The following is a 72089-nucleotide window of genomic DNA, read 5'->3' on the forward strand; positions in this document are numbered from 1 at the left end:
AATCATCACATGAAAGTGTTTTTTCTTTCCCTATTTCTGCACTCGCATCATGGAAATCTTGTCAGCTGACGGCGGCGGCGGCGCTCGCCTTTGAAGTCGGTTTAAAAAAAAGGCTGTATTTAGTTTGCATTGTGTGCGGAACCTAATTTATAGGAGTTGACCCTGGCTCCTCGTTTGTGCGACAGCCATCTTAGAAAACAATGGCAGGAAGGCTCGAAACTTGAGAGGAACTGAATCTGCTGTTTTCCAATTTTTTTCCCCCACCCTCCTCTTCTTATTCAACAGAGAAAATTTCCCTCCCCGAGTCAAATAGCTCTGTTTTTCGTGTCCAACAGGAGCCATAAACTGATGTCTAAGCATTCCATGGCCAGGCAATAGGGCCTGTTTAACTGGACACATGGGGACAGTTGTTTTGTACCACATGGATCACGGGGGCCTTGCAGAGGAAGCCATGGCCGCCTGGCGACCCTGCGGTGACCCACTGGCCTCCTCGCGGAGGGATCAAGGCCTTGATGGCAGCCGGCTCAGGGTTAGAGGTTTAAGGGTAACAAATCAAGCAACACTTTAGCGGTATTTAACCCCCACATACCATCCCTCTCTAACTGTGTGAGCAGAGCATGACTGTGCAGAACAAACATAGAAACGCTTATTTTTAATCCTGTACGGAGGGGGAACAGAAACTTATCTGGTCGGGTTTAGGAGTGATTATAACGCAGTCAAGTCAAAGCAAATGTATCACTTTATTCACGTCGCACTTTATTTCATGTCTGTGCAGTCTGTGATTTTTTTTTTTACTCCCGTTTCTGCAGAGCGTAATGTGTACAAATAATTATAAAATGCATTCTCTGACGTCCTTCGCCCCTTTCACTTTCTGTCCTCTCATTGGTGTGTGTGTGTGTGTGTGTGTGCAATAAAGAAGAGGACAGGACGGAGACCCCCTATAGGCAGTGCATATCTGCCTCTAAAAGCATCACTCAAATTTATGCTCACTTCTGGTTCCTCTAGCCCAGCTGTGTTTCTTCCATTAGTATGTGCTCATAAAAGGTACTGGGGGCTGTAAAGATGTGCAACAGACAACTGCTGAATGGTCACCTTAAATTGGTTAACTCAGGTGTTTCTACGCACAACCATACACGTGCTGTTAATATTCATAAATACAATAAATATTCAAACCATTTCATCAAAAACACATTTATTAAAAAGCAAAATACTGAGAATTGTAACTGTACATGAGAGCATTTCTTTTTTTGACAGAAAATAAAAAGGACTTGCAAACAAACGTCCACAGAACACTGCAACTTCAGGCCCCACGTCGAGTTGTTTAATCAGTGAAACAATGGATTGTTAATTGTGTATTTTAAGCTTTTCCTGTTTGGGGAATTGGTATAATATTATAAGTGATTTTCAGATGCTTTTTTTTAAAATCAGGGTTTTACCAAAGTAGTAGAATTTAAAATATCCAAAACACCCGTCACCATCTCTTGCAAACGAACCTGAAGAGAATACATGGCACTTGAGGGCAAAGGGGTAAAAAAAAGGTTTTAAAAAACAACAACAAAAAAAACGACAATTCACATAAAATAAGCAGATGCGACGTAATGATGATAATCTCGTGTGGTGGTGTGAAGCTTTGCTTCAACCCTCCGTTATAATGTGAAGTGAAAAGGGTCACGGGGAGGTCAAATTTAATCAGAGATGATCCCGGAGAGGGAGGAAGAGGGCACGGAGTGACGCAGGTGAGAGACAGACGGACCACACCTCGCTTATCTGCCTATGTAACGGAGGAGGAAAGAGTGACAAAGGCCAGGGCTTTGAGTGTGATAAGAAAAGGCCTAATGTCCTGCCCTGGTCCTGGCTCTCGTTCTGGCTGTCCACTTGCAGGGGGGGCCATCCAGGGGCCAGGAGCTGATGACCACAACCAAGAAAGTCTCCGAGACAGTCTCCAGCACTGTCAGATATACAATGTGTTGGTGTGTAATTTACATGCGGTAGCTTTAAAGCATTGAAAGGGAGGAAGAAAGAGACGGACAGACTCGGGTCAGGTGGAGTTCAGGGCAGATTTCTTTTGGCCAGCAGTTTCACACTGCAGGAAAAACCAAATCACTTCTGCATCCAGGTATCCACCCCTGTTCAGCGGTAGCGCCCTCCCTGCCTCCTGGTCTTTTCTTTTGCTGTCCCACCATTCATCCTCCCCGTCCCAACGTCTCATCTCTTCTCACTCTTTGTCCTCACTCTGGCTCTTGCGTTGCCGGCTGGTCCTGCTGCGAGGCATGGCACAGGGTGGCAATGTCTGTGGGGAAGCAATCTTTGAGCAGGATACCTCTGTCTCTCTGGCAGTCCAGCTCGCCGATAAAACCGTACCAGTATATCACGAGGCCCGGACCAAACCTGCGGTGCAAGACAAAAAGAAGCAAAGCCGGGCTATTGTTAGTTCATCATCGCCGATGCTATCGATGAGCGATGCCTCTGCTCACATATTCAGATTTGCTTACAGCTGTGGACTCTGAATTAGGAAGACATGAGGAAGAAAAGAAGAAGAAGAGAGGAATGAGTTAGTGAATAGATGGAAAGACGGGACACCAGTGAGACTGATCTATGAAAGATAAGGTCACTTAGGTATTTTTGCTTTGATCACTGCGCAGGAAACGTGCGCTGAATCAAACAAAAAAAAAAAGCCGTCAGGGAGATTAAGATCTTTCTGACAGTGTGATACACACTCGATCACATTACAATGGCAGCGAAATAACAATAATCTGTGAAATAACAAACCTTCACACCAAGGCCTCCAGATCCTGTCATCGGAAGGCCTTGGCACACAGCCGAGCACGCAGAGTTCAACACCATGTCTGAGACTTAAAACACACCAGTGCATCTGCTGGTTAATGCGAGCCAGTCCAGCAGTGTCCAGCTGTTTCATTCACATCCACACTGAATGCCAAAGCGACTTTGCCTTAGTTGGCAAGCATCGCCGTCCCTAAGAGCTATAAATAATGAATTGCTCAGCAACTGAGAAGTCGAGTTAAGACTTTAAATGCAAGGTGTTGGTTTTTTTTTGTAGTGTCACTCTCTTATTTGTTGTTGCTATTGTGTCTGTAGCTGCAGAAATAATTAAAATGGAGGAGTGCTTTTCTGGGAAGGTGCAAGGTTTTTTTTCCCCCTCACAAAGACAATAAATCATCTTTTTTTTAAGCTGTTTATTATGCCCCAAAGAGCAACTGGTGGCCCCTCTCTGCCTCATATAGATCATACCTATTCTTTGAACATTAGCTGCCATGCATAAAGACATGTCACAGTTCAACTCTGGATGGAAAGCACCTCAGTTACCACATGCAAAACCAGATTCAGGGGGCTGACAGAGCCTCGGCCCCAGACACTTTATCCTTAGACAGTTAACAATGCTGTGAGGCCTCTGGAGATCTAGACAGGAAGCTCGCTGAAGGGCCAGAGAGAGCAGCAGAAGTTCAGCTTCAAGGTAAAGTGCATAAAACATTGAACCGGCAATCAATCATTGCGTATTAAAAGACTCCCGACACCCTATGTTGTTATTTTTGTAACAGTCACAGGAATCCCTTTGTCTTCCGCGTGGCTGTAATTTATGAGCATTTTATAAATACCTTTTTGGTTAAGTTTAAAACTTTGATGGATTCCGAGCCCATAAATTCAAGATCCACGGTGCAAAAAGTCAGCTGTCATGACATTGGAGTTACCTCACGTACACATGTACCGCACCGGTGTCGAAGTAGGCCTTGAGGCAGTGCATGTTTTACATACAGCGCTTGTCCGAAAGACGGACAAAAATGCGAGTGCAGACGCACAGACTCCTCCCCCCAGTGAGGCCCTTGCAGCAGTACATGCTCCCGCGGCCCCGTCCCCGCATTCTGCGTTTTACAGTGTGTGATTTACGGGCGCTGTATCTATGAGCAAACAGGCCAAAGCTAACAGCCCTGGAGAAAGCCCACAGATGCACGCTTGCAAGTTCACCGCAATGTCACACACATAGCTCAGCCCTCTTAGCGCCGCACAGAGCTCAAGCACCCGAAACTCTCATCGTTTCCATGGTCCACTGCTGCACATGCCCCCCCCCCCCCACCCCAACTCTTAAAATGGTAATGTTATGGAAACAAAACCTAAACATTTACATTAGATGACTTTAGAAAAAAGGGGTTATGGCTCTTCTTTTTATTCAGCTGGCGCGCCGTATGTATTTTCTGCGAGAGGTGAGGCAGAAAAGGGGGAGAAAGAGCAAAAAAGACCCGCTTGCTGGAAGTGAAGAGGGGCAACCTTCTGCTAAGGTTAAAGCTGTACATCAACAGATAAAGCCGACTTGTATGATACATCATGTTCAGGGTCTGTCAGTAGAGGCCAAGTGCAGATTGAAACACGCGGAATTATAAACACGGACGGGGGGGGGGGGGGGTTGTGGGGAGCCATGTCACCAAGGCCTTTCCATACCTTAAAGAAAATAAATAGACTTTGAATCCTACTCAGAATTAACACAAGTCAATACCACAGGGACCTTGAGGTAAAAATCTGAGATTAAGAAAATAAACAACATTTAGGGCGAAGGGAATCGTTAAGGCCTCAAGCGGATCCCTAAAGGATGAGATTCTTAAGAAGATTTTAAAGGAATAAACCAGATACTATTTATTTCATTTTTTATAGCAATTATAAATATATGACAATAGATTATATCCCTCTGAAGTTTGTTTTCCGTCACACCAGGAGAAGTGCATAGAGATCCGGTTTGAATTTGTGGCGCAAATTGATGGTTCATTACACGAGGCGGCTCGTCTTAACCCGACATGTGCTTATTACACGCGCCACCTCCGAGTCAGAGTCAACCATCTTTCAATAAACACCTAACTATGTAACGAGTCGGCGAAATTGTTTGTAGTAAAAAAAAAAAAATAAAAAAAAAAAACGTAGCTAATTTTAGCAAAAGGAGGCCACTTGACGAGCCGGGGAGTGGACGGCGGCTGCCAGCAAACTGCTTCTGCTGGTGATAATGAGCAGGAGGTGGTCGCATTTACAGCAGGTGCCAAGCGGCTCACTACTGCCGCTTAATGAGAGCGAGGCACTTAGGAACAAAAAGCCTTGAATGGAGAGGAGGGAGTGTTATTAGTGACTGCCAGCAAACACGCAGCGAGGCGAGCCTCACGCAGAGCTAACACAATAATATCTCGGCATCTCGGATGTGCAGCGGAAAGAACACTCGTAAAAAAAAAACCACACAACAACAACTGCTGCTAAAGCTCAAGTCCAAACTATGACAACTTTGCCTTTCTGATTTTGTGTCTGCCCTAAAAGTGGACGGAGGTCAGACGGCACGCCTCTCCAAAAACAAAAAAACACCTCAACAGTTCAACATTTGTACAGAACACACAGATCAAGGTTAATTTGATCTGCCACGTTTAGTGAGAAAAAGCCTAGCTGAAACTGCGGGCCGTGCACCTCTGCCAAAACACATCACACGACATGACGAATGATCAATAAAATCAAGACGAATCTGCGCTCGACTTTAAAAAAAAAAACACCAAAAAAAAACACACAAAAAAACCCAACTCATTTCATTTCACATGCCGCTCGGAGCCTTTTTAAACAAATGCCTGAGCAATGATTTAGACAGCATAAGCCTCTACCTGAGGGTGAACTCTATGTCTCCGAGGTCTCCCCACAAAGACCTCTTTGTTTTCAGCATCCATACATCAGGTCACAAGGTAGGGCCACTGAAGCACTGCCAAACATTAGCTTTAGTCAGTCATTTCTCCTCTCCTTGAAATGCCGGTATGGGAACCTGCTGAACCTCTTTTTTTTTTTAAGACGGAGAGCACGGAGAGCGATCGGGGGGTGAAAAGTATAGAGGAAGTGTAGGAGTCTCTGCGTGGGAGACAGACGAACTGTGTACATAGCAAAAATAAAGAACGAGTGCGCGTTACTGACAAATTGCCTGTTCCTTGGAGGTCAGTCTCTACGTATAGACAGCCTGCCTATAGGGAGTTTATTTACCAGGTCAGATAATGATGGTGTAATGTGTTTGTACGTGTGGGGTTTGAGCGCAGGGCAGTGACCTAGGATGCATACCAGGTGATAGGACCCTGCGACTGATTGTGTATTTTAATGGCCGCGCAGTAGCTGTTTGTAGCACGACGATGATGAAGTCGGTCCTGATAACGCAAGTGTTTGTGCACACAAATGAGGTATTTAAAGGCACAAGGGATGTCCTCAATGTCCCCATGCTACAAAGTATACAGCACATCCTATTGTCTGTACGTAACAGGAGATGAATGGGAGAGTTAACCTCTCGCAGGCCTGTTATTTACTCGTAGATCTAAAAATAGAACCTCTTTTTTTTCCTCTCTATTTTTCTTTATGGGTAGGGAAAAGTTCAACTCAGCTTAGGTATGTAAAACACAAATACAAGGCGGTTCAAACCTCCACAAGCACCATAATTAAGGTGGAATAGAGAGCAATAAAAAAGGAAAACATCTCCTGCCAGGTATAATTCTCACAGACATTTTTATGGCTTCTATCGATGGGGTATGGAAATGGAAAGTGGCACGGATGTGGTTCCTCTTTGTCACCGTTGGAGGTAGAGAGTGTTTTATGTGTGGAGGTGTGGAGGTGTGTAATGTGTGAGTTTGAGGGGCACGGGAGGTCAGGTGCAGTCAGTTTGTCATGAATCTCACACATTGGCAAGACGGAAATGTACGCACAATGAGTATTTGATGTCAATTTTGCATACGTACGATATCCCAAAAAATAAAAATATAAAGTTGCTAAATTAATAATCAATAATAATAATATATAATTGTGAAAACAGTGGTGTTACAGATACTGCGGCACCTTTTATTAATTTAGAAAGACAAAGTCAGACATGCACAACTGGGATTACTACATTAACTTCATATAAAAGAAAACACAACAGCACATATTTGTGAATCTGTTGGTTAAAACAAAGTAAAAGAAGCCTTTATTAAGCATTAAAGTTACATACATACATTATTTTTTAATCTGCTCTGTGACCCTTCAGTTTAAATCTACGTCCTCAGCCACTCGCTCCCACTAATCTGAATCTTATCACCTTATAAACACACGCACACACAATGTGACTCAATCCATCCGACTGTCGATTGATTACTTTGCTCGCCGATGCACGATTATGTGAATGAACGAATGCGCTTTTGATGGTCAACACGGAGAGCACAGATTCACAGCACCATTTGGTCCTGGTTAGGGTCTGTTTGTACAATATCATGCTTCCCAAACATCCTCCAGCCAAGAGGAGGGGAGGGGAGGGGAGGGGGGGGTCTTAATCAGTGTTTGGAACTCGTTAAGTCCCTTAACTGAGCATGTCGCCTACCACATTAGCAACACATATCAGAGGAACAAGTGTGTGTTGTGTGTGTAATGTGCACTGGTCCCTGCTAGATCTACCGCGTCATGGTCCAATGCTCCCTGACACACGCGGCTCTGCTCTGGATGTGGAGCGAAACCAAACAAGGTGTGGTCTGCTTTGGTCTTAGTCTGTTAAGTGTTCAGGAGTCGGTTCCAAAGCAGCGCATGGAGATACCGCACACGACAAAACAACCTTCCCGACGACAGCTCCGCGAGGACACCAGAACAGTCCGGATTAAAGTCTGATTGGAGTTTTGGAACAACTTGTATTTCAAAGAACTTTCAATCCTGCACTAAAATATCACCATTACATTCAGACTTGATAACAGAAATAAAAAAAAAAATACTCTGTATTATTCTCTGGCTGTGTGAAGGGTTAACAGTCAAACGGTCAGAGCTCACCTGATCTTCTCTCCTTTACCGACTCACCATGCTATATAATGACCTTCTATATCATGAACATGGCTTCATCTCTTCAGTTATGACACACTTGCTGCTAATATTATTAAATTATATTATACCAAGCGCCCGACTGAAATCATGAGTAGGCAATAATCATGTCCTTAAGGCACACAGAGCTCAGAATACAGATTACATTCGTTTTAACTATATAGGAGGTAAAAAAAATATCAGATGAAAAATGTCTTTTCACTGTTTTCAGATGAGACTCATTAGTCTCCGAAAGCCAAACACTGCCCACAGTGCTAATTTGGCAACCCCGTCTAGAGAATCCCTCTAGCCTTTGATGAGTCCCCAAGTCTGTAAGTTCTGCTTGGAGACAGGAAGCTCCCTGTGGTGGCAGGCGAGCGGGCTGGGGGGCTGGGGGGCTGGGAGGCTGTGCAGACGGAGAGGACTACAGCGTCAGGGGGATACATGCTCCTTTAACCTGTTATTGTGAACTCCCAGCAGCCCTGGCCGATAATTGCCACCTGTCTCTGGGGATACGCAGTCAAACGCGGGCAGAAAAAGACGACGGCCATTTTGTGTCTGTTGCCGCTCCCCGCCCTGGACATCCCGGGTCCTACTTCTGCCCCTTAACCCCGGTGGGTAATGTGTTTTCAATTTAGGATGATCCCCTACAACAGGCCCGAGCCCTAATCAACAACAGTTTGGAGTGTAACCCTATCTGCCCTCGCAAGGGCAGCGTCAGCCTGACTGGGCGCCTGCAAACCTGATGTGTCCAGCTGAGGAACAGAGTCGTGTGTGTGTGTGTGTGTGTGTATACGGATGATATCATGTTTGTACGCGAGGATGTGAGGTCACAGAATGTGTGCCTGATACACGGCCATTTGTTTTCCACTGATGCACCTGAAAATGAACATGTACACGCACACAAATGAGGATGCGCCGCGTTTTACTGCTCGATACCATCAACGGATTCAATTATATAGAGACAGCATCATGTTATGGAAATGAAATGAATGAGTTAATCACATGGTTCTGTTCTAGAACCTGAGCTTTTACCCTGTATGTCTCCTTTCGACAGTAATGCCAGGGAGCACCACAGACAGTTTCACTGTTACACAGGTGACAGCCAGCTGGATTTATTTGCAAAGCCAGATGAAACTTATCGGGTAGTCAAACTTCAGGAAAGTCTGTCTGTAAGACATTTCTACAGTTCAACTGTAGGAGAGCTTAAAGTCATCTCAGATCAGGACATGACATTTGCCTCACACAAAAAACAAGTCTCTAACTAGAGCTGCAACTAGCGATTATTTTCATAATCGATTCATCTGTCGATTATTTTCTCGATTAATCGTTTGGTGTTCAGAATAATATAGAAAACCTTCAAAAATGTTGATCGGTGTTCATCAAACCTGGAAATAATGATGTTCTCAAATGTCTTGTTTTGTCCACAAAGCAAAATGATTGACTTTTAATGATTTCATTGTTATCCAGAGCAAAGAAATGAAGAAAAGATTCACATTTAAGAAGCTTAAACAATCGGAAATTTTGTTTTTAATCATGAAAAAAGCTTCAAACCAATTATTCGATTATCAAATAGTTGTCGATGAATTTAGTAATCGATTAATAATCGAGTCATCGATTAATCCTTTCATCTCTTTTTTTTAACTATAACTCTTTAACTCAAAGGGATAATTAAAGGTGAGTATTTGTTGCCTCTACACATGACAACTGCAATCCTGTGTTGTCAGGGTGACCCAATAAGTCAGTTGATGCAAGAAAGCTGATGCACTAATATTAACAGTAATTAGAAAATAAGCCCCTCTGCATGGGCTCCATTAATAATATTCAAAATCCTTGATGCCCTTAATGATTTTTTTTTTTTTTTTTTACAAAAGCAGGCCAGTTCCATACCGAAAAAGAAATTAAACGACTATAATGGAGGTTAAATGATCAGATATCAGTCTACAGTTTCAATTTGCTGCCACTTCAGTGAGGGCTGGATAGAAAGAAAAGGCATGGGGAGGCAGGTGTGAATGTTTGTTGTGCACGGCCTCCTGGCCTCTGCATCCACGAAGAACAGAACTCTGGCCCAAAATTAGAGTGTGGCCTCTAATGTCTCCCTGGGAAGGAAAAAAAAAAAAAAGAGGCCTGGCTTTCGTCCAAGTCAGCACCTTTGGAAGTGCAGTCGTGTTACCACCACTAAATCAACATGTCAGCGCCCAGGCCGGTGAACTTCTTCACCCAGACTCCAGTGCTCACAGCTACCTCACACACCTCATGAAAATGGCATGAAAGTCTGCTAAAATGTGAAAAAGGGAAGAAAAAAAAGCTCCCCTTTTCAGTTTCGCATGGACCCATTTGCAACGTTATTATCATTAACAGACACAGAAACCGTATATTGTTACTCGCTCTTGAACCAAGACCTGCTGCGACAAACCCGGCGAATACCGGGTTGAAGTATCCTCACCGTCAACCTTGGCCTTTGAGGCCAAAATGGAACCGTCTCACTTTGTGCGGCAAATTTGGAGATGAACGCTGGGGCGAGGGACCACAGAGAGCCGTGTGCTTACTCGGCAGTCTGTTTACATTCCTGAGGGCAATTTTAGCCCCTGGGGGTGGGGGTGGGGGGGCTGACATGTCGTTGGGGCTTGTCAGTGGTGGACGGGCAAGTCAGCACAGTGGCGGCACCTGGACTTGTGGGTGGTACGCAGAAAAAAAAAAAAAAACATGCACACAAGCATCCAGCAAACAAACCGCTGGAACGGTGTTTGTGCCGTTTGAAAACTGAGATTTTCTTTATACAGATGAAGATTTTAAAGCTCCAGGTTGCGTCTTCCAAATAACCATCAGTGAGAGAAGCTGACAAAAAGAAACGGGAGTGCGACACGTTCAACAGGCCGCCGCCACAGAGCTCCATTATCTTTATACAACACGGGATGACCTCCAGTGTTTTCACTGATGATCTGGGGCGCAAATCTAATTTCATTGTAGTTTTTAAAAATTTGCTGTGCAAACAAAACAATACGTCTCACGGCTCAAGACTCACTCTGAGGGCTTCTGTGTGCGTGTTGGGATTTGTCTTTTTATTAGTCCCAGCCCAGAGTGTCCCTTCAAAGGGGCAAGAAAGCAAGATGTCCATGTGTGTTTGCAGTGTGACTGCACGTGTAAGCGAGAGGGGGAGAGGAGACGGCCAGAGAGAGAGGGAGAGAGAGAGAAGGAGGGAGAGACACTCGGAGCTTATCGAAACTAATTAGGCGAGGGATCAGGATGGAAGTTAAATACTGAGCTACATGTAATGAAAGAAGCAGAGTGGGGGACATCTAGGGGTCAGGCCCACACCAAACAGTGGTCCTCAGGCAATCTGGTATTGATTTTCACTTGTTTGGGAAAGAAGGTGGACGGGTGGGTTGGTGGGAGGGAGGGAGGGAGGCGCGTAGAGAGAGAGACAGTAGGGCAGAGTCTAAGGGTCTCCCGAGTTGTCAACTTGACAGTTTAACCCCTTTCGGAGGAGAACAAACAAACAGAGGGATCTCCTGAGCTGACAGCGTTGATCTGTCACAGCGATGACACTGCAAAGCCCCAACAATGCCCACACAGGAGGGAGAGAGGGAGGGGGGGGGGGATGGATATAGATATGCACAGGCACATTCCCCAACCCGAAGAAGATATGCCTGTGTTCTGCTAAAGATCTGGAGAGTGCAATCTCAAAAGAATCTGCACTTAGAGACATTTAAGGGGCGGAAATAAATCCAGTGATTTACACTCCGTTTCCATTGAAACTTACCATTAAATCTAAGATCAAATACGTATTTGCACATTACGGGCATGTGATATTTATAAACAATTATAAGTAGTAAGTGACAGGCTGTCAACTCCATCAATTACATTCTGTTATGTACCCAACGCAAATTGTGTCTCTAATAAAGCGATATGGGTCAGCGTCCACAAACGACACAGAGACAGACACACAGACGTCAGCGCTCATCCCTTGTCACTCAAAGTTGGAGGGCCGTCACCCCGAGCACCTTTCCTCTCATGTCCTTAAACACTTGAAGACCCTCTTTCTCTCGCGCCCCCCCCCCCTCCCAGACTGCCTCGTGGCTTTGTCACACTGCCCCCCCCCCCCAACCCGCCCCTTGTCCCCCTGTCCACATCAAATTAGAGGGGCCCCTGCAGTCCCCATTACGGCCTGGGAATGCTCCATCATGACGTATGCTACGGGGTCCCTCACTTGTCAGCAGTTGTCAGACAGATAGGGAGTCTGGAAACACACAGTTGACAGGTAATCTTAATGTCTTCAATTAGCCCAATTAGGCCTGTCATAAACAATTCCAAAAGTGCTCGACCAACACAAACAGATAGACGCACGCACAAGTGCACACGGGCACACACTCGCAAAACAAGGTCTGCGGGGTATTAATGAGAAGGGTAATGGATATATCAGCGGATGGTTGACTTGCCTTTTGTTTCAGGGTGGTGGTAGGGTGTGTGTGTGTGTGTGTGTGTGTGTGTGTGTGTGTGTGTGTGTCCATCCCTTGCTCTCAGCTGTACACTGCTGGCTGCTACCTGGTCAGTTCAAATTGTGCTATCTCCTTTCATTAGTGCGTCGCTGGATGAGAATCTGAAAGGCTGTGACAAAATTCATTTGAGACGAGTCGGAGCAGATTGCCTGAAGCAGGTGCTGCATGGGAGATAAAACAAAAGCTGCACGTCTGTGTGTGTGCATGTGTGAGTGAGAGAGAGAGAGAGAGAGGGAGAGAGGGAGAGAGTCTTCACATTCTGTTCTTTTTCTTGCTATGGTAAATGAGTAATGACACAAAAGTACTTCTGAAAAAAAAGAAAAGAAAAGAAAGGGCAGGGACCAGATAGGAATTGGCCCGGCGATTACAAAACTGTGGAGAAATCCAAATATTGTTTTTAGCATGACTAAATAGGCCAACACCTTTCTCTTTCTGTGCCTTGGCTGCGCGATAACTAACAGAGTTTGATTTGCTCTCTCCTTTACAATATCTTATCGCAGAGCAATGGTGACACCCCACTACATCATCGGCTTTTGTCCTCTAACCGGTTCTTTAAATTCACCCATTTGCGTTCACTATCAATTTCTTTCTCTCCGTTTCGCAAACACCCAGAGGCGCGAGCTGATGTTTAAAATTGAGATTCCACAGTTTGGAAACCCAAGCAAAGCAAGCATCAATATTTGAGCGAGGGCTTCACATCAACACGGCCTTCATCTTCTGTTCAGAGGCCCCCGAAATGTGCTGACACGTTCAATGCAAGCACCCGGCACACCAATGTCGGAGCATAAAATACAAAGGCAACAAAAAACAATTAACACATATTGTTTTAAAACCAAAAGCAATATGGTGAACGGTGAAATCCTGCGGCACAAGACGAACCGACCGCTATCAGCAAAATCAGTGATGGACCCTCTAACTCTACCTCTGATCTTTACCTCAAGTGACGGCTGGAATGCCATCTGATGAAAAAAAAAAAAAAAAAGAAGGAAGGAAAGAGAGAGAAAAGCCGTCACTTGGAAGTTGTAATAGGAAATTGCTCTTGGCAACTATTTGTTCAAGCACTGGATTTTTTTTTTTTTTTTTTCGTTTTTATGCCAACCCAGCGAGACCCCATTGGAAAACAGGGCAGGTCCCCCTAATGAGTAATCTATTTCAAAGCAGTCGTGTCTGGGCATGACAGTTTACTGAGAGGCTTGAAGAACTGGTAATTACCAGTGTTACGGGGCAATTAATGCATATTACACTGCAGCACTCATGGCGGTGACTGTCAGCTCCCCAATAAAAATGAGCACTCTTCAGCTAAAGGGTGACATTAATTGGGCCCTTAATGACTATGCAGAGGAACCAAGCCAAATAGGAACAAAACAGGGGACTCACTCTGACTCCAGCAGAGGGCTGGAAATTGGACTAAAAATGAGATTAATTGCTGTTTAGAAAAAAAAAGGGGAAAATGTGGCAAGGGGAAGGGAGAGAAAGAGGTTGGAATTATAGGGTGCAGAGAGCAAGTGCTCCACATACTGATGACAATTAAATTTATTATTTCATACTGTATTTTCTTTACCTTCAAAAGGTTATTTAAAGAAGCGTTTAAACTTCAATATGGCGACCAGCAACTATTTTCTTTGGAAAGATGAAGATAATAAAGGAATAATTGAGCAGTGTGTATTTCCAAACTGAAGATTTTGTATTTTTTCCGTGTGCCGGTTTGAACATGCGTTCCTGTTTGTGTGTGAGTACCGTCTCAAGCTAATGAAGCGGGGATCTCCCTTTTCACCGTGATGTCAGCGCACAAACACAGGAAACACACTTGTCACCGAAACAATATGCTAAATCTGGCAAGTAGAGATAAGTTTTTTTTTTTTTTTTTAAAAGACTGTTTTTTTTGGTCTTTCTATAAAAAGGTAACTTTTTTTTTCCTTTCGCACTGGGCCTACTACACTACGGCTGGAGTTGAGGCTGATTTTGTTTTTTAGTTTGGATGCGGTTGCTAAGGCAACCTCTAGTAGCAGTAAATATCATATCATACAGTATGGACATGCAGCTTTAATGAGTGAAAGATTTAAGGGATTTGCCTCGCTGAACAAACGGCCACACATATCACAACCCACACACTGTACATTGATCATCTTAAATCACACTTTGGTGAAATATAAAGAAGGATAAAAGAAGCATATTTAGATGCAGTATTTTCCATAATGTGTGATAGAGAATAATCATCTTAAGAGGCAAGTGTTGTGAATGTCTGGGTTACACATGCTCCTGTGAAGCCTCAGGCCTAAAGTGTATCTTTGCAACAGTCAATAAAACATTAAGCAAAGCTTGAATCAAAAACGTAAATCTGGCAAATTGCAGGCCTTCCAACCCCAGTGATGTTTGTTCAGATGGAGATCAATAATGTGGCGAGGCCGTGAAGATGAACGGTGCACACGCGGGCAAACACCACCTGCATACGCATCCGCCAAATGATAAAAAATATCAGCATGCAAAACATGCCGTCATTTGCATACATTTTTGATTTTCCGTGCTATTTAAATATGCGGTTAGAAATAGTCCAGCGCTGCCTCTTGCGCTGTCACGCTGCACACTCACACTGTCATTGGCCCTGATAGAACTCTTCCTCTTCAAAGGGAGCTTTGCAGCGAAGAAGAGAATGAGCAAATATTTGAATTGCAAAAACACATCATCTTTTTTTGCGAGGGGAGTAAAAAAAAAAAAATCCAAGGGAACTTTTTAAAGACACCCGCAGACCCACAAGAAAGCCAGCATATTCATAGCGTAAGCACTCCTCTTGCTAATTTACCATATCCAAATTTGTGTAATGGGATGTGACACGTTTTAGAGGGGATTGCAGGGGGGAGAAGAAAAAAAAAACTTTAATTTGAGGAGAAAACCATAAAATGCTTAAGCTGCGACTGTATTTAACCGAAATCCACCACACAAATCCAGGTTCTCAGACAACCTGACACCAGTTTGATTACAGACTGGAGTGTAATTAGCTACTTAAGTTATCATCTGGAAGGTTGGAATGAGCAGCACCGACTTCCTTACTGGCTATTTCAGCAAATCTTAAGAGGCCTTTCGTTTCAGCGGCAGCAGCAGCAGCAGCAGCAGCAGCAGCAGCAGCAGCAGCAGCAGCAGCAGCAGCAGCAGCAGCAGCAGCAGCGGCATTTCCCTCAGGATTGAGCAGCGCCAGTTTACAACCATTGACATGTAACCACTCCAGGAGAATCTCTAGCTTCCACATTTTTGCAGAAGTTACTGAAAGAAAGTGCAATAAATAATCTTAATGACAAATCAGTAATATGATTCATAGCGTATTGGAAAGCATGAGGTCCCCCCACGTTGATGCCAGGATAAATAGGACGCTTAAGCCAAAACTTACAAATCTAGTCATGAAAAGCCATGAACAACATTAACAGCAATAAATACCCATCTTCAGACATCTGAAAAAAACACCCCGGCGAAAAAAGGGGGGGGGGGGGGGAACACTCCTCTCCTGTGTTTATGATTGTTAATTTATTTACCGCAGGTTCCGCGCTACCTTGAATTTTAAGTTTGGGAAAATACGAGCGTCTCAAAACACACAGTCAGAGAAATGTCTAGGTCGTGGAGAATTAAATAAGAGGCAAAATAAACTGTGGAAACAGACAAGCAGGGGGGGGGGGGGGGAATCAAGGGTGCATTTTATTTAAAAAAAATTAGCACGCCAAAACTTTCAATATAAGACAAACAATTGGTGGATTATATACGAGTTCATTAATGAGTTAAAAATCCCAATACATAATCCACATCTCACACAACCCACCAGTCCAACCCTCGAGTGGCCTCTACCCCGTCTGCTCACAAGTAGACAACTTGGAGACAGGTCTGAGCAGAAATCAAACGTGCATGATGGATAGCTTTACTGCACAATGACCTCTGTCACTGGGTTCTTGCCCTAAATCAATGCCGGCGATAAGGGCTCGGCAACAGCGCTCACCTTGGTATGTTCACCAGCAGACCTTATCTACGGCAGGAGGAAGTATGAGTAATAACCAAAGACAAGCTACGACAAAACCACTAACCCCACCTTGTCAAACATAATTTACAATGTATATTCAGCTCAAACCCCCCCCTCCCCCCAAACCCGCCGCCCCCTCCAACTCGCCACTGCTAAAATAGTAATTATGAGAACCGGAGAGATTTGGGACTCAGCGTTTGAAAGATTTAACCTGTTTGTGAGAACGGTTTGCACATAATATTTGGTCCAAGGCTTCATATTAAACACGGGGTCTGCAGACAGAGACTTACTCTTGATACACTTAAGTGAAAGCACATATTCCTTTAAAAAAAAAAGGAAAAAAAAAAAGAAAATATGAATGAGATCCTTAAATTTGAGGACTGTGTGGAGTGTCCAAACTTTCAGTGATGCATTTGAGGAGAGGTTGGAGGTGAAAGTTGAGCGAAGGGCTGACAGGAAGTAGAAGCCAAGACTTTATGAAGATTACGCCACTGAGAACTCGGAGACCTCTCAGTAGTTCTTCAGTGTGCGTGTGTGTGTGTGTGAGACGGAGTGAGACGCGCACAAGAGAGTGTGCGGCTAAAGTGAGCGAGCGCGCTTCCAGGCAGTCGCATCAAAACGGGAACGAGAGACCAAACGTGACGTGAAAAGTTGCAATTAGCTGACCCCTTTCCTCCTCGTGTCACAGTTTGAAAGGCCCTGCCTCTAAAAGCCACAATTAAAATACGCTCGCTTTCTCGTTCAAAATGACTGGTGACAAGGTTAGTAATATTTCAAGTAACTGCAAAAACATTCTCGTGGCTGTAATCCTTTTTTTCCATCACTTTGCAGGGGCGCAGGTAACCTCGGAGAGAGTTTCCCATGAACTCAGCGCTACAATTTGAAAACAAAACGGTCGACGGAGGGGAGGGAGAGAAAAAAAAAAAAAAAAAAAAAGAAACGAGCCGTTCAAAGTTTCATTCAGTGTTTTGTTTCACCCGGCGAGTTGAAGCTAAATGTTTTGCCATCATTACTCAGAAAATTTATCTCCTTTCTAATTCAAACCACTACAAATATTTAAAACAGAGCCAGTAGACTTTTTCCTGCAAACCGCGAACCCCATCCTTAGCAGGGACTTTAGGGGGTGAGAACTGTCAGCAGCTACGGTTTCTCACTGTTAAACTCCCGCCATAAACAAATTAAGAAATGTGTAATCTGTGGTCCAATGGTTTAACCAAAAGGACGGTTAAAAAATACATAAAATAGTGCATAGCAATCTTTAAATATTATTATTTTTTCTTCCCAAGGTCATATTGTAGTCACAACATTGTTTTGGGAGTTTTTTTTGCAACTTTCGTAAAGTTAATAGTTTTCACATCCACTCCAGCCACAGGAGAAGCCAATGTAAAGTGTCGGGCCGGACAGTGAGCCAGCCAGGGCTTTAGCTGCAGCTGCGCTCAAATTGAAGTGGCACTTTCTGTCAGAGGCCTTTCACCAGACAGCTCTATCCTGCCCTTTTACTCATAACCTCCATGACACAGTGACAGCCATTACACACACACACACACACACACAAAAATTCAAGCTGGTCACTTAAAAAACACACACAGTGGTTATTGAAGAGACAGATTCTGGGGGTTTTACATGGTGGAAGATTCATGGCGGAAAACATGCCAGCCGATAGCGAAATCACTCAAAATGAGAAATACAAAAGGGGCCCGATGCACGGCGCAAGAACTTCATCACAGGGTTTGGATTTCACGTGTTCAGAAATGACGCCTTTTGTTATTTTGCATCAAACCAAGACGGATTAGGTGTTGACTTCCCACCTATGATGAAATGTTACATCAGAGTTTGACTTCCAATCATATCATTACCCCGTTAACTTGTATGTGGCGGACGTACAACAGAGAGGAAAGAATACATCAGCGTCAGTCACTCTGAGCGCACATTTACAACAAGGAGTTTCAATAGGACGCACTGGAAATAGCAGAATTTATGGACCCGACATAGCTTGTGGAGACAAATCTGTTGACCCGATAGATCTCGTACATTAACTCGCAGAATTGATGAGCAAAATCAAAAGGTCAGCACTTGGACACAGGCTCCTCATGTGTCTTTGATTACACACTCCCACTAAGGGATCGGCAAGCAGAGATGTTTAAGCTATCAGGCAATCAGACCGCCGAGAGACGTGAAACTCAAACCAGAGACGGGAGAGGGCTGCCTGGGAACAAAGATGGGGGAAGAAGTTTCTGATGAAGCTTTTTAACAAATGCCAGGCCAGTAAGGAAAAGACTCAGATGTGCTTGTATCTCTTTCAGTGTTTCTGGCAACAAGGCAGTGAAGTGAATTAATACTGAAATATAAAGCAAAGTTCACAAAAACAAATACCTCTTCATCTGGTGTTTTAATTCGGTTACTTACGGAACATCAGTCAAGATGACTGCCATGAGGTACAATCAGATATAGGTCTTACGTCGTGAAACAAACAACCCCAACCATATATCAACATTATTCCAGGAGACGGATGAGGTCATACGACTGAAACCAAAAAATGTGAAAATCCGGTCTTAACTGCAAATGAATGATGGAGCCAAATTAAAAACAGCATAGTTGCTTTAGTAATTTATTCCGAAACAGACGCAGAAAATGTTGCTCTGTAAAATAAAATTTTGAAAAACTGAGTAAGTTTAAGCTTTGTTGCCTGTACTAAACTCAATAATATAATCTTTTTGCTAAGAGGTAAGACTATATACCCCTTTTTTTCTATAAAATTTAATTTTTATCTACCTTTTTTTGGAATACTTGACATAAAAGACTGGGGAAATGATTCCAGTGTACAGAAAGAATTCACAGCTATACAAAAAGATTAAATCGGTGGAGAGAAAGGAAAATAAGCATGGGTGGTATCGAAAGAAAAACAAGGTTGTGTCAGGGACACTGGGGCCTATAAAAAGCTGCCTACTGTCTAGGTTATCTATAAGGAACCACTTATCAAAAGCGACCAGCTCCACACACTGACGGATGGGCCTCCGCAGACCAAGAGTACCATGCACATTATCTGGTAAACACAGAGCTGCTCTTTAAACACAAAAGGCAGAAATATGACGTTGTTTTCTCGGCTGTCATTGGGTAAAAAAAATTATTCTGTTTATTTTTGGTCAGAGAAGGGAAAAAAAAACAAAAAACACATTGCTGACCAGAATAGAAAAGTGATTTAAATTAAACTAGTTCTTAAATGGTTCAAAGAAATCTACACTATAGAGCAACCCATTTAATCCTCCTTAAAAAGCTGTTAAACACTTTGCCACACAATAATGTTATCCACATGACACATAAATACAACTGAAATAGAAATGACTGCACTTTTCTCACTGTCTGAGCAAACTGAATGGTAGAAAAGGAAAAGAACAAATTGCACCCATTCAATTCAATTGGATTCTTGTCTTGGTCTCAATCATTTCTTTGTGAAAGGCCGCAGGACTCATGGTCCAGCGCTCTCCTCAGGCCTTGGGAGGACCTCCGTCCTCTTCAACAAAGAGGTTCAAATGCAATTTGGCACTCGAGTTGGGGCGGCACTGAAACGCTTCTGAAGGAGCTGTGAGGTGTGAGGTGCACGAAATCAACTACATATAGAAAACCTTAAATATTTTTAGCCTTTATGTGAGATTCAGCAAAAAAAAAAGGGCATAAATAATGTCATCCTATTTGACATGATCTCTAAAACACACACATATGAGAGACATAGCAAGAATAACGTACTGCACTGAGCACTGAGTCTATTTGTCTGTGCTTTTTCTACGTCAAAACTTTACAAGTTTATACACAGAGTATATGTTGTATGTAATGTTTTTTGGAGGGCAAGCAAAATTCGTGTCTTAGATTGTGTTAAAAAAAAAAAGAAAAAAAAAAAGTCGATCTAATCCTTGTCCTCTACTTTTCTGTATGTTTGATAAATGCTCTGAACTCCTTCCTGGAATGAAAAGCCAGAAGGTCACCGTAGATGTAGAGCGAAAGACACGGGTGGGGGGGGGGGAGAGGCAGTGAGAGTAAATGTAGTATGTTAGTGTGTGTGTGTGTGTGTTGGAAGCGGGGGATTCTCTGCAAATCTGATGACATAGACCGTGAAAGCTGACAAAAAAATGTACGATCATCTTTTAAATATTTCCGTAGCAAAACAGGAATTCGTGGAGTAGACATGCTCGCTCCCCATTTTACTTGAGGCATCTTCTCCGTCTCACAGTGTCACAGGAAGAGCAAAAAGACAGGAGGGGGATATATATATATATATATATCACTGGGGTGCTGCTTTCTGTCTCACTCCTAGTTCGTACGCACAGCGGCCGCGTCAAAGCTGCGCTCACAGTCAGTGGTAAATTACAAATCTGGATAATGCACAAATACAAACCTTCTAAAATAAATAGCAGACATGGAGGCTTAACTGGAGCGAAATCCTAAGGCTGCTGGAGACCTGAGAGTGCGCGGATTAAACTCCAGACGCCTTAAACAATGCACCCAAATGTGCATCCTTAAGCATGAAATCCTTGAAGCGTCAGAGCCAGCTTGTCATTTACCATTAATATTCCATGTTGCTTGTGCTTTGGGGGGGGGGGGGTGGGGGCAGCATTGCACTTGCGAGCGCTGATGTGCCCTTAAACAAACACTTGCGAAGCCCTGAAGGAACCACCAGCGTAGGTCGCTATTTTTCTAGCTGTGGAATATTCTAAGAAAGGATGTCATAACAAAGGAAACAATAAAAGAGGCCACGTTCCTGCACTGCAAGGAGCATCCATAACTATAGAAAGAAGGAAGGCACTGTCATAGGGGCTTTTGCTTTACCAGGAAAGGCAATATTTGTACTCGAACCTCGGAAAGCTGTATCGATTAACGTCACGACGCGCCGCGTGACTCCTTACATTCCAAGGCGACAACTGCGATGCAATTTCCCCTCGTTTCTTCCGTCGTGCACATCTCTGACAGAAAGGTGAGGCGAAATATTGCAGGACACAGGTCTCGGAGGTGTCGCGTCGTCACCCCAGAGGAGCCAGTACCTGTCCTTAGGGACGGCCCCTGTGTTATGTCCAGCCTCATTGGATCAGCGGCAGTGATGGCCCGTGGGTGTCCTCTCTAAGGTGACATAACCTATCTGAACAGGAACTATGATGGCCCTGCTCCTGCTGCTGCTGCTGCTGCTGCTGAGGAGGCTTATATTACACTTAGGCTGCAGCTGCTTAAAATTCCTGATTATTTGCAAGCAAACACATACTTTGTGCATGTGAACGCTAAGCATTTGCTCAGATTATGTGAAAAATAATTGCACATAATTTCTATTTAGCCACATGAAAGCAAAATATCTACATATCTATGGCTCCAGGCATAATTCAAACCTTTTTTCAGGTTCTAGCCAGATTAATTATATAAAGGTGAGCTAATCTTGTCATTATACTGTACTAATTAAGCACATTAATCCTCTTGTAATGTACAATATCTCAAATCAAAAATGAACCACAAATGGTTCAAGGGGCTAAAACAGAATTGCCATAAAAAAATGAAGGAGTAATATCAGCAGCACAAAAGTCCCACACATAATTGAAAAAAAACCTCACTCAAGATTGCGTCGGTTGACACAATTGCAGCTGTGTCAACCGACAAAACATCACATAAATTATAAATTATATTCCCTGCCTATTCATTAGCCACCGTGTCAGCGAGCAGATTAGCGATCTATCGAGAACAATCTGGCGAGTCTGCAGAAAGAGAACGACTTCCTCGTTTTGTGTCGTTTTTGCTTCCGTTATATTCATCAAAAAAAAAGGACAAGCACTAATATCGCTTGCACAAAATAGATTTGAATGTAGATCAATAATACGCTCTTCTAGAGCATGGGGATCTCCTGCTCGTGATTGGGGGGAGGACATAAATTAACTACAACTGGGCAAGGGTTTCAATATGACTAAAACAAAAGCACTCTCGTCACAACAAATTTCCAAGTGGTCAAGCTGCATGATGAACAACAGCAACCCAAACGTCTGAACCTCCCCATTTCAAATGAGGGAGAAATGAGGCATACTGTCCTATTATATTTCTATAAATCATTCCTCGTGGACGGCTGACAGCTTTTTATCAGATCTAACCTTTTCAAGCCTCCATTAAGAGTGCTAACAATTTCAGCTCTGACACATTTGCAGTTTACGAATCTCACAGTTGATTTGCTTGGGGGGGGGGGGGGGGGGGGGCATGCTGGCATTCATGCTGATTTTCACAAAGGCTGTCGGCGTTGTGTTGAGAGAAAATGGACTCTGAATCGTATCGGACTCTATATTTAATATACTTTTGATTAGGAACAGTATATAGTAGTATGAAGAGAAAAACTTAAAAGGAATACTTCACCGATTAGCATTTAGCTTTGTATTACAAGAATAGGTGTAGTAATTTTGAAAAAATTGTGCTTCCCAACCTCGAGAAAGTCGAGAAAAATCTCCATTCTTTTTTATGTTACGTGCCCACCAGTGATACTTGGTCAGAGGCTTGAAACTGCAACGCTAATTCCGCACTTTTTAGACCCACTCGTAGGGGGACGGGAGCTCATTCCCAGAACATAAACAGTGTCCGCCATCTTAGCTAACAGTTACGCTAACAGGACCAAGTGTCACTGGTGGGCATGTAACAAAGAAAAGAAGGAAGATATTTCTCGACTTGCTTTTACAATTCTGAATAAATGGGGGTTTAAAGGAATACTTCACCGATAGTATTTTTGAAAAATTGTACTTCGCAACCTCAGTTTCCCCTGAATTGAGAAATATCTTTATTCTTTTCTTTGTTAAGTGCCCACCAGTAACACTTGGTCCTGTTAGCAAAGATGGCGGACACTGTTTACATTCTGGGAATGAGGTCCCGCCCCCCTATGAGTAGGTCTAAAAAGTGCAGTTTCAAGCCTTGGACCAAGTGTCACTGGTGGGCACGTAACAAAAAAAAGAATGAAGATATTTCTCGAATCAGGGTAAACTGAAGTTGGGAAGCACAATTTTTCAAAAATACAAAGCTGAATGCAAATCGGTGAAGTATTCCTTTAAGAGTCACATTGATCCCTCATAAATCTAACATCCAAATAATGAATGGAGTTTTTTCAGAAAAAAGATTTTAAAATAAGGAAAAGATTAGACAAAGGGGATAAGGAAAATGTGTTCCCATTGTTCTTTTGCTTTGCAAATACTTAATCAACATTATGTATCACTGATCTAATGAATCATCTATCAAGCTCTTTGTTGAGGAACTCCACAACAACACTGACCAGAACATATTACGCTGACAGGGTACCGCCATATTACCACAATCCAAAGCTCCAATACACAATGTCAAGCTCTATGTCGATATCTCAAGGTCTCGCGCGTGACTATCACTCAGGTGAACAATATTAAGAAGGTCAAAATACAACAGTCATTATGTGTATTTAGTGTGTGATAAGATGAATGAATCAGACAAATATGAGGCAGAACTTAAGATGATACTAAGAGAGTTATAGGGCAAGTTTGCCAGCCGTAATTGATTTAAGCACGCCATAATCAAGAAGGGGCAGTTCAGGTGGTACCACACAAGAGTCCATATCTCATTCCACGCTGTGTTTAACCTTACCCACTTCTCCTAAAACACACAAGAGGCTCATTATGTGTTTAATATTCACTAGCAGGTGAATAATTTTTATGCAACTCTGATAGTTGGGCAAGATGGATAACTCAATTATCTGAACATCCGTCAGAGCGGAGGGCTTGCTGGCTCTGGAATGCCACCAGCTAAGATTGATGGCTTGAAGACACCGAGAGCTGCTGCTTCACCATCTCATCCAGGCACTCGGCCTGAACGCAGCGTTTGATTCGGCAGAAGACCGTTTTTCCTCGCCTTTTTTCCTCTTTTCTTGGGAGCACTGTAGGTGAAGCGTCATTACCCCTCACTCCACTGAAGAGGGGTTCATTATGGGGTTAGTGTGTTGGCAAGACTATTGTTTGGATGATGAATGCGCTTGATGAGAGCTTTGGAGAGAAAATTAGTTATCTTTTTTTTTTTTTTTTTTCTCTCTTTCCCCCCACGTCTACAAAAACATGTCCCCATAGCTCACTCTCTGCAGTGCTGGAGGGCAAAGCACAAGAACAATTAACACAAGCGATGGGTGAAGCAGTTCAGTTAAAGCAAAGAAGGAATTCATGAAAAATAAGCAAATCACTGAGAACGTCAATCAGGGCCAATGGAGTAATTACAAACACTGCTGAGCGAGTCTACGTGAGGTCAAAAAGAAAAACTGAAAGGTTTAGAGTCGAGCACTGAAACCGGAGTTTGAGGGAATGGACAAACACCCTAAACAACAGCCCTGCAAGGCCTGTGTCATAAACTAAAACCAACTAATGAGAAGTGAAGGCAGAGTGATGTCACCCCATCACTCTCATGTCCTTTGCTTCTACACTGCTTTAGGTCTATGGGACCACACAGGAGTTAACCACTGCCTTCAGTTTGTGTGCATGCACACTTATATATTAGGTGATAACACATTAGGTAAGAGAAAGTGTGTTTGGAAATGCCAACAGTAAATGTCAATTAAAAATTAAAATAGTGTGGGAAAAGGTGAGGTCTGAGGGGAGTGTTTGTTTTCTTCTTTTGACATAATCATACTTATATGAGCAGGCTGCCGGCTGACATGAGGGAACGCACTTTGTCAGTTGTTTTAATATACTCAGACAAGGCCACCCCAGTAAATATCAATAAGAGAAAGCCTTGAGCAAACATTTAAGACTCAGAGTAACCCTAACCATCCAATCAAGTGGTTAGTATACCCATATTTTGACTGTAAACTTATGCCACGACAAACAAAGATAGTCAAAGACAGATTTGTTTTCAGTTTAACCAAAAAAAAAAAAAAAAACACATTAAAGTGACACAATGTGGGATTTGCTCTTGGGGTCCCCCCACAGTTGGTAGATGGTATAGTCTTTAAAGCAGGATTTCTAATGCACAAACAACCATGTCTTCAGACCAGATACAGTAGCCTATGTTATAGCATTGTATACAAATATGATCAGGTTGTTTTGTTTTTCCGGTATATTAGAAATAAAAATTAACCCCGGAAAAAAAACGGTAGCGCTTCATTTTACGCAGCCTACGAACAGAATTTCCTGCTCATTGTATGCACATTGTTTCAATGACTTGATTTATGTATGAAATGGATGAACGGACTGAAAGCCAGACCTTGAAAACCAGACGTTACTATAGTGCCAATGCAGGCGATGCAGACCTGCTGGTTGAAATCCTGTATGGTGTCGCTTTAAATGATATGGTGAAATATCAGATTTTCATGACACGCAGACATAATTTAAGTACTTTTCATTTGCAAAAATGATAAAAAACTGGGTTTTTTTTTCTAATCAACTTTCTTTCTTCAAAGTTAGTGAATTGTAAACCAGACTGGCACTTCCTAAACTCACACCTCAGTGACATTTTGTTCCAAAAATAAAAGGGCATTTCCTTCTGGAACGCAGGCCATTTCCAAATAAAATGACGTTACTCTGGGAAAATAAAATGCATCGCTGATCATGACCGTGACCTCATCTTGTGCATTTTAACTACTCATTGATGTTAGATGAATCATCATCCTTGAAAATCAAATGTAGGTCAGTTCCGCGTAGGCCGGAATAGGCTCTGGTAAAAGTATACATGTGAAGAAAAAGAACAACGGCGTTTCAATGAAAACAAAACAAAACAAAAACAGGTGATGTATGTTAAGGAACTATGATCTAGTTGAGGGACTAGGGATCTATGCACAAAACCCCGACATGGAATTCATGGAAAGCAGCTTCTCTTTCTCTGCTGTGGTCTTGATGGAGCTAGAAATGTGATCTTCTGGTGCTGTATCGCACGAATGAAGACAGAGAATGAGAGTGTCTGGCTGTGCCTGGGCTCTGAAACCTCCTGGTGCTCCACACCATGTCACAACATGTCAGCTGGCCATCGTGTCTGACAGGGCCAGGGCCATACTGAGGTGAATGGAGGCTGTGAGCCCAGTGGCTCACCAACGTCTACTTGGTGACAGGGAGGCAAAAAAATGTAAAGAAAACTTGCGATTGACCCTACGTTTCTCACTGCGTGTGCCCAAACTCAACTGTAACTCAAATGACACCTAGAAAATAATGATTTTCACTGATATTAAACAGTTAAAGGCTGATTTCTGACATCACTTATATCATGAGAAACTTATGTATACATTTTATTTTATACCTAAAGTCAATATGTTGTGCATCTTATTCATTTTCGAGCTGGGAAACACAAGGAACGCACAACTGCTAGAGTGCACACACACGTACACGCGTCTGCTGCCCTAGGGTCACACCACAAGGGCCCGTTCCCGTCCAGAGGTTCTCATGACAACAGATGCAATGGATTAATCACCCATTTCCCAGCTTTCCTTTGAAAACAATATGTGTACTCTGGAAAACAATGAGGCTCCCAGGCAGACCATTCAGGCTGTAAAGTGCTCCAGTGACAGAGGTGGATGTGGAAGTAGTGTGATGTGCACATGTGCTATAGAGAAGTCTGGGGTTTGTGTGGCCTACGCCAAAGAGGAAGTGGTTAGCTTTGGAAGACAGAGATATGAGTTGCATTTATAATACTGAGAAAATAAGCTTTGTCAGTGGTTTGTGGTCAAAAAAGGAGAAGTTATAAATAACATGCAGAGCAAGGAAAATAGTACTTGCGCTATTGTATGCTCTTTTTTTTTTTTTTTAAGTTAAAGGTGATAAAATGTTATGAAAACAAGACACAGGGGTGGGAATGAAAAAAAAAAAAAAAAAAAGAAGACTCACCTATTCCAGTAGCTCCAGAACTGCTCATTGAGATATGTGCGATGGCTGTGGTCATCTCCAAAGGAGGCTTTGCTCTCAATCCAGTGCACGATGTGTCCCTCGACGGCTTTTCATAAACAGAAACAGAAAACGCTGTTGACATCAAAGCTACACAAGCAATATCCAGAACATTTCACTGGATTCTTTTCCCCCTCTCTCAATCACATCATATGAAAAATATCTATAAAAATGACAATGTTTTGACAATAATGTAAAACACTTTAAGAATCAGGCATCCAAATATAACAAGCAGTCAAAAAAAATAATGACATGTATAATGTAAATAACTGACCAATTGGAACCTCCAGAATGATATCAGGTGTTTTGTCATAGCCCATAGCTCTCAGTTGGTTTTCATCTATAGGGGGAAAAAAAGTGCAGAATTTTAACATTTAATTGTTTGAAATATGTTTTATTCTTCGCCGAACAAGTTTTATTAGGTAATCAAACTGTACGGACATCAATCACAGGATACTGACCTAACCACATTCACCAAGGTGCTGGTAACAAAACCCCTAAATGTTAGCCAAGCAGACAAAAACCAGTGGAGGACGGCAAGCACGGTAAAAGCATTAACTACATCTGCCACATATTCGCTTCCATTGCACAAAAAAACATAAAGCTCAGTTACAGAAGTGCTCTTTAGTTTGCAGTTTGGCAGGGATTTATAAAATATATAGCAAAAGATCAAGGCCGGCATTATAGCCCCTGGAAGCCTGACCCCTGCCTGCAAACGCTGCAGCCATTGTCCTTGACTTCTGGCGTGCTTCGGCCATTATCCCTACAACACCTGATTTCTCCATTAAATCTCAGGCTGACCAGGTCATTCAGTTCCAAAGGCCTGCCTCTTTGTCTCCAGCCAAGCTCAACTAATGGCACATGGGAGGGAATTGAGGAGAGATGGAGGGTAGCGGTGTCAGTGGTGGTGAGGAGGTAGATGGAGAAAGGGAGCTGAGTGAGGTCAGTCAGGCTGCCAGACGCCTGCAGTGGGGCATCCTGGGTGGGGTAATGTGTGTGTGTGTATTTGGATTGGGGACCTCTACTCACTCATACTGGTCTGCTGACATTGTCATGTGGCTCTGATCGCCTTTTTACATCACCTTTGATTAAAATTAATGGACCATCCCTGCTGTTGGGTAGCTTATTTCCAATCCATTTATCAGGTGGGGTGAGGCTTGCCTCAGTGGCCCCTGTGCCCCCCAAACTCCAATAGTTTCAGCACAGTCCTCTGTAAAGCCCTGAAGAAAGGTCACCACTCCAGGTCCAAATAAATGATATGGTCTTAATGACAGAGGGAATGACTTTTATCCCCCATCAGTCATCTGACCTAGGGGATGGCGATAATGGGCTAAATGGGAGTAGGGGGTTGCTTTAATATTTTTGGAACAAGATCATTTTGTTGGGAAAGTATAAGGAGAAACTATGAGCTCCCACAATCATGCTGCGATGAAGACATTTGATCCCCGTCGACACCAACTCTATTCAGGGAGCTTCTTCATTACAGAAACAAATCTATTTCATTCACTTTTGGAAAATAAAACACCTTCGACAGTGACCGGTTGTGTAAACGTAAACAGTGGCCATTCCAGCTAATAAAACATTAACAAGCTTTTATTCTTTAAATATTCATTGCAGGCTGGCGCATAAACAACTAAAGACATTTGATAACAGCGCCGGGGTCCAAAATCAATAAGAGATAACATCCACCGCATCGGTCTCCCTTTACTAAGCTCACACAAGAGGCAACACAGCCCCAACCAAAGTCACTTCAACAATTGTGACGAGAAGGTCAAGAAATGGCTTACCCAGGAAGGAAAGGTTTCTCTCCTTTAGCTTGTCTCGGAGAAGCACCTCATGCTCTTGGCCAATAGCGCTGAGAAAGGAGAGTCAAGGATTCCAGCATACACTTGGGTAAAAATCATTCTATAATAAGTAAAAATTATAATGTCTATATAGTTAGAAATTTAAACTACATTCAAACTACTACTATCTTTAAAAACTGTGATCTAGGCGCTATAAAGGCTAAATTCTTGTGTTATATACGACATTGTATCCGCACGATACACTAAATAATAGCTCACAGGTAAACCTTGCATGCTAGTAGATCCAAGTTAAAATCACATTAAGTTATAAAGTCTAGGGTTTTCCTCTCTTCTAATTTACGATGCAAAGTGAAAGCCACTTCTTTTTGTGCCGGTCCATAAAGTTTTCGGGTCAAACCTTCGTCCGCTTTCACAACAAATCTTCAAAGTGCATTACGAAAATGAGGGAGAAGAAACATATGCCAATTTGGCAAAATGCACGGGGCGTCTGGTCTATTCATTCCTCTAAAATCTTTGAGAGAAAGTGCTTTTAGAATAAATGCCATTTCGCATCAGTATGCACAAAAGGTGGACTTCACAAAAAAGGCCGGGGAATCATAAGCGAACCACTCAAATTGGCGTCTAATTAATAGGTCCATTTCCTGACTGACACGCAGGCTGAGAGCGGTCCCCCCCCCTCACGTGTGGCCAAAGCTCTTTGAAAGCATATAGTCGTGGGGCAGTGATGATGAGCTGTGGTGGAGTCACTGACTTTAAGTTGACACAATACGGTCCGCCAAAGAAAGGTAAAGAGGGAGAAGGAGGGCAGGAGAGGACAGGGTTCACTGGCTATGAACAGAAAGAAGCGGCCCCACCACACTCCAGGGCCCGTGCTATACAGACACACACATACACACACCCATTCAAATGAGTCTCCTCCCCCCTGGAAACAGTTGGTCTGATACCCATCTCTTTGCCACTACATAGCCTGGACTCCATTTCCAAGGAGGTATTCATAGCTGGGCAATGAAAGGGACGAGGAAACACTGGGAATATAATGAGTGCAACTGAATTATTAGTAAATAAAACAGATGGGCCATCAAAATTGGGAGTGCAATTTGAACTTGATGTGCCCAGAACTGTTATTGGTTAAGGCGTGGGGGATTCTCAGAACTAAATGCATGAAATCCCAAATTATCTGGGTTAAGTAAAATATCAAACAAAGAACACATGAGGGTTATGAACGCTATTTTTTTTCTTGTATCATAGAACATTGGGTCTGATCCGGTGCGTGCACATGGGGATGCATTTAGATCCGTCTATCCACTCCTCCTCCTCCTCCTCCTTCTTCCTCCATCACCTCCCAGCCTCTGTATCCGTGATAGCGGCATGGCAGGCGGAATGAAACACTTCCTCTGTGAAGCAGAACTTTTATGTCAGGTGAAGCCAGACACATCTCATCCCCTTCAATAGCTCCTCGTCAATTTCGGGCTTAAAATTTTATGGGATAGGATACTGTTTGATGCAGTCTACCAGCGGTCCATAACAGCAGTCATTTATTGTGCACTGAAAAGAGAGGGAAGAAATATTATGGTGTGTGAAAAAAAAAAAAAAAAAAAAAAAGGGGCGGTGGGTGGGTGGGTTGGGATGTGGGGTTAGGGAAAGAAGAAAACACAGGAGATGCTGGCAGATTTGTAGACATGACTGCCGGCACTCACGTGACCTGCTCAGCAAACATGAGCACTTACAATATTTAAAATCTCACTGTACTTAAGATTTGTGATGTAAAAATGTGCATAAACATTTGAATGGATCGATAGAAGCATGCATCCCATTATATCTATCACTTTAAGTTATTTCCGCTTAGAACTGATATTCAAAACACTTACTTGGTGGATGTTTTTGGCCAAAATTTGGTCCTGAATTAAAGACGGCTCCTTCAACATGCTGTTGAGGACTGTTTTAGTGGCTGAGAAAAGAGGGGGGGAAAAAAAGAACATTAATGTAATGCATCATTTTGTTTCTTAGGATTTTACAAGAAAAAAGGAAACAAAACATAGAGAAAAAAAAAAAGAAAAAAGAGACAGTTTTGACCCACTGTAATTCACCTCGCCACTGTGAGTGCAGTATTCTCGCTGCTCGGTGTCTACACAGATTTGCTATATATAAATGTTTCAGTCCAGAGCACAGGAGCCCCATCGTAGTTTATCTATGTTATGAACGCTGACTATTCTGCATCTCTCATCCCTATTCTTCCTCGACTAACATTATAAATCAGGAAGGAAAGCCCGCTGGATGGATTCGCTGGTACTACAACAGCAAAAAAAAAAAAAAAAATCAAATCCTTAAATCATTACTTAAAAAGACCTGGATTAAATGGATTGCATCATTGTGTGACGAAATGGTTGAAGTACGCCATTTTAGTGATATATATATATATACTGTACATACATATATACACATGGTCCTGACAGACAATACAAGGAATGTTTCTATTCACATTTATTTCAGGCATGGACGGTGCCTGCACAGAGATTTCCAAGCTTATCTGGTTAACAGCACACAGTGTAAGTATGTAAGAAGAAGACGGTTGATTTTTTTTATCCATTTACAACAATGGACACGTCAAACTAAATTGAACAATTAACAAATACGCACAAGAACATAAGCTGTCTTAGTCATAGTTAGTATTTTAAGAGAATATTCTAAAATCCTCTGCAATCCTCTGCATCTCTTTATGAGAACACTATCACAGAGAGCACAAACAGTGATGTGATCCCTCATCAACACGATGCTGCTATAAAGGAGGGTGGAAAACGAACAAAGCACATCCAGCTCTCCCTCCTCTTTTTCCATTTCTTCTTCATTTCCATCCTTTTCTGCCTCTCTCTTCTCCGTTGCAGCCTCTTCCAGCGACGGTACTCCCCCAGCCCACCCCATAACCCCGCAACTCCCCGTTAAAGCTGCAAGGCACATGAGGGCTGTGCTGTGCTTTATTCCTTTGCTCATTTTTCTCAGAGATTGCACCTTCACACGCAGATCCATACCGTGCTCTTGTGCAGAGCAGGCAGCGGTGAAGGAAGAGAGTTATATTTTCCCCTTGAGTTAGGACACCTCGTGACAAATGATAATGGATAATCAATAAAGCGGGAAATATGAGGCAGCAAACTTTATGAAGCCAGGAGACATATTACTCCCCAACAACACTGTTTTCCCTTAACAAAGTCACTACTCGACTGTGCCTAATAATCTGAAGGAAAATCAAAGGACCTGCAACCACATCAGCAATATTGGCAACTTATTCCACTTTAATGGCATTTTGATTGATTTTTTCCCTCTTCCTAATGGTCGTTTTATAGATTTGACGCTGCTTCTGCAAAACAGTGGTGTGTAATAAACCTCCCCGAAGGCAAACGGCAGCCATTAAAGCTCTTGTCTTACTAGTGCTCATAATTGGAGGGTGACCACCACCACATATTTCGGTCTCTCACATAACACACAAATACACACTTGGAGGACTAGCCTTGCTCCCCTGCTCTCCTAATCTCTTCAGCCCCTTGATATTTTTGGTGGACGGCCATAATGTGTGGCAGGATCCCCATCTCCTGGTCTATTCTTGCAGCGGGGTTAAAAATAGCCATAAAAGGTGACCTTGGCACTGACATTGTGGAATTTCAGCCAAGCATTGACCTGATGAAAATGGAAGGCCAGGCCGCTAATAAATCAGGATGCTTTTAAAATGAGTTTACCCTAATGCTCATTCATCACAGGCTATAATGCCATTTGCAGGCCCCGGATTCGCTGCTGTGCACAAACACAGCAGTAAATAACAACAGGGCCCGAGCATCCCTCGCATCGTTGCAGCCTCCAACATCAGCATACATTTATTAAAGACGTCCCCGCCTTGCACGGCAAGACTCCCTCTATGACACCCCAAGCTCCTCTCTGCCTCACTCACACACACCCACACACAAACACACACACACACTATGCTCTTTAAATACGCATTCTCCAGGCACACACACACACACACATAAAACACGCGCAGCAAAATAAAAAGCATAATCTGAGGAACACCAGACACAGAGAACAAAGCCCTGCAGCGCGACTTTGCACCTTGTAAACATTCACAAAATTTACTGTAATTGTCCCATGATGGTATAAATTCTGACTAAGGTATGGCATTAGATCGTCAACATCTGAAAAGAGAAAAGGAAAAAAAAAAAAAAAAAAAAAGAAATCACCCAAGAGGAGAATAATAGATGTGAAATGCTATGCCTCCATTGGGATTCGCGAGAGAAAACAACCAGTGCAAACAAACCAGAAGACTGTTTTCATACGTAATTCACAAAACAATAGATATAAACTCTATAAAGCAAGGTAACAGCAACATAACCTTGGCTTGATTTCTCATTGCAACTTGTGCCATTTGTGACCACTCTTCCGTTCTCCACTAGAGTGAAAAAGTCATTATCTTAAACACAGAAAAATGTTGAGAAAGCTCATTAGATAGCAACATTTGTTGAGGGAGGATCGTAATAAACAGTAACGGATGACGATTGTTATTGCCCCTGACACTGATGAGCTCCTCTGCAAGTTTGTTTATTAATTAAAAAACCCACTTTTTTTCTCCCCTGGGTGGGATGGGGGGTGGGGGGGGCCAACTTCCCATTTCATCTACACAAACCCCCCCCCCCCCACCTCCCCCCACCCCTTTCCGCCCACACTCCCCATGCACAAGCCACTGAGCTGTGGCGGGGCACTCGTTCATCAAACTTCATGGAGCAAGGGAGAGACAGGTCCTGATAATGTGCGCCCGCTAAAGCTGATTTTCCATGATGAATCTCGGAGCATATAAATTGGCTAATATCTGAAAACATTTACAGATACTAGAGGAATTGACTACTTGTGGGACATGATGGATGAGGCTCTCCGACGCTGGCCGACAGCTCTGCAAATCTCTGCGGCTGCCTAAAGCCCTCATTTGATTTTCCAATTTACTCCTTTTAAATTTATCCTCCCCTATTGAAAAAAAAAAAAAAAACAGAGGATGGGAGAGAGAGAGAGAGGAGATGAGAGAAAAGGGGATGAAAAATGTGCGTGTGTTTCCTTTAAAAGATATCTGTGGTGGTGTGTACATGCTGGTTGATGATACGAGGTGGTATCTCCTGTGCAGGAGGAGCCCAGTCCCTGAAGAGGTTACTGGGGCAGAAATGATCTGCTTCCACCTGATTCTCCCTGATAGCTGTGAGATAGGACGCAACATTTCTCTCAGTGTGTGTGTGTGTGTGTGTGTGTGTGCGGCAGGAGTAATCGTGGATCTAGGAGGGCGCTGCTTAGAAGAGAGGCTTCCTAGGTCAGGCCATTAGACTGTGGCAGAGGCTGACTGGAGCTCCTCTGCTGAAAAGGAGTAATTAGTACACTTGTCAAGTGAAGTGCCACGCTGATGCTTACCTCCCTTGCACCCACCCTTTGCGTATACAAAAAAGCACAGAAACACTCATGGCGCCGTTGCCTCCTTACTCCCTCCCTCCTTGCTAATGAAGTGCCCTTGCTCTCATTATTTGAAAAGAAAAGAAAAGATATACACATCAACTCCACCAGTAGAGAGAGGTGAGGAAAAGAGGAGAGGAGCACTTGAAGACAAGAGAGGAGGAACCCTAACAATCACAGTGGATACTAAGTAGAGATTTCACTGGATCGAGCACGGCACAATATCACTTATCAACACGTGTGATCTGCGAAACACTGGCGCTATTATGAATTCTGTCAAGGAACCAAAAGGATCATTGAAGACGCTAACATTCTCACAGTGTTAACATCAAACGCGGGACATTTATAACCTCGTGTACAAGACTTCTGTAAAGGAATGTGACAATAAATCTTAAAAAAGGCGGTCGAATCACATGGTTACAAAACACGGAGCGGCAATCTAATCTAGAGCCCGGGCCTTGGGAAAATGGAAAAGGTCAAATAGCTGGCAAAATTGCCTCCTCAAAAAAAGTATGTCTAAATCTAGAGGCACATCAACTCCTGTCAAACGGGGGGAATAAAGAAAAAGATGAGGAGATAGCGGGATATGGAAAAGAAAGAGCAGCAGCTCCCCAAATGTGCCTGTAAGTGACTTTGAGAACACAATATGGCCGTTTAAGTCGTGGTTTTATCATTTGCAGAAGTCATCAGCAGTGAAGCGAACACATGATGACAGTCACTCTAGCACTGTTTATCTTGCCATCAACACAGCATTTGAATTATAAAATAGCATTTTTTTTGCAGTGTATGGAATAAATAGTCATTATTTTCATTTTGATCGTAGCGTTTCAGTGACATTGCATTGATAACCGTTAACTTAACATCATCAGTCAAACACTGAAACATTTCAAATCACACACTTTTTTGATAGTAAGAAAAAAAAAAGCTTTATAGATTACATTACATACACTACATTTTTGCAAATTCAAATAAATGAATTTGTTTAAACAAAGGGAAATACATGCAGAGAAACATTTTGCTGCCCTAGTTTTGTGTTTATGGAATGTAAACTCAAAAATATCACCCATGTCCCTTCATTTTAGACATTTGTCCATTACAAAACCCTGAAACCCTTTAATCTCGTTGTACACTGTATAATGACAATAAAGGTTATTCTAATTCTGAAATGAATTGTGAAATAGAAAAATCAAGCGTCGATTGCAGTGCGTTCCCTTAGAATGTTCCCGCTTTACAGTGACACGCGCAAAGTGGATCACAAACAGTGTAAAGTGCACGCGTGACCTTTCCTCTCTCCCACTGCTCCTCTGTTTTCATAAGACAAGGAGCATTATGGATGTTGATATTATATTCAATACGTGATAAAACTGCTTTAAATGTATTGATTTATTTTTACAAAACGCCGGATAGTCTTCCCTTCTGCTTGGCTGATGCTCTTTCCAATACTTTTGCTGCATGGCGAGGGTGAAGGCAGCTCATTGGTGGTGTTGTCATGTTGAGGTGTAGTGGTGTTTGTAGTGGGAAAGAGGGAGGGCAGTGTGTGTGTGTGTGTGTTGGGGTGGTAAAGGGGAGGGGGGGACTACAAAGAGAGCAAAACAACAAGGAAAGGACAGAAAACAATTTAAAACTCGGTATTGATCCAGCACTAGTGATTGTACATATATTCTACAGTCCCAAAGGTCCCATTCCTGTGTCTCTTAAATGCAAAGGGAGAGAGAAGGGGAATAAAAAAAATAATGGTGCGAGGCAAAGGCAACCCACTCACCCTGTTGGGTGTAATGTCCCTTATATAGAAGTTTATCGATCTTTGCAGAGCTGCCCGCTTGCCCTCCCTATGGAGTCCGACAAAAACACACAAATACACACACACGCACACACACACTGGAGTGCATTTGGTGGCCTGTAGGGCACCGTGATAGATATGCCTGCCAATAGCACTGAACCAACCTGTTAGCTAATTGCCAACAAAGACAATTATCCTTGCATTGTTTCATAATGGAAACACATTAATTGAGTCTAATATACACACGGGGAGATTGGACGATTTGACCGTGCCACCCATGCAGGCAGCAATTCATTTGCAAGGGCCAAGCAGGTCGCCGGAGGGATTGCAGAGAGGCTCTTTAAAAATAGAAGTCACCCGGCTCACAACCGCCAACTTTATCGCTGACAACAGTGGAAAAGTAATGAAATGTTCATATGTGCACATTTAATTCTCATATAGTGGCATTCACATATTTTACCAGAGAAAATTTGAAGTGGACTTTAATCTGATCTAAATCACGTCGGCTTTGTCACAGCGCGCGTCCTTAGTTTGGCCGATACGAATCGGCGTTTATCCTGTAAAAGCCACCTCAACTCTGTGAAATCCCTCCCTGCAAGAAGAACCATGACCATGACATTATTCCCTCAGCCTGCAAAAAAAGCGAGATGCTTACAACAAGACGGTTACGACACCGTCTCAAAATTAATCAAAAGCATCGTCCGGGAAGTTTCATCTGCTGCAAATCTATTCTGAGCAATAATAAAGCATGTTTTCACTGTATGGAGATGAAGGTATGCAATGTGCCATTATCTGAGACAAGAGTGTTTCTCCTGGATGAATGCCCTGTTCTACAAGCTGCACAGACTAGTATTTTGACAGGCAGTGGATAACAGTGGGTCCAAAGCAATCACGCCGCTGACTTTGACAAATGACTGTGCTGTGACAAAGTTGAAAATAACACACATCCACTTTAATCTCTTTCTTGATTAAATTGGAAGCGCGTCTTTTTGACATGCGATTCACTCTCAACGCGCTGACTACTGTTCAGACACACAACCAAATACCCAGTCCTCAGAATGAGCCGTTTCAGTTAGGGTAATTCCAGATTAACGGCACAAAGGGGAATAATTACATGTGTACATAATACGAGAAAGAAAATATCAACTATTTACACAGTTTTTCGACAATGTCTTTGATAACGTTACTAAGTTCCCTCCCTTTAGAGAGAGAGAGAGAGAGAGAGAAAGAAAGGGATGAGAGGAGAGGAGAAGGTAGGGGGGGGCAGATGGATGCATTGGGGGATGAAGGAGGGTGAGGGGAGAAATCAGGGCTGTTATAAATAACACTGATGAGGTGAGCTAGCATTGATCCACACTGCAGTTGAGAGGTGGGTGGTCCTCCCAGTGCTTAATTGCCAGTCATGTGCCCTGGGATGCAGCTACTACTAAATGTGCTCCGTCTCTCATTAGGCTTCGACAGGCTGAAAATACAGAAGCTACAGCTGAAATTGGAACTTAAACAGAGAGAGATTCAAAAGACAAAGTGCTGCAATTAAGACTGATGGGGGAATGATAGAAAGGACAGAATGGGGAAATCGAAAAAAAAAAACAAAAAAACTGTTACTTACGCATTTCACCCTCCAGGTCCTGAAGGAATCTGTCCAGGATGATTCGAGCCATCAGTGCAGGGGACAGATCCACCTTAACAGATTGAAAGCCAAAAAAGAGAGAGAGAATTAGCCTGAACAAAAACAGCCTATGGTGTCAATGGGGGCTTAATGCAGCTTCATAAGATAGGGATAGTGAAATTGTTATTCTGCTCTGGAGAACTGCTCCATTTACAGACCTTTAGACTAAACCTCACACATCTAGGAGCAAGTAAAGACATATTTCAAAGAACGTGCGGATAAGGCACTGAAATTACACAGCCAGTCTGGCTCGGGCTGATGTCACACAGAAAATAATGATTGTAATGTCTCTAAATGATATTATTACGTTTTCAAACCTTGACCTAACTTTCGACAATCCCCTGTGCAAATTGGTCTTTGAAAGCCTTGCTTTGCAATAACCTTTCCCACAGGAACAACAGATTGCCCATTATGCAGCCAAGCTGAATTGCCTTTGCCTCTGTCAAGCGGACAACTGTAGCCTCTCATCTTGTATGAGAAAGCGGCGCACACTCTGCCCGGCTTTAATCATAGGCACCAAGGCAAAACTGTATAAACCAACAGGACACACTGGAGGGACTGTGGGAATGCAGTCCTTAATGGGACGATAGAACCTATGGCTGCAGCGCTCTTTGAACACAAAGACACCTTGGGAGAGGTACGAGGTTCTGGTTTGAGTGCAGGAAGGAAGCTCTGACAGGTAAAGCAGCACTAATGACCACTACTGAAGGTATCTACTTGCGACTGCGGGTTCATTCATTCCCGTTAATAATGCCTTCCCACCGAATATAAACTGTCGCACCATTAAAGTGGTAATATCATAACGGCTTGCGGGCGGAAAACCAACTGCTCATCTTTTCAATGCCTTCACAATGTGCAATTAGTTAGTTAAATGGCCAGGAATCTTAAACTGTGCGGACGCGTTTGCAAACTTTAAAAGATAAACTAAGCGGACGAAGCACGGCACTGCATTTGCTCTTGTTTAAACATCATATATGTATATATATACACACATATACATATGTGTATATATACATACATATATATATATATCTATATATATATATATGCTGAGAATAAGAAGATGCATAGTTACGACTAAAATTCACAATTTATACTCAGTATATATAAAAAAAATGCTTAAAGACATTGCCATTTCAGGCCAGCTTGTTATGAAACACAATGTACTCGCAGCCAAAGATAATTTTTTCTCTTGTTAGCATAATTGGAGACCAAAAGTGAATTTGCCCTCAGCCTGTAATGAGAACGGTGCATTTCATCTGTTCTCTGATGCTTCCTGGTAACCCTGCGAGCAGTGAGACGGCTCCTTTCTAAACAATAACCCAGAATAGTATCCGTGAACATCTCCATAATATTGCACTAAGAAGACAGCTGGCGAAATCGTCTAAATGCGTCTATAATAATTAAGGGGTGAGCACAGAGTTTACATCTTCATTACGACCTCTGATAGCAGTTTAGACTTTGCATTGTAGCCTGCAGCTAGCTCTGTTTCCCCCTAACGCTCCTCATTTTGTCTCCCTTTCCTTTTCTCATCTCGGTCCTCTTGCTTCTTTGTGCTTATTGGCTGGCTCTCCATTCACACCTTTGGATAACAAGAGGGCATCAGACTCCTAGTAACCTGCATCAGAGCTGACACATGAAAAATGGCAACATTACCATCACTGGCCCAGACTGAATAAGGACCACCTGATTAGTTCAGGTAGTTGCTTCTTCCTAATTTTCATATTAATCATGAATCCGTCTTCACTCTCAAGTCAGACTGCGGCCCTTCACGAGTTCAACTGTGTGACTAAAATTCACAGAGCATGGAATTCTGGCTGAAAATAATTATTGTTCAGTAAAACTCTGCAGAATATATGCAGCTGTTCCGGAGCCTGTAAGTTTAGGTACACAAAGATTTCATAAAAAGCGTGCAAAAAAGAAAACACCAAATGTTGAGTTTAGAAACCTTGTAGAAGGGCAAAAAAAAAAAAGAAATCCACCAATACTTTTCATCACTGTTAATCATTTCCCTCTGTTGGAGATATACTGTCTCATAAAAGGGATGGAACTACATCAATTAGCGATCTGGGAGACCATGAGTGCTTGGTTTAAATGTTAAGTAGCATATTAAAATGACAGTTAAATGGTTCATAGACAGTTATCTCTGAGCTGGATTTAATCCTTTGGAGGGGAAAAAAAAAACATGTGTCAATTAAACGGAGAATGAATAATGGCAGTTAGCTTTGAGGTGCCACTGATGCATGTGAGCTACTCTTATTTTAAAAGAAACCCTCAAATCTCATCGCCTGGTGGTAAGCACCGATAAAAATTTAAATATGCATTTAAAGACGTTAAAAAGGTCACACAGCTCATTCTCACGGTAAATAAAAAAAAATCGGTATCTCATCAAAATTTGTAATATTCTTAAAATGGATTGTAATGATTTACATGGTAATTCCCAATAATCCACCAAATAGTAACTGCTGATTTATTATTTGACACTGCAGAAATGATATTTTACTTAATCAGCACAAAATGTAAGAAACACAAATGGCTATTTTTTTTTATATAATAACACTCACTATGTTAAGTTTACACCACCTAATATCTTGAATTCAGGTCGTGCACGTTTACAACTGCTACCACGTCAGCCGCGGCACACATGCTACACTGACCTGCCAAAGTAAACAAATGATGGAGGGATGAAGAGAGGATTTGACCAAGGACCCTGACCTGACCTGTCCAGGTTATTTGGCAACTCGGCCTGAACTGCAATTTGCACAATTACATGATAAAACACAAAAAAACGTGTTTTCACATCTGCTTAATGGAGATGAGTTAATTACTTCAAATAATTGATAATGATGCAGACTATTTTACCAATTTTGATAATGACAAACAGACAGGAGGTTGTGGTGGGGGGGGGGGGGGGGGGGAGGGATCAAAAACCCCAACTGACTTCTATCTATCCATTTGGAGAAAAATGCAATTGAAGAGATTTTTAAAGGCAAAGAAGACAAAAAAAAAAAACAAGGTTATGCCATTACCTCATTGGCCAACTCCAGCAGGACAGGAGCACTGGGATACGCCTTGCTTTCACTCAGATACCTTCATTATGACAAAGAACATCAGTTTAAAAAAAAAAAAAAAAAAAAAAAAAAAGATGAAATAAAGAAAACAGACAACACAGGGGCAGACAAAAGGGTAGAGGGGACCAGAGCAGGCTAGCCAAGACATGCTAATGTCCCTGATGACTTTGCCCTAGGTGGCATATGGCAGGCTTGGTGCGGTTAAACAGCAGTGCTTGAAGGGCTTCAAATTTCTTTGACGCCAGACAAGCATATGAGAGTTAGTTAACCCCTGCCGCCCAAAAAGCCCTTTTTTCCCTCCCCAGCTAAAACAGCAGCTCCCTCTGATCATCCCTGAGGTTTGTTGTTGTAAGTGAATTAGAAGTGCATTATCCAGCCTTGTTTTCCCCAGAACAATGGCCTAATAAGCTAGATAAAAACTAATTGCAATATGCAAAGAGACCCCCCTCCCCCCCCTCCCAGGGTGTTTTTTTCTTCTTTTTTTTTTTACTTATTTATCTGAATTTATTGAATTACAGATAATCATCTCATCACGAGGGAAATGTCCAATGGCTGGTTATTTATTTGTTTATTCTTATGTTGTCCCTGTGACATGGAGAGCTTTAGCATAGCAGGCACACGTGGAGGTCTGGAGTGAATCCTGAGTGTGGTTATTTGCTTGGAGGAGATTATATCTGTCATGGTGGCTCACTGACTCTTTAGTACAAGGAAGAAGAAAAAAAAAGCACATGCAAGAGAGGGTTGGATAAGAAAAAAAAACATTAAAAATAGATAAAATAGCAATTAAATAATACTACCTTTGATAGTGGCTTTCAATAACATCCGGTGCATGATGTCTTGAGATTGTTCTTTTGGTCCGTTTCTGTCACAGAGATGTAATCGTAAAACAATAACGTCAAAACAATATTACTTATCGCGAGGCAAAAGCAGTGCATTGTAAATCAAGGCCAAAAGGCAGACCCGTTCAGCTGTGGCTCATGTTTTTCATGCTCTATTGTATATGAACAAGTGCAAGAGATCTTGGGTCACAGTAATTTAATATCAATAAGTTTGCAGGGAGGGGGGGGGGTCAAAGTGTGCCACAGCAACCTTGTCCATACCCTCGTTCCCCTCTATCCCCCCCCCACTCAAACCTTGTATTCATTTCCCCTTTTTCGATCAAACAATGACCCCATTCCACATTCCACACCCTGACATTTCCATGCAATTCAATTTCCGCGAGGGAGGGGGAAAGGATAAAAAAAAGGAAGAGCACTGGTTAAAAAACAACTTATTTAAAAACTACTACACACACAAAAAAAAAATGTAATTCCACGGAGACGGGCAGTGTGACTGACACCTGTCACGGGGATGATAAATGACTCCATTTTCTGCCTGTGCTGCCTTCTGCCACTGGCGGCAGCGGCCATTTATCATCATCCGCTGTCAGCCGTGGAAAGCAGCAGTGACAGTGCGAGTCAGCAAACATTTAGCACACGCAGCCGCACTACACGGGGAAATTATTATTGTCAGAATAATAATGGTTTAGCATAATTTATTACAGGTCCACCAAATAAGCAGGGGCTAGATGTTATTAGACAGATGGATGGGAAGGCTTGGCAGACATCCACCGAGGCTCAGGCAAGCAAGAGCCCTCAACGTGAACGTGGGGGGGAGGAGGAGGGGATAGCGGTGGTGGTAGCGGGGAGGGTGAAATAAACGTGGGTATGGTGGAGGTGGTGGTGGTGGGGGGCATCCTCCAAACCAATCAGAGAGCTGGCAGTTCAATTACAAAGAAATAAAGGGACATTCATCATTCAATTAGGCACCTGTCAGGGCTCACAAAGGAAGAAAACTTCTAACCTGGTACTCCAGGGAGAAGATGCTCAGAAGAGTGGACTGCGAGTGACTGGAACAAATAAAAGAAGGACAAAGTTAATTACCAGAGTGCATTGCACAGAGACAAAGGGAGAGGGGGAGCTTCAAAGCCGGGGCCAGCTGCCCTGTAATCTAAAAGAACATGAAAACAAGTGTGGCAAAGTTGTTCCAGATGAACACCTCTGACAAAGGATTCCTGCCACGATGGTGTGGGGGTGCGAGAAAGGGGGGGGGGGGGAGTGTGTGGTATGAGAGATGAGGAAAATATAGCCTCTCTTTTCTTTTATTAACTCATACATACCATCGTCTTCCATCCCCTTTGTTGCAGCGAGAGTGGTGAAAGCTAAATTGTTCAGAAACGAAGTGCCGTTTCTGGTTCTGCTGTGTTGTAAAACTACAAAAGGCAAGAAGGCGCCGCCAAACTAAACATGGAAAATTCACGAAAATGTATGACCCTGCGTCAGAAGATGTTTGTTTTTGCGAAGTACGGATGACCGCTGTGTCTGTATTTGTTTGTGTGAGTACTACAGCGATACACAGATAAGACAAGAGTTCTCCTGCTTCACCCTCAGTGATGGCATATGGGCCGTATGGGATCCCTCCCACTATAACTGATGGGCTTTGAAAATGGAAACTTTCACTGCAGGAAGCTGGGACTCCCAGGAGTCAGTCAATTCCATGGGTTGCCATAAGCTACATTCATCTCCAGCTCCAGTCAATGTCAAACACCTGGCAGCGAGGCAAACCTAGAAAACAGGCAGCTCCTACAGGGATTCACAGCCCCCTCAATGTCCCTCCCCAACTCCTGCAGCGTCCTCTGGGTTCAAGATATCTAAAGTGGTGACAGATAATATTCTAATTGGATGGTACACACCTCCACCGTGCATACACAAAACCATACAAACGCTGTATAGAGGCACGCACACACAGTGCTGTGGTGGTCTCCAGTGGTCTCCATGTTCTGCTCTCAGTTCATTTGATAGTTAAATTTAATGGACTTTTCGTTACAAGTCACAAGAGAATGTATGTAAATACTGACAAGAAGCCGATGCTCCCAATCTGCATCGGAATATTAAGTCCACATAGACCTTCAACATCAATCACTATAACCCATAAAATAACCATGTGACATGTGAACAAAGCCAAAGGAATCTCAAACACCGATTTCTGTCTAGAGTCTCAGCCTGTGACCATATCTTCATAAAACCATTTCAACCACTGGAACAGTTTAGCACTTTATAATCACTTATCCCACCAAAGACGTCATCTTGGGTTCCCCAGATGGCAGATTAAAACAGTTTGAAATCTGCTCTGGCTTGAGAGCAGCGAAACCCCAAATATTCAAACTCTGTGGTTCTCAAAACATTGCACAGATGAGTCACAATTACAGTCACAAAGGACAAGGGCAAAATGTTTGAGGTGAGAAAGAAGTGTGTGTGTGAGTGTGTGTGTGTGGGGGGGGACGCAGAAGAAAATTAAAAAAACATTGCAACCTCAGCATTAATTTACAATGATGTTTGGGGACAAAGGGGCCACTGCAATTAAGTGGGCCATTAAATGATCAACTGTCAACATGTGGACACTTAAGTGAGAGAAAAAGAAAGAAATTCTTCCACACTTCAACCTTGCACCTGAGCATTTCAGCAACATTACAGCCTTATTGTTGGCATGGGACCATCGCGATCCCTCCGTTGGAACAGACATCTGTTAGGCTTTAAATGGATTACTCTCTATAATGAGCATGATTACGGCCTAATTGCTAAATCTATACCCTGTTAACTTTAAAGGGACATAAACTGTTCTTAATATCTGGGAAAACATATCTGTTTCAAAAACACTAAGAACTCCGGGGGGCTTGTGTTTCGCTTTGTTGCCGTAATCAGTTTCTGTCAACAGAAAAACTGCACAACTCCTGAAAATAAGCGAAGCAAGAAAAAAAAACACACACACACACACACACACCAAATATTGTGAAATTTTAAGTAAATCAAAAAAAATTAGGCCGATGCAAAGAGATGAGCACAGGTATCTGGATCCAAACCAAGAGCTGTCTACATTTTATTGAGTCTGTCAAGTTTTACATCGCACTCATATTATATAATGCCCATTTTTCCCTTTGACAGACATTAATAGTAATTTACTGCAGGCTTTACATTAATGTATATCCAACCTGTGCTCTCCTGGGCACAGTATGCTCAGTTCATGTTAAAATATGGAGCCAAGAGCAGTGTTACTATGGGATCTGATGTGCCTGCTGAACAGTAGCATTACATTTTTTACTGTAATATATAATATATCCATCTCCTTACCTCATAATACCAGCATATCCTTAGTTCAGATGTTGTAAATGGAAATAATCCAAATTATTCAAACACCTATCTTTCATATTAGCATATTTAAAAAGTGCTAGTAATTTAAGCATTTGTGTCATATATTTACAAGAGAGAAGCAAAAACATAAATAACACAATAGTGTACGATTTTAATTAATTAGATTAATAATCTGTTGATTATTTTCTCCATTAATTTGGTCATAAAAAGTCAGAAAATATTAAGTATTATGTATTGATTTCTGTTTCTCAAACCAAAGAATGATGATGTTCTCAAGAGTCATGTTGTGTCCACAAACCACGCTTATTTCATTTTAATGATTTATTTGTTAACTGGGGCAAGGAAACCAGAAAATATTCACATTTAAGAAGCCAACAAAATCTGAGATCCTGTTTATTTATTTAAAAACTCACACTGATTAAACAATTATCAAAATAGTTGACAGTTAATTTACTTTTTTTCTCTCTCAGCTTGTCCCTCTCTAGGGTTGGCCACAGATATTTTGTTTTAACGACGGATGCCCTTCCTGACGCATCCCTCCCATTTATCCAGGCTTGTGACCGGCACTAGGAGTACACTGGATGTGGCCCCCGTGGCTGGGGTCTGACAATTAATTTATGAATCGTTTTAATTAAGGATTGATTGATTAATCATTGCAGCCCTATACTGATGTTTAGTATTTCAAATAAAAATTAGACAAAAATATCTGTTTACACTAAAAACTTTGTTTTAATGCAGTAGCACAAAGCCCTGTCGTACTTAGTTAAACAACTTTCAGTCCAGTTATTGAAATGTAACAAACAAACACGAAAACCTTTTGAAAATCATTTTTTAAGAGTCTGTGACACTGCAGCACATTCTAACGCTGACCTTTACGTGAGAGGGGAAAAATAAAAATCCTCCCTCTTGGATATAATTTAGAATGTGGGGAAACAGAAGGCTCGGAGACAGAAGAGTGGTTAGGGAATCATTCACTCTCACCCTAATTACCCGTCCTTACAACATAAGACGGAGCATTAATATGCACTGGCACCCAAAATAGTAAAGTAGCAGATTAAATTAAAAACAATTAGGCACTTTCACTTTGTCATTGGGCTGGTATGGTTGTCTGGTCAGTGCTTCAGGCTCTATTAAGCTAGGCTATCTAGTGTTTATGAATCCGACAAATTCAAGCTCAAGTGTTGAATTACCTTATTTCCCTGTGCATTCAGAGAGTCGTATACGCACACGGGGAGAAAAAAAAAACTGTGAAAAGCCTAGAAATCCCCATCAACCTAATTAATGGGAGATTGGGGGTAAATCAAGCTATCAATTATATTCAGAATCTTCCTATTTACAAATAATTAATTATAAACAATAGCTGTAATTTAGGTAATGAAAGCCACCTGGCTAATGGCATTGCTATCATATGCTGCGACAATACTAAGCATTTGGTGAATCTGCATGCAGAGGAGTGTTGCATGGTGCGACTCTTCAGGGCATGGAACTGGCTAATTGAGGAATAGCACATATTTTTTTACTAATGGTGATGAAGCTATTTTGAAAAGAGAATGATACTAAAATCTATGAAAATATTGCTCGGATTTAAGACCTCAATCGACTGATTCAACTGAAAAAAAATATTAGCCAATATCCTCCAAGCGTATACCTTTCGTCTCCATCTTCTTCACCGAGAAGATGCTGAAATCATACATTTCATTTTCTATAGTTTAATATTTTATACAGTGTAAAACAGCGCAGAGAGGGTTAAACACCCTGGATATGCAAATGCTGCTAATTATGCATGCTGATAGGCAAAAGGCTAACATCTGTTTCTCTGCTGAGTCTACCATCAGCAGCAGCTAAACAAATGTGGAGGGGGGAAAGAAAATTCTTTATGTGTTAATGTATAAATGTGATATATTTTGACAAGAGATAGAAACAAACAGAAATCTCAGTGTGTCACGCAGCTTCAAACAAATACTTGCACAATGCGCGCACGTGTTTACAGTTCAAACTCGACTTTCGCGCAAAACAACGGCAAAGGCCACCTTCAATTTCAACTGACAGGCCAGAATTCATGTATAGTTGTAGGAATGTGTCAGTCAGTTATTTTTTTTCCTAATATTCATCTTTAGCTTTCATAACTGAGGAAGATAGGTCTAATTTTACTACATTTACTTAGAGTGACACCCCCATCACCTCTCTGCAGAAGACCATAGAAAACCAAAAGGAGCCTGCAAGGGGATTGTGCACAGAAATGGCTTTAGCAGAAGCACAATGCCACATCTTACTGCGTACAACTGTCCTAATATACAAAACAAATATAACCCCTACCCAGCCTCCTCCACTTTATTACAATCTTTAAAATTTCTGTCTGCTGAGTTGCCCTGAGATGTCACAACTATTACGTAGTGGTGGCAAAAAGGGAGGGAGAGCTCCCATGATCAACACCCTAATTGTGATTCCTCCCGATAGTTGTGGATCTCTTTTAGACACAGTCTGTGACAAACCGGGTTTAACTATTATAGTGTGCGTTTGCCATTGTTATAGCGCAATTATTGTCATCGCTCTTTCTGCAGACTCTCATGGAAGATTGAAAACGAAGTCAGTGTTTTCCGTCAAGAGGCGAGCGTCCACTAGTCTAGCAAAAAATAAAAAAAAAGGCATTACATTGACCAATTGCCTACTCCTCCAAGCGTGGCTAGGGAACTTGTACCATTCTGAACAATTTGGTTCATTCTTCTTTTGCAATTGATCGCAGTATGTAAAGAAGAACCCTTGGGGCGAGAAACTCCAACTTGGCTGCCCAGCTAAAATGTGCTACCCTAAATTGTAGCGTTCCTCTTTGCTCAGGAGGGGAACGGAAAACACGTTGGCCTTACACAATCTCATAACCCTGTGTCAATAATGCAAACATCACATTTTGTCTAATTACCCAATAACCACAGTTTTAACCTTCAAGATATAGTGTCCAATAGAATCACTATTTCCCATACCTTACTGTACTTGAGCAGCAGGCTGCTTGCCTCAGTGTTTTTAGACCAATGAGGCGAGAAGGCTTTACAATCTATAACGTGTGCTTGGACAACGTCCCTACGATATGAGGAGGAAGAAGTCATTCCTGTGCTTCCTAATCAAGTAATTGATTGCATCTATTATTCATGAACTCCTTAGCCTGACATGAAGTTGTAAACTCAGCACGGCTTCTCCTTTTTCTCCCCTCTGCTTACACACTTCATTCATCCCCACATCCTTCCAATGCTCATCTAACCACATAAAGCTGTGGAATTAGCTTGCTAGTCTCTGGGCCTTCAAGGGTTGTACCCCTTAGCCCCAACTGCCAGTTTATGTTTTGTTCAATATGGGCAGCCAGAAGTGTGAGGCCATGCACCGGAGGCTGCGGGAGCTGCCCCCACAGGCTCTGCACTAGATCAGTCTCTGGGTAATGTCATTGCCACTTCTGGGCTATTAAATAGCTGAGGAATTCTACCTCCACAAGAGTTACAATAGTACAACTCCTTTAAAACCACAGAGACAATGGTAAAAAAGAGAAGTAGAACTAACTCAATCCAATCAACAATTTTAAGTGAAATTCCCCCCAGATTATTTATTGGCGTGGTCTATTTACATTTTTTAAAAACATGCTCCAGGTGAGTTTTAAGGTTGTTGTTTTGTTTTTTTAAATTATTATTATTTTTTATATGTGTGCGTGAACCAATACTGTCAACAAAAAAAGGTAGAATTAATTCTATGACATAAGTGCAATTGTTTAAGTGAGAATTACTGTAAAAATGGACTTCAAAAACTAAAAAACAACTGTATTGTACCTTGTAAAAGATAGGTTGACCTAAAGACATAATCTTTATCGTCAATCATAATCTTTTAAGTCTTTTGTCAAGTCCTGAGAAAGAAGTTAAACAACATGAATAAAGGGGTCTGCTAGTTTAATGCATTGTGCCCACGACCAAATCCCAGGGTTTAACCATGGTGTTAAAAAAAGAGAGATAAACATTACAGCCACAATAAATAATCAATGAGCAACTCCCTAAGCTTCATCCTGAGCCAAGATATTACCATCAAAAACAAAGTGTCTGTAGCCAAGAAATCACCATATCAATGACACATGCCACAACAACCCTGCCCCATGCCTTCCTTCCAAAGATCATGCTAGATAAACCCCAAATAACAAAGAAATTAACAAATGCTTGACATTTGCTCGACATCCATTATTCTGACACTTCTTCAGAATTTCAAAAGGCTGAACGCATGCTTAATCAACATTCATATTCCCAGAGCGAGCCCCGGCACCATATTGCAGCCCGCCTCAATGCTGATGAAAACGGCACATTAGGGCTCGATTCGAAAAACGTTCAGGGACTCCTCACCAGGGAGCTGTGTGAGTGTGTCGGAGAGAGGGAGTTAAGGATGGAGAGGCACTGGTTGTGTTTAGAGGGGAGGATGCTTCTGACTTTGTTATTGAAGCATTTCCCACAACAGAGGCATCTGCCCTATTCTGCACACCCTCCAACTTTGAGGACTGTGAAAGCCATATGAGGTGTGAGCTGAATGACATTTTAAAGAGGGGGGTAATCATTACATCCAAATTCATTCATAATATAGCACAGACGGACACGGAGGGCTCTCACACTCCCTCCCTCTTTTTCTCGCCCTCCTTACACAGACTCTCTCTGGGGACAAAGGGTGGAAGGACTGGGGTCCCCCTCCGGACCCAGTGGAAGCCAGGCAAGGCCTCAGAGAGCATCCCATCATTTCCAATTCTAATAAGTGGCAAGAGTAGGACCTGATGGGACTGATGTCACATTTCTCCCCACACCAGCCTGCGTTGAGCCCTCCCACAGCCCCTCCAATGCCTAGCCACGGTCCAGATACTAGACAGGACACCATGGCTGGCTAAGAGGAGGGCGAGGAAGAAAGGGCACGAATGGGGGTTGATATTTGCATGTCCCTCCATTGTGAGTGGGGGTAAAAAGTGACAGCACCGTGTCCAATTCTTTCCCCCAAGAGCAGCTCGGGCCCAGCGAGGGAGGCCAGGCTGACAGATGACTCCCAACATCTGTGTTATGCAGCCGTTACAGATGAGGGACTCCACATCACAATCTCTCTCTTTTCTATCTGTCTATAGGACACTCCCTCTCTCCTCCCACCACCCATAATTATAGCACAACAGAAAGACTGACAGACGTTCTGTGGAAATTACCCTGAAATGGTCTATCACAATAATTTTGTCCAAAGTTTCCTCCCTTTGAATGTGCAATAAAAAGCAATGATTACGAAATGGTTCGATGGTCAATACAGAATTTAAAGACCTCAGGATAATGGCAGTCCCTATGGATCTACATCAATGGAACTTGGCTAATGTTTAGTTCCACAACCAATACATAAATGTTGGGCAACATAGTTAAAATGTATCTGGAATTCTAAATATAATATATATATATATATATTTTATTTTTTTTTAATGATCAAAAATAAATATGAAACAAGCTAAATTATGCTGACAGGTCTTTGTACATGCAATGCACATTAATGTTTCCTTTTAGAATTAGTATTAAATTACACTTTGTTTTAAAAAACTTTAAAATTTCTCTCTTAAAATAATAACATTGTGCTTTTATGTCATTGGTGAAATATTATTTTCAAATCAAAATAAAAAGGTGACACTGAATTATTATTTAGCTCATCCAGTCAGTATGCATTTCCATTCATCATAAATTATGTCCATACAGTGAATGAAAAGGTGTTAATATAAAAAAAAAACTTGTGTGGAAAAATACATGACACCCCCCCCCACCCCTCCAAAGTCACACCCACCACAGTGGCAGACAACACATTAATACACAGTTCACTCAACATTAGTTGCATCATTCAAAATTTACCCACAGTGGAATGCAAAATTATGCTGATATCCCTTCCTATATCTCTTCCTATTACAACCCAAATAATCTTTTGCCCACCCTTTCGGTGCAGGGCTGTCCACAACAAACCCTGACCCTCCTCCTGCTCCCCCTGCCAGCCTCAGCATGGCCAATATTTACGCAATGGCAGGGCTCCCACATAGTCCGAGGGGACAGGCAGGTTGTGGGGAGGGGGTGGCTGACTGCCGTGCCTGAGCGCATGCTAAGAGATGATGGATGGCCTAGTCGATATGTTATGTCTTAAGAGCCTGATTTCCTGCCAGTCCAATCACTAACCCTCCAGAGCCCAGCTCAGCTGATTGGACAACCAGAATAATTTCGCAGGCTGTGAAAACACTGCTGCCATGCCTGTCTGTCAGGCCCAGTGACGAGACTCAGGGATTTTTAAAGTGCAAGGGCCTCCCCAGGACTGGTTATGGTGAATGGAATAACAACAATAAACAGTAAGACTAAACAAAAGAGCCAGCACCTCCGGGAGAGAAAAATCGTGCAGAATTATTGGAATGAAAACTGTCCAATGTTTTTCTTTAATTACTACACACACCAGTACCACGTTTCGAAAAAAAAAATTGGCATTAGACTGTTTGTTAAAGACAGTTTGGATTAGGAAACCAAAAGGAGAAAAGAGACTCAAAATAAACACGAGTGGGGCCTCCCAGCTTTGGTGCCGAAACGTACAGGATATTGGATGCACTTCATAGGCATGATATATTAGGCAAAATGCTGACAGTAAGAACAAAGGTTAGCTCAAGCTCAGCTCAGTCCCCTTTGGGGACCTGATACTTTCTTCTAGATTGGTGATTAGGGCACAATGGAAGTCGGAAGCTCCAAATACATGTGACTTTGTAAGTGACCTCTATGGGATCAGCCATGCTGTCCGGGTGTCCTGCTAGCCTTGGGGGATTACACATGTTACGTTCAATAAAGTGAGGGCCTTCAGTGTCAAGGAGAAAAGCAAACAAAACCATTAACCTCTCTCTTCGATTTCTGGACACGCAGGCACTGCATGGCAAAACACTGGCTAATGTTATGGTAAAAGCCTCTAAGGAAACCTGTATGGATTTAATTAGCAATAATAAGAAAAAAATTCAATTTTATGAAATATATGTAAGAATAAATGATTATTGGAATTAATGGGAAAACAGTAATTAAAAAAATGCATAAAAGTTTTTATGTTTAAAGGAGTTGGACAGTATGGCCAATCAATAAACGGCAAATGCAATTAAGTGCAATGGAAACATTCAATGTATAAAAGGAAGACATCTATAAATCCCAAGACTGAAACGTTACTTCAGCTTCCACATGTCACTGCACTGGAAAAATGGACTTAAGAGTTATTATGTGTGGACTAATGAGAAAACCACATAATCCCTCGACTTAGCTTGAAAAACAAATACTACTACAATAATACTGTAGATGGAAGCTGCAATGAAATGCCGTGCTTTTGTATTTCCGTCATCAAGTTATGCCTTTTTTTTCCTTCTTCTGTGGTGACCAAGACTTAAATTATTGTGCCACCTACTGCTTATCTTGGGGCACAAACTCCTGACAGATAGTGGGAGGAAACACATAAATACACACATTTTCATTTACACCATTTAAAAAAAATCTGCTAAAATTTACTAAACATTTTAATTGAAACTAGCTTATTGACTGCAGATGATAGATTGGTGACTGAGTTACATGTCACAATAAATTAGGTTTGCCATATTATAAAGTGTCTAAATTATGTCTCTGTAACCTAAACACGTCATGTTTAGCATAGTTTAAATTAGAGCTGAAACAATTACTCGATTATTAAATGAGTCGTCAACTATTTTGATAATTAATCGGTTTGAAACTTTTTTCATTATTAAAATAAGATTTCTGATTTCTTTCAGCTTCTTAAATGTGAATATTTTTCTATGTTTCTTTGCTCCATATAACAAAAAAATCATTAAAAATTAATAATTTTAATTTGTGGACAAAACAAGACATTTGAGAACATCATCATTTCCAGGTTTGACAAACACTGATCAACATTTTTTTTCTGACATTTTATGGACCAAACGATGAATTACTCAATTAATCGAGAAAATAATCGTTAGTTGCAGCTCTATTTTAAATATCACTCACAGTTGTTACATAATCAGTTGTGTCTTTTCACTCTGCCACCCATGAACACACACCCACCGAGGCTGCACGCACTAAACCCACACTAAGAAAAATACTGCACTGAGTTCAATGTGCAACCACAACTTACTTTGGAAATCTGTCCTTCAACATCTTCATACATTGACGGGTGGGTCGTAAATGTTCGGTCCACCTCGCTATTTCTCTATATTCAACACGGGACAGTCTCATGTTGCTTCTGTGAGCTGCTGAGTCTACCTGTGGAGAGAGCGTCACAGAGGTAAACAACGTGTCCAGCTGTCAAAATCAGTTGCACCAGCAATGCTAATCAAACGTAGCTCTACGATACGGCTGAAAATGATCAAAATACGACGCCATATAACTTGGTGTCTCATGTCGTTGTGTGTCGTTTGAGTGCACGAATGATCACATATACATACAGAGTGATAAATAACATGCATAGGGTTTGTTTACCATCGATTCGGTCTGTATGTGGACACTTCCCCGTTAGCTGCTTCCCGCTAGGAAGTTGAAGAGACGTTGGTGTGAGCGCCGCGCTAATTGGTCAGTTCATCCAGAATGCGGAGTATTTCACTACGTGATTGGTTGTTTGAAACCCGGGGGGGCGGCAACCAGTGAGATATGCTGCTCGCTGCATTCCCAGCAAGCCTCTGCTCCCCTGCCTTCTCCTCGGCTGCTGCCGATAAAAACAGGTACTAGAGCTGAAAATATGCTCTGCTCTTGTTCCACACAAGAGAAACTGTCCGGTTTAACAGGAATTAAGAATTAAAGACATGAACTCTGTGCCCGAGCAACATGTTTCTAACTGAAAGTGACAGAGAAAAGAGAGACACGCAGTATCTCCGTGTGTGTGTGTGTGAGATGATGATTTTTAAATCCACAAATTATCTTCATTTTTGATATATGTGGTTTATTTCTGTATGTGCCGCTGTTCTCTGTTGTCTGGCGAATCATGGGTTATTATATTTACATAGATTGGAAACAAATTGATGAATATATATTTAGAACATTTAAAATATTACATTTTCTCTGGTAGTGCTGGGCATAATTAGACAAATTCACAACAGCTGTTTGTGTTTGTACTCCTGCATTTGATCTGATAGTACAACACCTGAAAGTATGGTGCACTGTAATTGTGAATGTAGCCTTATATAACATACAGGAGTTGATATTTATTTATTTATTTTTTTATTCATTATCAAACATTTATTCATACAAGAAATCTCACCGAAACCTTTTTTGGACAGACTTACACCATGACTATAAGTTATAAACAGACAGATCCAGTTGACCGAATGACTATTCGTTAACCTTTGCACACAGACATCAGGAGTGGCTGAATCAGGAGTGATAGAAATTCTACCCCCTGAGATAATACCTCACTGGGTTTTCCTAAATGATTTTCTTCGTTCTGCAGGAATTTCTGTGAGTCATCCCCAGCTGTGAGCCTCCAACATTCAACGACTTTCACCTCACCACTGAAGGTAGTGCTTTAAATGCCCTTGGCATAAATATGTAAATGAGACTAAGGAAAATTATATACTGTAGAGAACTGTGTAAGAGTCACTGAAGATTCCTATGATACAAGAATAATTTTAAATTAAAAAATGAATAAATACATTTGCTTGGGCTCCAGCAATTGTTTCCCCTTGCATTTAATTACAAATGCAAACTTTTAGTTTTTTATTAAACTAATATTTTTGTTACCTTTTTCTGTCATCACACAATCATCTCTATTTGAAATATAACTTTTACATAACATTGGGATAAAGGTAAAAACCTGTAAGGCATAATTTGTCAAATACATCCCATGTGCTTAAAATTATTTAATGCTGTCACTGTTTACAGAATTTAATTTACAGAAAAATGTCAAACCTCAGTCTAAAAACTGTAAACTCTTTTTACAGATCAACGATGAAGCAGCCCAGTTATTTTACGGTGAGACTCATGTTTATTCTGTTATCATTGTTTTTTTTTTAATTCCAAAAAGTACATTATAATATTACAAAAAAATTACATATATACAGACTTCTGCATTAGTGTCTTTCAGTCTGTGTGATGGTATCAAGTAATTCTGAGCTAGACTCGACCATTCTTTTGATATCAGCATTGCTGGTTTCCTCCGTTGTGAGCGAACAATGCATCAATGAGCAGAAAGACTCTATCTGACCTGTGGTGCATCAGAAAATAGAGCTCATTGTTGTTGGGCAGTGTAGTATGATGACTGAGATGAGCTGAGGTCTCGGGCTGCGTGTTCAGCGGCACAGTCCCCGGCTTTGAAAGGGCTCAGCACTCTGTGGTGGCTACAAAAGGGAGCTGTGTAGTGGGATTGGTATGGCCAGATAAGATCTGGGCCTCTGAGGAAGTCTGGTCTGATTGCTACAAAGGGCTGAGGTCAGGGGCAGGAGGAGCAGTTTACTCATCTAGGTATCAGAGGATCAGTGGTTTTGGTGGGGAGCCATGTATGTAATAAGTATAAAAGGATCAGTGTAATGTGATGGTATAAAAAGATTAAATTCAGAAAAGGGGTTGGCAGGTAGTGAACTGAAATGGCTCCAAAAGCTACGGGATGAGAGACTTTGTAGTGCAATGGGTGTGTGTTTGTATTTGTTTCCTCTTTAGGACCTTTTCTGTCATAAACTTTGACTGGGTCAGGACCAGTAGTCCTCAAGGACACCAAGACCTGGTCCTAAGAAGCCTGATTAGGTCATCAGTTTGTCATTTCTGACAAACTGGATGAAGTTTGAATTGTGGTTAGGAAAAGGTTAGGACTATGCATAGTTTAGGTTGCCCAAATAAACGGAGGTGGGTGCCGTGTCCTAAGAAGAATAGCTACAAAAAACAGTGTATGTGTGTGTGTGTACTCTGCATACGAACACACCCCTTCCCTTGCACTGAATCAGCTTGTGTCTGTGTGCATCTTTGATGTCTAGGAGAGCCACAGTGGTCTCTGATGGGAGCTGAAGGAGAGAGCAAGGCGATGGAGGGGATACAGGGAAAGGATGCAGAGGGAAAGAGGAGTGTTTTAGAGGCTACGTGTAAACAGGGCAGTGGTACACACCGTGCCGTTAACCAGCTGTGAAGACTGCTCACAGTGGGAGATGAATTTACAAAGGATGTCTCCCTCTGATATCCAGGAGATGCTGCACTGATCTCTGCTCCACTGCTCTCGGCACACCATTGTAGTGCTAAGCACCGTGCCACTAATGGCACTTATATACCTTAATGCCTGGGAAACATTTACATTTTGCTTGCAGCAGAGGGGAAATATGTGGTTATATGGAGGAAAGGAAATGTGTGTGTGCTTGTGAGATTTTTTTTTTCATATCAACAGCATCATCGGAGTATTTTAGAGGTTTTTTAATTTCCTTTACTCATCACACTGTTTAAGGAAACTGCAAGCCCTCCAATGCCTTGCACTTATAGTGTCCACTAATATTATTCACCATACAAAGAGAGCATTTTGCTGCACTAGATTGTCAGCATAACTGCCTTAATGTTTCTTTCTTTTTCCACTGAAATCAGTGACTTCACTCCTTCGTGCCACAGAGTTGCTCTCAAATCTTAAGGGAGTCTGGGATCTCAGTTCTAAAAATCACAGTTTAAACATGAGGCAAGCCATAACCAGGAAATGCCTGTAGTGTTAGCAAGGTATCGGATTCATGCATTCCCCTCTGAACAGCATGACTGCCCCTGAAAATCCCACATCCATATTTTACAGCGCGGGAGACAAGACACATGTGTTTCATCGTAGATTTCAAAGCTGTTTCTTCCATTTATTTTATTATGCTTTAATGAATTTAATTAGATGACATGTAATTAAATACAACTGTGCTGCTCACCCCACAACGTGCACACACATGCGCATGCAAACAGGCCCACATTTGGCTCTAAATTGCTCAAAACAACATGTGCAACATGAACAGATTTACTGGATTAATAGGGGATTGATAATATTTTGGGATTGTATTTCACTCTAAACGGCTGCACACGGAAACAAAGGCTGCAGCCCAGGCTCATTAATCATAGTCAACGGGTTGCCCGGGTGCAATTTGCATGACCGAGGTGGCTGCACATGCTGCTGTTCGGCCTAGGTTGCTGGATCTGCCTCGATTTGGCCAGACCGTTAACGCTGTGTCAATCAAGAATAAACCAATAACAGTATGACAGAAGAAGGGGGGGGGGGGGGGGGGGGGCATTTTCTCCTCATTATGCCACACTCTGCCCCCTCCTTCCCCCTCCCTGTCTGCCCAACTTCTTATTTTAGTTAGCACTAATTAGACTGGCCTGATGAAAAAAGAAAGCATTCTGTTTGAATTAATTCTAGCATTTATTACAAAACTATAATTTTAAATGTGTTTTTTTTCAATTATATAAATAAACTGAAGGTATTTTTTTGTTAATATCATCCAAATGCAATATTATTTATGTCAAATATAAATGTAGTCTTTTATAAATACTGTGGAAAACAATCACTTTTATCTATAAAGGAAACTTTTCGGGCTTAGTATTTTTTTGTCAGTCACAGTTTGGAGCCTCACTAAGCTATTTTAACTGTAGATAATTGGGTTGAGGCGAGATGCAGTGGAGTTCAAAATGACGCACAATTTCACAAATTCTCCATACACTGAATTTTAATTATCTCATCATGAACTTTAAAAAAGAGGCACTGTTTTAATGGCTTTTTAACTCCATAAGAGGTGTCAGTGTTGCTGGCATGTGCACGCGTGTGTATGTGGAGGAGTTGTCTGTGTGTGGATGTGCTGGTTTTTTTTTTTGTGTGTGTGTGTATGTCAGTCACATACGCTCACACATACACTCACACATACACTCACACAGACACCCACCGTCACCACACACAGACATGTGAATGCGGCTTGTGTCTGGTCTGGCCTCTCTATACCTAGCTCTGCTGCCGAGGCTCACGCTGTGCTCTCCCCCATCCCCTAATATCCTGGAGGCATTTTTCTCATTATCAAATATTGTTTGATGTCTTTGTTTCTTGATGATTAACCATGGTCACCAAACACTGGTCTGGATTGTTTAAAATTTAATTTTGGGCCTCTGAAGTACCTGCAGTGGGGCTGGCTGGTGGGGACACCCGTATTTTATGTATGCTATTTTTCACGCTGAAATGCAAGAGGACACACATTGAAATACACAATAAATCCTGGAGGAGAATCATTAGTGGAATACTAGTAGTTTTTATGACCATTGTTATTCAACGCTGTATTGAGATGCAGTAAATTATTCTGTTTATTATAGGTTTATGGATTCAGCCCCATTTTCAGAATAATTATGTTGTTCCTCATCCTACGTAAATAGAACTACACTGTATGTGTTTCTTTAAATGTAAATTCTATTTATACACACAAACACACACGCTGTAAATATTTTTTTCTCGGCCGAATACATTTTTGGATTTTAGAAAACAATTTTTATTTGTGCATCTTTTGCATATTATTTGTGTTGCGGTCGCATTGACCTTGTTTATATTTCGGTGGTAATTTCAACATCATAAAGACAAACCTCTTGCCTAGGAATTTAAGATTTATGACAGAATTGACATCGTAAGCAAACAAATAGGGAAACAACACTCTCCCCTAATGTCAGCATGTCAAAACTATATTGAATACTTGAAATATCTGTGTATCTACGGCTGAATAGCAGCCATTGTATCGGCCTAATGATATTATCCTCTGAAATTTGGAGTGAAAGAAAAATGGCAGAAATGAACAGTAGCATTGTCTGCCCCATTTTATTTAAACAAATTGCAAGAGCAGGGAGACACAGGCTGAGAGGGAGACGAGCGAGGGAGACGGAGAGAGACAAAAAGAGAGAGAGACTGCTCTGTAAATGAAAGGTTATGCGTCGTCCCTTGTGTTTGTATTGTCAATAACTGGAGAAGGCTGTCAAGAAAGTGCAGAGATAAAGGTCAATAACTCAGGCAAATGTATTTGTATTTGTACACTCCTGCTGATAGCAGAGCAAACGTCAGGGCCTGTGTGTGACACCACACAACAATAACACAAACAGTGGGGCTAGCACCAGAATAGTCATTATTATTGTTGGTGCTGGAAATGAGAGGGAACCTCAGCACATGGCAATGACAGCCGGCGCAGTGTCACTCAAATGTCACTCCATAATGAAACATGCCAGAGATCAGAAAAGGCGATGATAAAGTGTAAACACAAAGAGATCATGCTGCCGGATGATTCTGATATTTGCCTTATTTTCTTGTCTCTGAATAAATATGATTGTTGCAGGCACTTGAGAAAAACATAAATATTGGACTAATTAGGAGTGGGTTTTTTTTTACGTCTAAAATTATATTTTATTCTTTTTTTTCCTTCAGCCATACCTACATAATTGTGAATTTATTCCCCTTTTAACCAGAAAAATAGCTAATTAGATATTTTCAAATAAAATTCTCCTGACATTTTTCTTTTTTTGCCACATGTGGTTACAATGTGATCTAAAAATTTTATTTGGCCTACTCCTCATGATTGCCATACATATATGTTCAAGTGTTTTTTTATTCCAGAGCCATTTAGTGCATCTCTCTGTGGCCTAGAGTGTTGTAAATGTGCAATTAACTGACTTAACTAATTCATGAGGAACATTGTGAAACTAACGAAGGGCATAACTACTGTACAGACACCGCTGTCATTGGTGAATATTGTTATTGTTCTGCTTTTAATTGCTGGAGGAGGAGGAGGAGGAGGAGGAGGAGGAGGCAGCAGCATGTTTTGAATATACGTCTTTGGTTACCATAGCAAAAGAGAAACACTGCCTTCCTCCTGATAGTTGCATCTAATGTCAGAGGTATGTAGAGGTGTTAACTTCTCTGGTTTAACCAGTTATTGAACAAATGACCCTTTTTAACATACAACACAAAGAGAACAGATATAAGTAGTAATCCCTCAAGTAACAGTGTGAAATCCTTTGGCCATTCATCTTGATCTTGAATAGCTCCCTGTATTTTTGTGTCTCATTAACACACAGGCTTCCTGTTTTTTTCCCCCTGCTATTTTAACTGTTGTCACTGTGGAATCAACATTAAATTGTTTGCTTCTTTTTCTTTAAGGGAGTGCGATAATTAAAACTATAATTAATACTATCATTTTGGGTAAATAAAGAAATTGTTTATGCCTACATTTGGCATCTCTCATTTTGTGACTTCACTGCGTTTAGTTTAGTCGTTTGCCTCGTTTTCTGTTGAATCATCATCAACAGACGCCTGCCTAAAATCTGCAAACGTTGTCCTAATGTTATGAGAAGATGCAACAAAATATACTTTTAGTTCAGTATATAAAGTCCATAGGGGAAAGCGGATCCCTCTCCCTCTGTCACCCTCTCCCCAGTCAATTTGTTTGTTGGCTGTGGAGCCTCGTAGTGGTTTACATTACATATGATTATGTAAATCTGGAGCTTTTCCTGTGCATTATGGGCCAACGCATTGTCAAGATCTTTTCTAAAGCAGTCAAGTTGCTATTTCTGAATTCTTTTATTATCTGAGAGTGCAACAAAGAAAGTCTTTTGTTCACTGTTTGCCGCACACACGTTCTCATGCATACACACACACATACAAACACACACACACACAGCACACTGCTGTGGTCCATGACTTACTACTGTCCCCTAGTGGTGCTCTGTTCCATAGTCTCTCTTAACTCTCAATTTCCATCAACTTTCCACACTTCCACTCACCTGACTTCCCTGTCTTTGTCCCTCTCCCCCCCCCCACCTCTGTGTGCCTTCCCTCTGCCTTATCATGCTCAAACATTTAAAGGGTTGATTCGTTGCATTGTATGACAGAGAGCTCCAATTATGCATTGCTGTGTCCACAGTGGCTTTGCCCTCAATGGAGGACTCAAACAGTGTCAACAAAAACAGGAACCCCGATGTTTTGTGGCTATTGTGAAGCCCGGGCTCGTGTCAATAAGGAACTGTTTAGTCAGAGTGCCACACCGAAACTGCAGGCAGAATGTTATCTGTGGAAATAGGGTGTGTACATAATAGTGCTAAAATGTAAGTATGATTGTTTGGACAAGCCCAACACAAATGCACACACGGAACAGCCTTAAAGCCTTTGCACCTTTTCTTACACGGTTATTTTTAGCGGAGATAAACAGCTTCCTTCATGCAACTGTCATTGTTTTACATCCCATTCTCTAATTTCTTCTTGATTATTTGAATATTTACAGGCAGGCGAAGAAAGCATCCACTTGTGCTTCCCATCCCTGAGCTGATCCTCTGTTTCCTCAGGTAATGGTATGCATTTTTATACATTTTCCCTTCCCGATCACTGTTATTCCGGCACTAATTGGTGTGATAACCTGGAACAGTGCTAATAAACAACAGGGTAAAGGGGTCACTCGTCAGTGGCAGGCGCACGGACACACACAGTCAAGTCACTCATGTCAAATGACCAATTATACATTTTATGAAAGATGGCACCTCCCATCTCCAGTGCCCTATTCCTCTTGGGATAGCTCTCCAATGAGAGGGCTATCACTCAAACCCAAACCACATTCATTCATTAGCCTGTTAAGATGGGCATCAATTATTCATTATGAAGGTGGCCAGTGGATTATTTCTGTCGGCACTTGGCTTATTGTATCAAAGGTTGATTATGACTCGGTTGATTTAGGATGTAACGTTGTCTTTGAGATCAATCAAAAAGAAAATGAAAAGAAAATTTCAACAACAAAAATGTTCATTTCAGAATTTAATGACACACTTTATTTATACTTTTAAGGTTGTTGTTTTTTTGAACACTTACACTATAGTATGATTCGTTTCATAGTGTTTGCTCCTGCTGAAGTGCACGGTTACATTACCTCAGTGAAAGGACTTTGATCTGTTTCCAAACAGAACCTACTGTGTTATTATGAACGAATGAATGGGGATAATGCGCTGACCACTTCTGCTTTATATCTCCTTCCCCTCACTAACCTCACCTTTTTTTTTTATCCTGTCCTTCAATGGAATCATCCCCAAAAATTCACACTCACACCACTCTGTAAAATCTTTTTTTATTAGAATGTTAAAAAGTCCGTTGGGCATTCTTTTTTAGAAACTATATAAGAGGTGAACTAGTAAAATGGTTGTGTGAATCTGACAAAGCCTGAGACTGTTGTCATGGACTAATGCATGTTATTGCTCCATGTACAACTGGAGTGGAAATTACATCATGCATAATACATGTACACATTAATTATTATTTTTGAATATAGGTAGGTTTACTGGTGTTTTTGCACTGATTTATTATTTTTTATTAAATTAGAAAGTAAGGGAGACATGAATGCAATTGTCTTAGTTTGTGTGACAGACCATTTGATTTTCTGTTTATTAATTAAACTTCTCTTTTTTTCCATAAAATAACATATAACATTATTTTGTATTACCTATCTGCACATTAACCTACTTTTCTCCTGCTTTTGACCCGCACAGCACACCATTAGAAAAAAAACTTGACTTGAGTAAAGTGCCGTTCATGCAAACAGCTCGAGAGTGAGGCAATGTTTTAGCAAATACAAATGGAGTGTTTGGGAGATTAGCATCCTTTCAAAACACGCCGTGGTGCACTTGAGTTTCATGTTTGCATGTTGGCTTTTCGGTGACAAATCTGACCTCAGACTTCAGAAAAGTTGTTCAAAGCAGTAGATAGGGTTCGGCGGCGCAGATATGGCATGTCAATATATACATTGTGTAAAGAATTCTTTCTTCATTAATCATTGTAACACACTTCTTCATAGTCTTCTTAGTTTTTTTTTATAGACTATGCATATGGATTTTAAATAAAATACCTTTTATTTATCAAAATAAACTACTAGAAGGCGCACATTTATTTAGCTATTTTTAGCAATAATGCTCTTTACAGATCTGACAAGCACAGACACGCACAGCAGGGGAAAAAACTTAATGTTAACAGAACAGAAGTTCACTATTTTGGTTTATTTTACCCGAACCTTTCCTCCTTTCATCAAGCCCTGCATATGTTAAAACAATATCCAAGTGTCAGGTTGACTCACACTGTCACCACATCTATAGGTAAGAAGAAATTCTTTCAGGGAAAAAAAAAGGTCATGGGTGTGTCTCTGTTTTGAGAGTGCTAATGCAGGACAAACGTTGTGTCGAGGTGACAGAGCGCAGACCTTGGACTAGGCCCTGGTTGTTGAGCAACAGCAGACACTCGCACATGATGCAATGGCTGCTCCTGCAAATTAATTCTTGCTCGGTGTAAAGAAACTATTCATAACTGCTTTGCCTGAGAAAACATTAACAATTTTTCATACGGATCAAAGTGGCCATCTGGTTACATTCGCATACACCTCACCTCCTCACCGCTAATCTCAGTGGATTATCTTAATTTTCTCTCTTCCCTTTTCCCTGCAGCTTTGTGCAGTACTTGCAGAGTGAGACTCTCTCAAGAATGTGTCTAATTTAGTGGCTAAGAGGCAGATTTATACCTGTGCTAGTTATGGAGAAGGTTGCTCCCTCGAGAAGCCCAATGACTGTTTACGGGCAGCCCGACAATGCCTTAGTAGATGATGAAGCACCTGCCAGAGTTCCCCCACGTCTGTTCCATCCCTTTCTCTGTCTGTCTGCTTGCCTCCCTTCCCCTCATTTTCTTTCTTCTTTCACTCTTCCTTCCTCCACTCTTTCACAGCCTTCTCTCCTTCCCTCGCTCCTTCCTGTCTCCAGCCCATTCTCCCCTGCTTTTGTTGCTTTCCTCTGCAGAGCCACATCTCCTTCAGTTACCATGGAGTTGTGCATTTTACAGCCATTCCCAGTGCTCTCCCCAGAGTGAACCCATCTACTTACTCTGTCTACCACAGAGAATAAGAGTTTTTGTCTCCCGTGTCCCTCTGCCATACTTTCCCCTTCGCACATGTCGGATAGACACATCGACAGCAACACACACACACACACGCGGGTGAACACAACTGTGGTCAGGTTTTGTTTATGACAGGGAAAGGCAATATCGAGATTGTTTCAGAGTAGTGTCATCACGTGAAATGTATCGCTGTCAGCAGTATGTTTTATATGTCTGGGCCTAAGGCTGAGGCCATTTTGGGAAACAGAAAATATCATATCATATGACCTCCTCTGGTATAAAAGTAAACTATCAGCTGTAAATCCGATACACAGCTACAGCAGTGTGTGTGAAGATGAAAGGAAGTGAGTGCTCCGTGGCAGCGGGCTCGCCGGTGAAATAAGAATCAGCTGTTTCTTGCAGTGAATTCTAATGACGGTGTTGCACATTTGCATTTTTGAGATATATTCTTTGAAATTACATGAATATTTATCCGCTAACATTACACATTTTTTCCAGTGTGAGAGCAGGTTTTTCTAAAAAGTTTTTAATTTTTTTTAATTTTTAAAATTAAACAAGACACAAGCAGCAATTTTATAAGAAATAAAAACAATAATTAAAACACTTTATTTTATGAGTTTTCTCAGTAGTAAGCACTTTAATTTTGATCACGGTCAGACACTATTAAAATGACAAATCTCCAAACACATTATTTATGCCTCCCCTTACAGTATGTCATCTGATTATTAAATCATCAAGCTTTGACCACTTCTTGGTCACACTGCTGTGATTCCACTTTCTTTTTTTCCCCCCTAAATTACCAGCCTGCTTTATACTCAATGGGCCATAACTTGTTAATGTATGTAATGTAATTTTGCACCTGTAATTAAGTGTCAGTTTATAAACACACAAACACTAATAATACCCAGAGCTTTCCTGGGTGAGCCCATTGGTGGCAAAAGCCCATCCATCACTGTCCCTAATGAGGCTCCATGTAGACGAGTCAGTCGAGGCTTCCTGGGCCGCTCAGTCTTATTTTTCATGCTCACTGCGATAACCACCCAAATCCCCAGTAAGATGATATGAGGGAGGATCTTAATGTATGTGTGTTTGTGTGCAAGCCTGCATACTTGCAGCACATTTGTGTATCTGTGTATGCGCATGTATGTTTACAAAAGGCCCCTGCACTATTTTCATAATAAACTCACTGCCTGTTTATTGTCGGTGACAATAGGTTGTTATATTCCTACTGTTTTCAATTGTTTTGCCTTTAATGATTAAAAAGCAGAGGCCAACTCGAGGGGCCAACGAGGTGTCAGAGGTCATTTAGACCAATCAGAAGCCACCACGGGACATCGGCAAAATAAAAGGCAGCTGCCGGTGATACTGGGACAACTTGGCACATAAGGACACAGTTAATGTGATAATAACATACTTATTAAGCAATAGGACAAGCAGAGACAAAAACAAGGAGGTCCCTGTCTTTTTTTTATAGAGGTCATGTTTATTTATGGTGTCAGAAATACCGACATTCTTCACCGAAGCTCTTACACAGCTTATGAGTGATAATCCGCTCTCTCTCTCTCTCTCTCTCTCTCTCTCTCTCTCTCTCTCTCTCTCTCTCTCTCTCTCTCTCTCTCTCTCTCTCTCTCTGTGTGTGTGTGCACAGAATGGGGCTGACATGTTTCTGCTGACAGATAGCTCTACAGTTTCAGAAGCTGGGGCCCTTGCACTGTGGGACAGATTTCATGACTCAAGAGTTTGAACCGGTCTTGGGATCCTGAAGGGATGAGAGGAAGTTTCTCAACACATTTACACATTTATCATTAGTGCGCCTGTGACACATTAGATAAAATAATATAAAGTGGTGTGCTGTGCTTTAGCTATTAGCTATATTCCTGTAAATAGGAACATCATTTACAAAATTGACTTAATATACTATTGAAGAAGATTTGAAACTAGCAATTAAGACCATTAACTCCTCCTTGCTGATGTTATAAATCAATTTTCCGTCATTTCTTTTTTTTTATCTACAGTCTGTGGTCAGTTGTCCCGGTGCATGTAAAAGAGTTACCTTTCTGTGGCACTTGTAATCTGTAATCTACAAAACTAGTCACTTATTGGTTAAGGGTCTCATGTATTAGGTGATATTTCCATACAGTATCTATAAAAAGACAACATACATATAGAAATAACTTAAATACTCTTTGTCATTTCTTGACATTTCCATTTGATGATGATTTCAATGATTTTTCAGTCATTACTCCTTTAAACCTTGACAAAATTGTCATCCATTTAAGCGCCATTTGACAATTACATATCTCTTACTTTACACTGTCGAGCAAAAGTTTGAATTTTCTATTGGTAAAAGTAACTTGGGCTGAGATATGAAACCATGCAACAAGTCTTGTGGCAGTATAACCTCAAGGCATGCGTCTATATGCAGACTCTGATATTCACATGCAGCTCATAATTAGTGCACATTTAATGTAATAATAAGGAGAGAGCACTCTTGAAATATACGTGTCGACTCGGCACCTTGATATATATTTTTTTTTTTCCGTACACGTCAAGAAGAGTGTGGCAGCAGTCAGTGTATCAGTGGGTAATGATAGAGGAAGTGACGTCTGACAACTATGACCTGCCACCACGGTCGGTTCTTTAAAAGCAAAAGGAGGTGGCCACGACTCCACGCTAATGGAGGAGGAGAAAATGGCCGTGTCACTCCTGTCAACGCATTATGTTTTAAATCTAGACAGTTGTTGTCGCTCTTGCAGGCCCATAATTTTATGCCATTAAAAGTGCCAAGGGGGGAAGAAGGAAGGAAAGGAGGGGAGGTGGGGGGGGGGTTTCTACCTTGTGTTCCCTTCATGCCTGACTCCCTGCCACTTTTGTGCGGAAAACTTTTGGCATATCTTGAAAGCATAAAGACTAGTTGGGGTTTTAAAGTGATCATAAAGTCAATCATGTTGGTTTGAATTACCCAGCAATCTCTGCCAGTCCCTTTTCAGCCACTGTGCCAAGAGAAGTGTGTGGGAGTGGTGTGTGTGTGCGTGTGTGTGTGTGTGTGTGCGTGTTAATGCGCATACTGTAAGTGTGTGGGAGGTTGGAGACGTAGGAGTCAGAAACTGAAATGAGAAATGATGGTGGAAGAGAACGAGTTTTCATGCTCAAGTGCCTCAAATCCAGCGAAAATTCCCAAGATGTTAGAAACTTTAAAGAAATAAAGACAAAGTGAGAAAAAAAAAAAAAGTGTGTAGAATGCCTGTAAAAGATTAGACTTGAAATAAACCTTGAGGGCAAATTATAATGCCCTGCAGGTCAGAGCAACTCTGACATTCTTTATGAATTTCCACTAATGGAAAAACGCGGGCGCGAATTACTGTCACTTGTTCTGATTTGTATGCATGACAACCTTTTCATCTCAAAGAATACTAGACCCCACAAGGTCTTTACATTATGGGCAAACATTTGCAATTATGATGAACTCCACCAGCTTATCTCAAAAGGAACAGGTTCTTACTGATGGACAAGTAGACGTTTTAATGAAATAAACTGCTTTAAGCTGATGAAATAAAGATTGCCTCACCTCAGGGTGCACTCAAATTAAATTATCACGATGAGTGCATGCAAGCAACTACCATTAACTCAGGTATGGAAGGAGCCGAGCTTCGCACTGCACTTGTCCTATATAGTATTTGTGAAACAACTGTATGCAGTTGATGATGCTCGGTCTGTTTTTATCCTCTGTCCTACATCTCCGCCCGCTCCCATGATGGCTGAAGGCCTCACAGCTTCTCTTTTACTACATTCAGAGGGATAAACCATAATGCTAAAACCATGTGTTGTCCCATGAGGCCGAGCCAGTAGACACTGCAGTTTTATTCTTGCAGATAAACATGGGCCCAGTGGCTTGTCAGAAGCCTGTGGACAGAGCCCAGAGTCCTCTGCCTTAAAACAATGTTGGTGTTAGGGCAAGAGGGACTGTGGCTGGCAATGGGAAACACCTGTGCTGGGGTGAGCAGCCGGGCAGTATAAGCTGGGGGGGGGGGGGGGTGACCACTGTAAGGAGAGGAAGACAAGGCAGGTGGGAGGTGTGAAGCCAGTTGGAAAGTCCACGACTTCCTCCTGAGAAGTAGAGCACTGAGGAAATTAGTTACAGTTATGTCTTGGTCATTGTCTCTTGAAGACGAAGCCTGAGGCTCAGCCATAAACATCAGTTCAGACCAACTGAATTATAGCTATGAATAAAGCGGGAAAAACACAAGTCTGCATGCAGAAATATGAGCTCAATATTCCACTACATCTCCCACAGGGATGTTTCTGCTGTTATCCGCCTCAAAGTTTCTGATATCAGAAATCCAAACAAAGATATTTTCTTTCTTTTTTTTGTGATATATTGCCGTGCTTTGACAAATGTAAGATTCATTATTGAATTCAGTTGTGTTAGTGTTGTGATTCAGTGTGTCTGTGCTATAGGAAGTCGTATAAGCTACAGAAAACTGCACCGCCTTTGGCCTCCACCATTTTTATTTATATCTGGTGTATATTCCGACTGTGTTGGCTGTGAGTTGCTTCAGGACATTTTGATTTTAGCCCTTCAACCACGTTAACCCGTAAATCTCTCTCTTCTTTCTTTAGTGTAATATAAGAATCACCTCTTTAATATCTATCAATATCTTAAAAAGTTATCTTTGATGTCACAATGTATCATCTGTGAATGTACGAACTACACAGTGCTGATGCAATTCACACACATAGGTTGTATAGTTTATTTTAAGGCTATAGAAATGTGTGCTCTCAGAATAAACATGTGAATCCCAAATGAAATGATAGAGCATGCAGCACAGCAATATTTATTTCTTTTTTTCTTAGCAGCCAAACATCTTACCCTGCTGTATATCCATCAGCCTCTCCTCAGTGGCCCAGTGCTCCACCCTTCAAGTCAGGTTGATCATTCCATCTCCTGCCTCTCTATCCTGAGGTGCCTACTGTCAATTTATCAGACACTTCCTTTTAATTTCATACTTTCCACAGTGTAAGCATCCATCTCCGCTGTCTGCAGTAGCGTTAGAGGGTTCAGAGCGTAGCAGTGTGAAACAGGCTGATGTGAAGCCCATAACTGACAAGGAGAAGTGGGTTAGAATGGAGTAATGATCTCGTGAAAAAACAACCACAAAAAAAACCCAAAACAAGCAGGATATTGCACACACAGCTTGAAGTCCGCACTGTATATTTTCTATATTTCTGTCGATATTGAGTCTTTTTTTTTTTTATTGTTGGTGCTTATTAAATATTGATATTATTTTTTTTCCCCCCCCTGCACACTTTTTGAATTAGAATCCAGGGCACACACTAATTTCTAAGGTGAATAAAATCTGGCAACGCATTTCTCAAGGTGTACTTCAGAGAGAATGAGTAAAGGGGTGATAATAAACACTTCACTTTGGATTTGTGCTCCTTGCAAATCACTTGTTTTAAAAAGTGAATCCATGCGTAGCAGAACATGATGTACAGCAATTGAATATGTTTTACGGGTATCATTCTCCGGCAGTCATTAGTACTGATGTTGATAAATGAGAAATTAGACGTATTTTAGGAATCAAGTATGCAAACACTGCCTGATATTCATTTTAAACCCCGTTGGCTTCCGTTGATCTTCCTCTGACACGTCTGAAATTTGAAAATAAAGTCAAATTATTACTAGATTTGACACATAAATATCACTAGATTCAATCTTAAACGAGAACTATGCCCTTTTCCTATAGTACTCTCGGAGTCTTCATCTCCTCTTCACTGAGCTTTCTCTCCCCTCTCCCTCTTTCTCTCTCTAACAAAGTTAATTATAGTATGTTTTATTTTATGAAGGTGTCAGGAAGAAATGATGAATGGCTTGTAATATCAAAAGATTAAAGACAGTGCAATGAAGGACGCATCTGCTTACACTGTGGTAGCACTTACATGCAGACACACATGTACACACACACACACACACACACACACACACGTGCGCACTGTAGCCTGCACACAGTCTCTGGGGCCATTGATATCTGGTTTCATATTTGATATTAACTTACTGGGGGAGCGATTATGGCCACAATGTCATTACCGGTGGTAGAGGGGCATAATAGAAGTGAACTTTTCCAAAAGGTCCTTATATCTGCGGCCTATATTCTTGATACAATCCCATATTGATATGTACACTGGTCCCCTCATTATGGGCCCAGATGAAAAAGAGCATTTCGGCGTTCTTTAATGAGCACTATACCAGTGAAGGTCATCTTAATGGGGTTCAACCTGCTGTTGGGAGCCAGAGGTAATATTCTAATGAGAAAGAGCCACTACACCACTCTAGTAATTCTGTAATTGCACCAGTGGATTCCATTTTATTGTTGCCTGTGCAGTCGCATTGAAGTCCTTTTGTTGTCATTTGCAACCCTGCTCGTCCTCTCCATGTGATTTGGAGGTCCAGCCAGAGCTGAGTGTGTCCACGCACACATGCAGGCGCGCGCGCGCACCTCATTACCATATTTCAAATCCATTTCAAACGCTCCAGTGTTTATTGGAAGATACAGTTTATTCATTGCTTACTTACGGGTGGAGGGACATCAGAACCACCGAGCAAAATGAATGAATATTATCCTCAGCACACACAAGTGTGGCAGTGCAGGGGCAAGGGCGATGTTTGTGTGTATTTGTGTATGCACATGTTGATTTTTAGCCTGAGATTATGTCTATGTCTCCAAAAGAAGAAAAAAAACAGCTTTATGCCTGGAGCTGTTTCACTCCTGAACCTAAGTCTGTCCATGAGAATAAAGAAAGTTTTGCAGAATGAAGATAACACATACATTTTGTTAGTTGTCGCTACTCACCACTTGTTGCTATGTGCAAACTGTACATTGAATACATACTAATGTTACTGGCACTGTAAAACAGTGCTAGGCTTATGACTGACAGCTAAAAAACTGACAAAAGCAGAGATAAATGTTGTTTTCATTCGGATATTTCCAGCCAAATCCCTACACTTGGTGATTGGTGAATGGCGTTTGTGACTGGTAACTTTTCCCTGAACCCAGACATCTTCAGACTTTGCAAACTAAAATAAGCGTTGGCCGTGTTTTCGAACGTGTTTTGGAGTAGAACGGACGTCAGTTCCTCTTTAAGCAGCTGTAGATACATCACACATTTTATGGGGATCCTGAATGTCATTTCCTCTGCTCAACTGTTTCCCTCGACTCTAGTCCCTAAATAACTGTCCCGCTGAAGACGAATGCGTTTCGAGATGGCATGTGGCAAACATCTGCAGTTGCTTGGTGGCCCGTTCTCCTCAATAACTCGTACATCAGTGGTAATTCAGATGAGGAACAGAGAACGGGGCTTAACCGACACCTCTCACTCCCCCACCCCCCTAGCCATAGGTTGCACCTAGTTAATTGTAGTGTCAACAGGTGAGTTAATCTCTCTTCAAATGCACACTCCAGAGGTTTATTTTAATTATTTTAAATGTCTTTACATGTATACATTTGCCAGATAGTTTATGTCAAAATATAGAGTACATTTGAACATGAACTAAAACAGGCTTTGAGGTTTCTCCCTCTCCCTCTGCAGTATTACCCCCTCGTTGTGGGTCATGTCAGTTGAAGCAGGATCTTCAAATATTTTCATGATGACTGCTATGCACATGGGAGATGCGAGAGAGAAGTAGGGGTTACGAGTCATGCACTTTTTTTTTTTTCTACCTTTTTGGACACGTCCTGAATCATCTGCATTCAACTTAACAGACAAAAAAAAAGATGAACAAGATGTAACTTAAAGTCACAACGGTAAAGCTTAGGGGCAAATACTCCGGGGAGCCAAAATGAGCATTTTGTCAAATTTCATTCAAAGCACTCAAGTGTGTAAAATCCTAGATGAATTTCAATTTGTCTCCACCGTCTCCGAATGACTTGAAATGTAGCGGGAGTGCAGAAGAACCAACCGACTCAATATGATTCAGGCAGCTGTGTGAGAGTATGAGGGAGTTTTA

At 41.7% G+C, this 72089-nt stretch overlaps 1 protein-coding gene across 2 annotated transcripts; it reads right to left on the minus strand.

Moving 5' to 3' along the window:
• Window positions 1-1754: 1754 nt before the first annotated feature.
• Window positions 1755-53835, minus strand: cdin1 (CDAN1 interacting nuclease 1). Of its 2 annotated transcripts, XM_058614518.1 has the most exons (12): window positions 53695-53835; window positions 53351-53478; window positions 42846-42891; window positions 41801-41865; window positions 40962-41022; window positions 37873-37945; window positions 30880-30959; window positions 30507-30556; window positions 28994-29061; window positions 27481-27546; window positions 27150-27255; window positions 1755-2388 (listed from the first exon to the last, which is right to left on the minus strand). In XM_058614518.1, the coding sequence occupies exons 1-12, from the start codon at window positions 53695-53697 to the stop codon at window positions 2229-2231; spliced, it is 906 nt and encodes a 301-aa protein (XP_058470501.1). In that variant the 5' UTR covers window positions 53698-53835; the 3' UTR covers window positions 1755-2228. The 2 variants fall into 2 exon arrangements, with proteins under 2 accessions (XP_058470501.1, XP_058470502.1); XM_058614519.1 differs by lacking the exon at window positions 42846-42891 and having other exon boundaries at window positions 53695-53833.
• Window positions 53836-72089: the final 18254 nt, after the last annotated feature.

This window comes from Solea solea, chromosome 18, assembly GCF_958295425.1.
Source record: "Solea solea chromosome 18, fSolSol10.1, whole genome shotgun sequence".
In the NCBI taxonomy this organism is placed as follows: domain Eukaryota; kingdom Metazoa; phylum Chordata; class Actinopteri; order Pleuronectiformes; family Soleidae; genus Solea; species Solea solea.

Coding starts and splice junctions, on each gene's coding strand:
- cdin1 (XM_058614518.1), bottom strand. Junction 41,866..42,845: donor TCTTCTCCCTGGAGTACCAG/GTTAGAAGTTTT, acceptor TCTCTGTGACAG/AAACGGACCAAAAGAACAAT. Junction 41,023..41,800: donor ATTGAAAGCCACTATCAAAG/GTAGTATTATTT, acceptor GTCATAATGAAG/GTATCTGAGTGAAAGCAAGG.